General features: G+C 32.5%; 11 protein-coding genes and 1 non-coding gene across 26 annotated transcripts in view; 5 read left to right on the top strand and 7 right to left on the bottom strand.

Moving 5' to 3' along the window:
- LOC100775331 (lysophospholipid acyltransferase LPEAT1) overlaps positions 1–135 on the top strand; it is a 5,590-nt gene extending 5,455 nt beyond the window's left edge. For both annotated transcript variants that reach the window (XM_003527652.5, XM_006581156.4), the window contains one exon: positions 1–135. This exon is cut by the window's left edge. The gene's annotated coding sequence lies outside the window, so the exon portion shown is untranslated.
- A 1,693-nt stretch (positions 136–1,828) lies between these two features.
- LOC100820241 (J domain-containing protein required for chloroplast accumulation response 1) lies at positions 1,829–9,207 on the bottom strand. 10 transcript variants are annotated; one of them, XM_006581153.4, is made up of 10 exons: positions 8,419–9,207; positions 5,608–6,332; positions 5,147–5,472; positions 4,889–4,991; positions 4,228–4,292; positions 4,067–4,129; positions 3,902–3,979; positions 3,415–3,543; positions 3,150–3,326; positions 1,829–2,129 (listed from the first exon to the last, which is right to left on the bottom strand). In XM_006581153.4, the coding sequence occupies exons 1-10, from the start codon at positions 8,874–8,876 to the stop codon at positions 2,091–2,093; spliced, it is 2,163 nt and encodes a 720-aa protein (XP_006581216.1). In that variant the 5' UTR covers positions 8,877–9,207; the 3' UTR covers positions 1,829–2,090. The 10 variants fall into 10 exon arrangements, with proteins under 10 accessions (XP_006581216.1, XP_003527699.1, XP_014632712.1 ...); XM_014777226.3 differs by lacking the exon at positions 1,829–2,129 and adding an exon at positions 2,499–2,778; XM_014777225.3 differs by lacking the exon at positions 1,829–2,129 and adding an exon at positions 2,499–2,637.
- Positions 9,208–12,521: 3,314 nt separating this feature from the next.
- Positions 12,522–20,432, bottom strand: LOC100819169 (pentatricopeptide repeat-containing protein At4g11690). Of its 4 annotated transcripts, none has more exons than XM_041016246.1 (6): positions 19,657–20,432; positions 19,352–19,453; positions 16,300–17,972; positions 15,245–15,452; positions 15,022–15,143; positions 12,522–13,950 (listed from the first exon to the last, which is right to left on the bottom strand). In XM_041016246.1, exons 3-4 carry the CDS (start codon positions 17,957–17,959, stop codon positions 15,406–15,408), a joined length of 1,707 nt encoding a protein of 568 aa, XP_040872180.1. In that variant the 5' UTR covers positions 17,960–17,972; positions 19,352–19,453; positions 19,657–20,432; the 3' UTR covers positions 12,522–13,950; positions 15,022–15,143; positions 15,245–15,405. The 4 variants fall into 4 exon arrangements, with proteins under 4 accessions (XP_040872180.1, XP_040872179.1, XP_014632710.1 ...); XM_041016245.1 differs by having other exon boundaries at positions 19,664–20,432; XM_014777224.3 differs by lacking the exon at positions 12,522–13,950 and having other exon boundaries at positions 14,823–15,143.
- LOC100819708 (probable aspartic proteinase GIP2) lies at positions 12,726–15,243 on the top strand. The gene has a single exon (XM_003527650.5). It carries the CDS (start codon positions 12,726–12,728, stop codon positions 14,067–14,069), a length of 1,344 nt encoding a protein of 447 aa, XP_003527698.1. The 3' UTR covers positions 14,070–15,243.
- Positions 20,433–20,632: 200 nt separating the features above from the next.
- Positions 20,633–22,812, bottom strand: LOC121174962 (actin-depolymerizing factor). The gene is made up of 3 exons (XM_041016058.1): positions 22,801–22,812; positions 22,259–22,524; positions 20,633–20,783 (listed from the first exon to the last, which is right to left on the bottom strand). The coding sequence occupies exons 1-3, from the start codon at positions 22,810–22,812 to the stop codon at positions 20,633–20,635; spliced, it is 429 nt and encodes a 142-aa protein (XP_040871992.1).
- A 1,802-nt stretch (positions 22,813–24,614) lies between these two features.
- On the bottom strand, positions 24,615–27,887 carry LOC100818095 (zinc finger protein GAI-ASSOCIATED FACTOR 1). Its single transcript, XM_003527647.5, has 4 exons — positions 27,508–27,887; positions 26,939–27,335; positions 26,660–26,847; positions 24,615–25,690 (listed from the first exon to the last, which is right to left on the bottom strand). Exons 1-4 carry the CDS (start codon positions 27,620–27,622, stop codon positions 24,981–24,983), a joined length of 1,410 nt encoding a protein of 469 aa, XP_003527695.1. The 5' UTR covers positions 27,623–27,887; the 3' UTR covers positions 24,615–24,980.
- A 10,558-nt stretch (positions 27,888–38,445) lies between these two features.
- On the bottom strand, positions 38,446–46,717 carry LOC100782659 (uncharacterized). Of its 2 annotated transcripts, XM_003528102.4 has the most exons (16): positions 46,566–46,717; positions 45,376–45,584; positions 44,667–44,803; positions 44,483–44,593; positions 44,257–44,358; positions 44,047–44,155; positions 43,753–43,953; positions 43,269–43,437; positions 43,096–43,177; positions 42,913–43,006; positions 42,525–42,621; positions 41,659–41,752; positions 40,668–40,740; positions 39,356–39,529; positions 39,119–39,241; positions 38,446–38,899 (listed from the first exon to the last, which is right to left on the bottom strand). In XM_003528102.4, exons 1-16 carry the CDS (start codon positions 46,576–46,578, stop codon positions 38,738–38,740), a joined length of 1,950 nt encoding a protein of 649 aa, XP_003528150.1. In that variant the 5' UTR covers positions 46,579–46,717; the 3' UTR covers positions 38,446–38,737. The 2 variants fall into 2 exon arrangements, with proteins under 2 accessions (XP_003528150.1, XP_040872172.1); XM_041016238.1 differs by lacking the exon at positions 46,566–46,717 and having other exon boundaries at positions 44,483–44,577; positions 45,376–45,516.
- Positions 46,718–47,501: 784 nt separating this feature from the next.
- LOC100817570 (eukaryotic translation initiation factor 5B) lies at positions 47,502–52,137 on the bottom strand. Its single transcript, XM_003527646.5, has 11 exons — positions 51,500–52,137; positions 51,356–51,410; positions 51,162–51,261; positions 50,918–51,068; positions 50,454–50,507; positions 50,229–50,371; positions 49,264–49,834; positions 48,967–49,078; positions 48,806–48,855; positions 48,428–48,571; positions 47,502–47,860 (listed from the first exon to the last, which is right to left on the bottom strand). The coding sequence occupies exons 1-11, from the start codon at positions 52,028–52,030 to the stop codon at positions 47,618–47,620; spliced, it is 2,154 nt and encodes a 717-aa protein (XP_003527694.1). The 5' UTR covers positions 52,031–52,137; the 3' UTR covers positions 47,502–47,617.
- Positions 52,138–55,123: 2,986 nt separating this feature from the next.
- LOC102666713 (transcription repressor OFP7) lies at positions 55,124–55,882 on the bottom strand. The gene has a single exon (XM_006582407.1). The coding sequence runs from the start codon at positions 55,880–55,882 to the stop codon at positions 55,124–55,126; it is 759 nt and encodes a 252-aa protein (XP_006582470.1).
- Positions 55,883–58,551: 2,669 nt separating this feature from the next.
- LOC100817035 (uncharacterized) lies at positions 58,552–61,513 on the top strand. Its single transcript, XM_003527645.4, has 3 exons — positions 58,552–59,078; positions 59,788–60,138; positions 60,503–61,513. Exons 1-3 carry the CDS (start codon positions 58,794–58,796, stop codon positions 61,013–61,015), a joined length of 1,149 nt encoding a protein of 382 aa, XP_003527693.1. The 5' UTR covers positions 58,552–58,793; the 3' UTR covers positions 61,016–61,513.
- Positions 61,514–66,180: 4,667 nt separating this feature from the next.
- Positions 66,181–69,254, top strand: LOC106799197 (zinc finger BED domain-containing protein DAYSLEEPER). Its single transcript, XM_014777223.2, has 2 exons — positions 66,181–68,093; positions 68,181–69,254. The coding sequence occupies exons 1-2, from the start codon at positions 67,475–67,477 to the stop codon at positions 68,219–68,221; spliced, it is 660 nt and encodes a 219-aa protein (XP_014632709.1). The 5' UTR covers positions 66,181–67,474; the 3' UTR covers positions 68,222–69,254.
- On the top strand, positions 68,478–68,561 carry LOC113002009 (small nucleolar RNA R16). The gene has a single exon (XR_003267538.1). It is a non-coding gene; the product is annotated as a small nucleolar RNA R16 (small nucleolar RNA).
- Positions 69,255–69,379: the final 125 nt, after the last annotated feature.

Below are 69,379 nucleotides of genomic sequence, written 5' to 3'. Positions count from 1 at the left end.
TGATAACTGCCTCTAGAGCATCAACGAATTTCTGAGCAGAGGCTAAATGTATCTATATTTTTGGTCAATTTGTAGGATCAATAGGATCCACTTCAAATATAGGGTGTTACAATGTATGATTTCCGATTCATGTTATTCTTCAATGTTTGTTGCATTAGGTAGAACAAGTCGAACAATAACACTCCTTAAAAGGGAAAATATCAAACCGTCTAACAATGGACACTGACATCCAGAGTGCAATTCTGTAACAGCTATGAACTTAATCCGGACAAAGCTGCAATTTTAATGCAGTTGTTTTCGTTAATTCTTGAAGTTAAGTAACTTGAAAATATTATTGGAGCAAATAAAAATGGTACTTTCAAAATCAAGTGAATGGGAGACAAGTAAGAAATTTCTTATTAATTGTTTTTATAATTATAAGATGATTCGTTAATAGAGAACTTTGATGAAATAAATGTGAAAATAAATATATTCTTAATATCTACAAATAAACACAATATGCATCTATATGAAAGCATATGATTGTATCTTTTAATTATTAACAAAGTTTTCCCCTCATGGAAAGACTTTAAATGGAGTCTAAAACAGTGTTGAGGATAATATATCTATTGAATAATTGGGGCAATCACCAAGAAGACAATTGTAAATAAGACGATACTAAAGATTATACGTTCGAGAAAAGGTGCATGTAATGGAGGAAGGTAGATTAGGTTTGGATCGTTGTTGATTTGTTGCCTTTGGTGAGAGATGTTCAATTTGTATTGTTTGCGAAGTTTTTGATACTTTTATTTTCTAGATTATTTATTTATAAGTTTGTTATTTTAGTTGTTTGGCTAACTAATTAACATGCTTTATGCACCTGCTTTATAAAGTTACTTGAGATTCTTTTATACTCCTATTTCGATCTTAATGTTAAGTTCAAGTACATTGGACTTAAACATTAACTATATGAAGGATCTAATTATGAATAGAGTAATATCTGTAGTCTTCCTAAAATAAAAAAATCTTGCAAATTCTCTGGTAAAATGGTTGACAAGGGATGTAATGTGTAAAACATCATTAGAGATGAGAGTCGAACCCATATTAAATTAATCGTCAATGATGAAAACCTAACTCACACTAGTAACATCAAGTTTTGGGTTCAATGGCGAAAATACTTTCCTAGAGTGAATGCAAGTACTTAACAATAGATAAATTTCAAACGTTTAAAAGTAGTTATAGCATATAAGAGTGAACATCTATTTTTAATGAACTTATACAATTATGTAAGAGTGAAGTCTGACTACTATTTGTAATTGAAGCTTGATTCTTTAAGCTCTCATAAAAAGATACTTGATACGACACCTTATCAAATAGTATATCACTTTAACAATTCGTTCAATGGTACCAAAATTATATGTAAATCAAGCACGATTTTCTAATAATTATTTGTTTCAATATTTATTTACCGAGATAGAAAAAGCCACGCCTATGGCCATCGTCATAAACAATATTCCTAACGCGCACGATAAATATTTATCTGAAATAATAAATTGCCTATTCCTATTGATTAAATAATGACATGTTTCATCGTCATAAACAATCCTTCTAACAAAATAATGCATATTCTTAACCATGGACTGAGGATACAGCAGAGGTAATGGCCATCACATAATAGACGTGTCCATTTAAGATTGGCTAAATTTGAAGAGAAGCCAAAAGTATCAAAGCAGCTTCTTGCAGCAGAATTAGGGAAATTAATGTTGAGAAGAATTCTCTATGAAACATAAAAGTGATTTTTTATAAATGTTCTGTAGCTTTTGTTTATACATCTATATATAGAGAGAGGTAAGAAAAAATATTCTATCGTGTTGAGGGAAAAAAATACTGGCGCATACCAGACAAGAAAATTAAATAGTTGCGGACCCAACCACTTATATTACATTACAATTACAATGAAATTAGCGACAACTATATGAAGTACTACTTGCACTTCTGATAAGAACAAGATCTATCACCTTATTGAAAGTCTATGAAGGGCAGCTTCCCACAAGGTTTGTTTTTTTAAAAAAATATCTGCCAGCTACTCAATAATGGTATTATTGACAAAATTAGAGTGCACCGAGCAAATTGAATTGAGTCCATGCCTCCTGCATTGTAAAATATGGACATAGTAATTCGATTTTTGTAAAACAAAGATGATAAGGCATGTTAATCATTTCCTACATTTAAATAGCTTCCTAAGAATTGACTGCAGTGCGCGTATGATCAGTTAAAAAATCATTAGCATGAGTAAGGCTTCCGCAGTGCACAACCATCTTAATAATTCAGTATAATTTTGTGTTTTGTAAAAGTGTGCTTGCCTCATTTTGAGAACATAATACGATTTGATGGTTAGAAATGGAATAGAAAGCATTTTAGTTAGTAGCTTTTATCTCTGCACTTCAAAATAAGTGCTTTAAAAGAAGACCGGAAACAGAACATAAATCTAGATTTTCAGTGGCTAAGTTGGTACGAAGTAACTTAGAATGATCCAAATCAATTGCATCCTGAATTTGTTAGAACACTTAGTTGGTTGGTTAGCTTTCCAGCTCTATCCGAAGTGGGACTTCACCTCCGGCTCTGATACTAATTGTTGGGGAGGTTCGAGGAGTACACCTGTGGATCAGGAGCTACCACATAAGAGACTTGACACAACACTCTAACCCAAAACTTTAAAGCTCGTGTTTATGGGTCTTCTCCTCACTTATATGGTGCTCAACCTTTCCACTTCTACCGGATGTGAGACTTCACCTCACACTTGTAACCCAACAAAGCAATGGCTTAGTTATAAAATCAAAATTCAAATACAAATGCATTGTTTATTGATTATTTTATGGCCCTTGTCAAGGATTTTAAAATTGGACCAAAAACTAGTAAAAAATCTGGCTAAACCAGGAAAAAAACAGCTAAAATTGTTTGGGCTGGTCCTCGGTTAGAATGGCTTCACAAAATTCACCACAAATGTCATTGTTCCTGCTTCAAAAAATTCCAAAAATGTCTGCCTGTCTCAAGTTCAAAATAGAAGAACGTGATGCAATGGAATGTGTGACCAATTTTAAGGAATGTAAACATAGATCCTGAAAGAGATAGAATTTTGTAATGCTAATCAATTACCACAAAGATGTTACCTGTAAAATATCAAAAACTTTTTCTGCAATATATTTTTGGTCTGAAGAAGCACCCTTTTGCTGCAACTTATCTGGATGCAGACAGAGTAAAGCTCTTTGATAAGATCTTTTCACTGCGTTCCCTTCGATTATATCAACAAGAGGCACATACTTCCATCCACACTCCGGCCAAAGTACCTTTATGAAGAGTTAGTAATTAGCATGGAACCATGGATGATGAATTACCAACTAAAATTGATGTTTAATATGATTAAACACAGTTTACGGAAACTAGAGCAGGAATGTTATCCCAGAGTTGAGAAACTCTCAAAGAGAATGCACTTTGTCCAAGCTGCCTAATACACCCATAATCCCTACTTTGATCATATACTTGGAATGCATAACTGCTACAGAACTATCCTGCATAATTAGACTCATTAAGTGCTAAATAAGTAAATAACTATCCTACAAAATTAAATACATAATTATTACATGACCATTCTTCACAATAAAATACATAGGCATCCTACATAATTGTCCCATGATCAGATTTTTCCATCCAATGTCCCCTCTTAGAGTATACCATCCAAATGGGGGGATTATTAGACTCTCTAGTCCCATCAATGGACTTTAAAAGCATTAACCTCTAGCTATGATTTAAAGTCAAAATAAAATGCTTTATCTTATTTCACAAACAAGAAGAAGAAAACAAATTTTCAATAAAAGTGGGATAAGAATAGCAAGGAGTAAAGAACAATTTTATTTTTTCTTACATATTGTAATGTCGATAGCAGGGAGCGTATGTTTCCTTCCTTCCCTTTAGACCATTGTTTTATCTTGTTGTCAATCGTCTACATTGTATACAGAGATATATATACTCAATATTTTTGTTCTTCTATAACCTTGAAACAAACAAATCTAGGTAAGTAGCAAATTACCTGGATTTCTTGATTTTCTTGGTTTTGTAAGACCTCATCTTCATCTTGGGCTAATACTTGTATCTGCAAAACCCAATATAGGAGCTTATCAACACAAGGCACAAAAAGGCAAAAAAGTTAATACTTACGAAAGGAACTTATTTAACTTATTAATGTTATACCATGAAACTCCCATGGAAGGACTCGTCTTTATCTCCAATAACAGTAAATGATATATCAGGAATTTCTGCCAACAAAATCAAGTAGTTCCATCACATAATTTAATCATCAATGCTCAGCCAAATCATATCTACAGAGTTTAAAAGTTGATCAAAGATTGGTAACTGTAAATTTCATTTTAACACTATCAATAAATAAGCAAGTGCCACACTTGTATAATAAATAAGTTTTTTCACTTGCATTGAAAAGATTCTAATAGCTTTTTTAAATAATTGGCACCGTAATTATTCATTGATTGTATAAAGTATGAACAGTTTTCCTTGCAGCGTATCAAAATGAAATCCATCCACATCTTGGATGTAGAGCATACAGTAAAGAAAACTTTCTCGAGGATTGATTTAAGAGATAATTAAGAGAGAAAAAACATTAAGGAAATAATAAATGACTACATAAGAATTTCAAATAAAATCTGCTGCATACTGCTTGCCATGTAATTATATTTTCCTATAGTTAGATGAAGAGCACATACATAATCTCTGTAAGTGTGCCATATTCTTGTCACCATGCTACGAATAAAGAAGAGCATATTCATAATTTGACCACTTCCCAAGAAAGTCAATTCTCAACTGAAGGAATATTGGGATTTGGATAACTAAGCTGTACCTGGTTCTGATATATCTTCTTCATGAGACAAAATGTTAGCAGAGATGTTTGTGGTCTCTGTGGCAGAGTTATACTTCTTGGATTGTTCTGGACCACCTTCCACCTGGGAGAATTGAAAAAAATCTTAAACACCTTTACTGTTGTGAAACTAGAATTGTACATGCGATTTATCACTAAAGCATATTCAAACTATCCATGTCCTTTTAACAAAGTGAATTTTCTCTTGTAGTCATCTTCTAAAGCTGTGACAACACTTACTTCATTCTTTGCCCTTAAAGCCTCTCTCTTCTTGTATGTAGAACCCTGAGATCGAGAGTTGGAGTCAAATTTGGGTTTTGTTACAGCTTCTTGGTTGAAAATTCGAGCGAATTCCTTGACCTTTCCTTTCACTAGGCCTTTCCCCATATTCTCACCTAAGCTTACCGAACCCTGGGAAATGGCTTTGCTACGTCCCACATCCCTCAAGGGAACTGTCTTTTCTTCTTGTTTAATTGGATTCACGGTAACATCGAAAACAGCAGACAACTTTTTTGAGCTTTTCATCCTGTTTTCTTCTCTCTCCCTTGTAATCGTCTCATCATTATCTGACATATGAAATGAAGGACAGTATCACAGGCTGGTAACCGGTAAGGTAGTAATGTGTGTAAACATACATATATATAATTTAGAGAGATGGAGGGAGGGAGAGAGAGAGAATGAAATGCTTAACATGGCTTCACCTTGTTTCTTATCACTTTCTTTGAACAGAAATTGTAATGGTTTGGGCTCACGCTTCTGAGTTTCCTTTGCTGCCTCAGTTTTTCCAGAGAAGCCTATCTCACCTGTAGAACGAGTACTTGATTCTACTTCTCTAGCGTCATGCGAGATAGAACTTGTAGGAACATCTTTAGTAATAGTTTGAGGACTGCTTGATTTATCTGATTGAGTTTTGGCAGAAACTATTTGTTCTACAATCTGATTTGAATCTGATCCATTTTCAGTGGGTGTGGAAGTAGTTGGCACATCTTGTTTTCTATTATTCATCAAAGGGGAACCATTATATTCTATAGGATTTTGAGTGGTAATTTCACTGACTATCCATTCCTTAGCACTTGAGCATCTCTCAAGTTTAGCCTTATCTTTGTTCCTTGAGTTTCTCTCTGTCCTAAGAGGCATCACCATTGGCACCCCTTTACTTGCCCATTTGTAAATTGAGAAATGAAACTGGCCATTACTAGCACCAGGCGAACCTTCACTAATAGATATGTTTTGTTTCATAATGCTTCCTTTGTCGGCTTTATCAGATGTGCTGGAGTTTGAAAACTCCTGTGATAGAAGACTTTGTCGATAAGGCTTTAATCCATTTGAAGCAACAATACCATCGTTGATGTTGCTGAGGTTCCTATTCCTAGTGGAGGAACCAAATGTTGGAAGGTCCACTCCATTTGTCAATTTGGCAGGAAGGCTGGTCAGTTGAAAGTGGTAGGAGTAAGAATCAATGACAAATTGAAGATGAACAAGTCATTAATGAATTGCTTTGAAATTCCGGGCAACTAAATCATGAATTTCCCATCTTACTGGGAAGTTAGAAAAGGAAAGTATAAGATAAGAAGTGATTATTAGTAAGGAAAAAGGAACCATAATATGTTGTGTAACTAAAAAGTCAATCGTATAGTAAATAATTTAATGTTCCAATCATGTTTGAGTTTGAAATAATTTGATTAGTTCATCAAACAAGGAACATATTTATCAACTTTCCCATCGGTACCCTAAAGTTTATATTTAAATTTTTCAGTTGTAATAATTCGATTAGTTCGTCAAACAAGTAACGTATTTATTTATTTGGACAGAACAAGTAACATATTTATCAACTTTCTCATTGGTGTTAATGTTTATATTTAGACTTTTCAACTGTGCGCATTTTATTTCTAATGTAGGTTCTTATTTTCAATGATGTTTATATCAGACCCAATTCGTGGGTGTCCATATGTAGATGCGTATATGAAATGTCTATATCTATCTAATAGATATGATACAATATAATATATCTATACACGTGTGAGTTAATTTATAGAAAGTTCCTTGGGGTGTCAGATTCTCATGAAAAGCTTCTCTTGCACACTTTTTTCTCATTTTTATTTATACTGTATTATGTTATCTAATTTAATTTTTTTTATTCTTCTGAAAGTTAAATTTAAATCCCTTCACATTCCAATAAGACTACTAATTTTCTCATTTTTATTTATTTTTAGTCTCTCATTTTATATATATATATATATATGAACAATAGAAATATATAAAAGACTAAAATTAGGAAAAAAAAATTAAGAGACTAAAAATATTTATCGAAAATTAATAAAAGACTAGAGTTGTCAAATAAGATTTGAGGAACTAAAAATTAGAATATGAAAAAGTTAAGAGACTAAAAACTTAATTAATCTAACATAATATATTTTTTGCTAATCATAATATTCATAGGAAATGAATCCCGCTGAAAGCAATAACTAATACTAGTTGCGTACCGTGAACACATATAAGATGAATATTTTTTTTTTAATATAATTTATTTCATATCGAATGACCTGTTAGAATTCGAATCTTAAACAACTTAATTTTAACCGAAAATAATATAATAAAATGAAATATGTTTCATTAATTTTTGTTACACTTCATTATCATTTTGTCAATCTAAACTTTCTTTCATCTTTCTTTGTAACTCCAAACATACTCTTAGAATAATTTTGGGTATATCATAGTTTAAGAATGATATTTTCTTATTACAAAGACATTCACATAATGACTTTTTTTAGCTAAGTGTGGACTCCACTACTTCTTAAGTAAACCAAATAACAAAACCTTAAATGCATATGTAATAAATATATTTTAAAAAATATAACATTTCTTAAATAATTGATATAACTTTTAATTTAACAAAAATGTCAAATGTTTATTTAATAGTATATTTTATTTATATGTCAAAAAATGAATAAGTTCATACAACATAATATGTTGAATTTTGTTTACTAGATGAAAATTACTTTTTAAGAAACTAAATAAAAATATTAAAAGCTAATTAATATATTCTTTAAAAAAATAATTAATATATATGTTCATAAATGTTAGATTTTCTTAACTATCAATATCGGAAAACGACTATTCATAAGATATTACTAAAGGTTACAAACATGTCAAATGTTACATTATTTTGATATGTAAATATTATACTAAACTTTACTATTAAGTTTCTTGTAAAATAAAACATGTAAATATAAATAACTTTAAAATGAATTTTAAGTAAAACCAATTTTATAAAATCTCAAGTCTTTAATGATTTCAAGAACATTTAAAAAGTTATATAAAATTGCCGGAACAGATACTAATTTTAATAAAATAATAAAAAGTATTTTGATATCTGAAAAGGTATAGCTTAATGTGTATATATATTAAAAATGAAAAGAATTTCATGTTTTATTGTACAACATTTATTTTTTGTTTTTAAAAATTGAAGCAGTCACCCTAATGCTAAGTAGTTAGGTGGGTAGGAAGAAAACCTGAAGGTTGCAGGGAGAGAGCCAACAACGGGATCAGCCGCAGGAGGCAGAGGCAGAGGGCTGGACACTCGAGACAACGCGAAAGCGTCCCCAACGCGCTTCTTTGGCGTGGAACACACGCTCCCTGATGCCTCTCCTCCGAATATATCATCGAAGAAGTCACTGTTCTTGTTTGTGGGATGCCGCCTCCGGTTTCCACTATCCTCCCCAAACACCGGTTTTTCCCGCTCCGGCGGCCACCTGCACCAACCTCTTTCCCCTTCCTCTTCACTCAATTCACCCACAGTCTGCCGCGCTTCGTTCACCGAAGACCGCCGCGGCGGCCCCCCAAACACGTCGGTGAAATCAACCTCCGAGTTCGAATCGCTGGACGACGACCTCGGAATCAGAGAATTAATATAGTCATTATTGTACCCTAAAAGAAGGCTCTCTCGTTGAGAAGAATAAAATCGCTCCATTCACAATTCAAATCTGGCGGGAAAGGTAGGTAACTATATATTGAAGTGAAGAAGAGAGGAGAATATTGTGCTGTGTTGTGCGAAGCCACAAATTATGAGTGAATGTGGATTGGCTGCGAGAATTTCAAACGGATAAATCTAAAGTGGTGATGGCGATAACCCATGTGCTCTACTCCATGTTTTGGATTTCTCATTATTTTTTGTGATACTAATTAAATACGTTATCATGACTAGTGCCCAGACATGCTAACCTTCTAGTATTGCTCTCTATTGTCTTTTCTCCTATCTTTGATGAAGAAATATATGGTTAAGTATCAAGTCTTGACATTCTGACAACATACATGTTTAAAGAACTTAATTTTCTATGAATTGTGTTGAATATTGTTGGTAATAGGTATGATTTATAGAGAAATTTTAATTTTTAGAATGATAATTATTTTTTTAAAAAAATAACAATAAACCCAATAATCCAGCCTCAATTGATCATGTTGTATCAGGTAAAATTGATACCTAAAATTGGAAAATCTCGAATGGGCCTAAAACCATTTTAATCGGCTTTGTTTCATAATTTTTTCAAACCCGATCTGATATGATCCAATCCATGGTTTTTTGGGTTTTTGTTTTTGCCATGTTGGTCTAGTATCTTTTTATATGCGCTGCAGCTAGTTGCACATATTCGGACGCTGGAATCCTCGTTGGCAAGCTTTTAGTTCATATCAAAGCAAAAAAAAAAAAAATGAGTATAAAAATCAAAGCAAAGAAAAAAGCTTTTAGTTCATATGATGTGTGTAGGTGGGAAAGGTACTAAGATCTTGTATATGTTTTTCTGAGTACTTTTTTGCCGATAAAAAGAAAAAACCTAATGCGTTAACTCATCTTGCTAGCGACACAACATTATGTGGTTCATATATGACAGGTTGATTTGCTTTTGAAAACGGGTTGAAAAATTAAACTTATATCCTAAAATATCAGTAGTCTAACAACTTAACTCATCTTGCTACCGACCCAGCATAATGTGGTTCATGACAGGTTGATTGGGTTTCAAAAATGGGTCAAAAAATTCAGCTCATCGTATATTCGTATATTCGTATATTTATGACAAGTTGGTAAAAAAATTTGCATTGTTCATTCGTTCGAACTTGTCTCATCTTCAAAATTGTCGGAGACAAGTTTGAAAGTTGCATTGCATTATTTTGGTCCGTACAAATGCAGAAGCAGGACCCGCCACGGCCTGGTCCAACAGACCCGCTGCAAAATTGACTCCCGCCACCGCCACCTTATCCATTTCCAAGCATTTAATGATGCCAACCATGCAAATGCAAATTCGAATAAGAAATGAAATCTATTCGATCAGTTCAGACTTGTTTTCAAGGTTTCTTTTTTTTTCCAATATTAATTAAAATGCTATAAAAAGTTTATCAAAAACATTATTGTGAAATTATATTAAAAGCTACGATGAAGTGTGTTAATAACGGTTTTTCATTTAAAAAAACGTTATTTTCAATATTTAATCAGTATATTATTTCTATTCTTTTCTTCTAAGCCATGCTTTGATCAAGTAAAAATTAAGGAAAGGAGAATGAAATAATATAATTAGCTTTTATCGTTTGGACTATTTAAATAAAATAACTTAATATGAAATTTGACAAAAATATATTTCATCACTTGAAAAAATATAAAACGTTAAATTATTTATTATAGTTTTAAATGCCTTTTATTCTTTTAATTTGTTATGTTAATCACACATTCTATTATGATTTATACAACTAGATATATTTCATATTAAATAACTGTTCTTTGAAATGTTAGATTTTTATTATAATTTAACATTAAACTTCCATCCCATATTTACTTTAACCGGTAGACACTATTTCATTTAAATACAAGTAAAACACGAACTTTGTCCCGACCCACATTGTATTTTGATAAACTTCAAGGAAGAAATGGAGCAATCAGGATGCTGAACTATATGCTATATTCCTAGTTTGGTGAGCACCAACATTACAACATTTTACACTTTAGGCAACACTAAACTTGCCAACGATTGAAAAATATCATGATAAAAAATGAAAAACAAAATATCCACTTCCCCATAACACATTACACATAACAAAATAAATAAAATACGGGAACGTGTGATATAGTTTTTTAATTCGGAATAATATAGTCTTGTGATTTTGTGTCTCTGTAACATATACATTTTTACCTTCTTGTGGCATGCAAAAATGTGAAAGTTGTGCAGAAAGTGTCACTTAATCAAACAACATAATTGAATTTTTGTCCCTAAATTAAACAAATGAAGGTGAATGTTTGTTTAAAAATTAGAAGTGTGAATGTCATTTGAATTTATTTCAAAGGAAATGAGTGTAATTTTTCGTTGTTGTTGTTTAATTTAATTCATAATCTCTTGCAATTCCCTTTTTTTGTTTATTTTATTTAGATCAATTGACTTGTTACCTTTAGTTTTTGAATTTAGTTATATAAATATTAAAGACAGGTAATTTAGGTTAAGTGTCATTCTTCAACTAAACTCGTTAGATTATCGAAGCTGTTAAGAGGGATCTTGTAATGACGTGATTTTCAAATTGTGTTTAGGTGATGTAGTTAGGATATATGAGGCCTCAGGGAATGATGTTGACTGATGATACCCTTTAGTTGTTCTACTATGATCTCTGTCCACTCTCTTTTATATCATGTTAGTCTTAAGCCAATGTGATTATGCGAGGGACCATACACATTTGATGAAACACAGCTTGGTAGGTTGAAAGGAATGGCTGAACTCGTTGAGCAATAAATATATTTTAATTTCTTATCGGGACCTTTACCACGCGTAGCAGAGGGGGGGACATGATCCAACTAGTACGACCTCTAGCATATATTTTTTTGGCCTATGATTTTTATCCTCTAATTATTTAAATTTTGATGCTGCAAAACAAGAAACCAAATGTTTTGTTGTGGGGCCTGTATCAGTAAATTAAATTAAGTGATTGTATCCGTATTAGTACCAACTTATAGTTGTATATGCAGATCTTGGTGGATGATAAATTTATTTTATAGACAAATATTAATTTATTAATTTTATTAGAAATGTTAACTGGAAAGATTTAAACCCATAACCTTTTTTTCCTCCTTTCTCCTCTCAACTTTCTTCAACCAGGGCCAACCTTATATCTCCTTGATGGATGATATTAGGCTCGAGTGTGATGGAAGTGTTGCCATTTGATTTTGATTTCTATTCAAAATAATGTGTACGTACAAGCTGATCTTGGTGGATATTTTTCAGAGTCGCATAGTTGGCAGGCAAACAAACGAATGATGTACATGGACTGGGCGATGGATATTGCTTCTGTTTGACTCAATTTTTCATCCAATACAAATGGAGTTGGCTCTTCGTTATCCTTATGTTAGAGCAGTCTCTTCCATGAAAGAAAATACTAAATTGAGGCCAAACAAGACACTGACTTCTTTATCCTTATGTTTAAGTAGATGTATAAATTGATTATCCCATAAAAAAAGTGGTTTAACGTATCTCATATAATTGTTGAATGTACAAATCTTAGAATGTTATAAGGCTAAAAGCATCATTACCTTAATTTAACCGGGAGAATAAACACTCATAAAAACAGTCTTCAATTAGAAAATATCTGAAAAAACATAGAACTAGTCAATTTTATTTGAAAAAATGCTATTCATCCAGCCACACAGATCGAGGAGCCCCCTTTTTTGACGAAAAAGTGTGGTCCAAGAGTCATAAATATGGTCATTAAGATTAATATCTACACATTGCAAGTGATATGCTATAAAATTGAAACTTCACACGCTGAACTGCGTAGAGCAATCCTCTAGCTTATGCTCACAATGGCTTCGTCATCTTGTTCTGCTGCCACCATCCACTTCATCCTGCTTTCAATATCCCTCTTCTCAGTTTCCTCTTTACCATTACCAGATGAATCAACTTCCAAACCAAAAAAAATCTTCTTCCTGCCCATTAAGATAGACGCAGCAACCAACATGTTCTACACCACAATTGGCATTGGAACTCCCCAACACAGCACAAATCTAGTGATTGATCTTGGCGGAGAAAACCTCTGGCATGACTGCAGCAACAGACGCTACAATTCATCATCCAAACGTAAGATCGTTTGTAAGTCAAAGAAATGCCCCGAGGGTGCTGCATGCGTTTCCACTGGCTGCATTGGCCCTTATAAACCAGGCTGCGCAATCAGCGACTGTACTATCACAGTAAGCAACCCATTGGCTCAATTCAGTTCCAGCTATACAATGGTCGAGGATACCATATTCTTGTCTCATACATACATCCCTGGCTTTCTTGCTGGCTGCGTTGACTTGGATGATGGCCTCTCTGGCAATGCTTTACAAGGTTTACCCAGAACCTCTAAAGGGATCATAGGCTTTTCACACTCAGAACTTGCATTGCCATCACAACTAGTTTTGTCAAATAAGCTTATTCCCAAGTTTTCTCTCTGCTTCCCTTCTTCAAATAACTTGAAAGGATTTGGTAACATCTTCATTGGAGCTGGTGGTGGCCACCCTCAGGTTGAGTCCAAGTTTCTCCAAACCACCCCACTTGTTGTCAACCCCGTTGCCACCGGTGCAGTGTCTATATACGGTGCTCCTTCTATCGAATACTTCATCGATGTGAAAGCAATTAAGATCGATGGTCATGTTCTTAACTTAAACTCTTCTCTGTTGTCCATTGACAAGAAGGGAAATGGGGGTACCAAAATTAGTACCATGACTCCGTGGACTGAATTACATAGTTCACTCTACAAACCCTTTGTTCAAGAGTTCATCAACAAGGCTGAAGGAAGAAGAATGAAGAGAGTGGCACCAGTGCCACCGTTTGATGCATGCTTCGATACAAGCACCATTAGGAATTCTATCACCGGCCTAGCTGTGCCAAGTATTGATCTAGTGCTACCCGGGGGAGCACAGTGGACTATATATGGAGCCAATTCGATGACGGTTATGACAAGTAAAAATGTGGCGTGTCTTGCATTTGTTGATGGAGGGATGAAACCAAAAGAAATGCATTCGATTCAACTTGAAGCCTCTGTTGTTATTGGGGGGCATCAGTTGGAGGACAATCTTTTGGTCATAGATATGGCTTCCTCAAAATTAAGCTTTAGCTCCTCGCTTTTGCTCCGCAACGCAACATGTTCCCATGTTTGAGTCTTTTATTAGACCCTGAGATTACCACTGTTCAATAGTGCTCCTTCTATCTATCTTTCGCCCCTGTACATCTCGTGTACAATAAATCAAGCCTCCTGTAGTACTGTGACTTCAAATTTCAATACTTATAATTTGTACTGTACACCAATTCATGTTTATTCTGCCATTGTATTTTCCAGGACTAGTAAAATAAACATATTGAACGGAACCGAATCACTTGTAATTTTGCATCCAGACTCAACTAAATAATGCTCGAATATGAAAACTAGTTGCAAACCCAACAAGAAAGTAGATTAAATTACCTTGTCTATGATACACATGGGACAGTACGTATTTAATAAAACTGTTTATGTGATAGTCTTTTTAGGCTCATCAATCTTTTTTATTTTTTAGTTAAAGCGTCAACCTCTACTTCTAAACAACTTTATAGGAAGAAAAAAAAATATAATTTCCATGCATTATTGGGGGCATCAGTTGCCCCCCTGTGTATCACAGACAAGGTAATTTAATCTACCTTCTTGTCGGGTTTGCAACTAATTTTCATATCCAAGAGCATTATTTAGCTGAGTCTGGATACAAAATTACAAGTGATTCGGTTTCATTCAATATATTTATTCTACTAGTCCTGGAAAATACAATGGCAGAATAAACATGAATTGGTGTACAGTACAAATTATAAGTATCATTGAAATTTGAAGTCACAGTACTACACGAGGCTTGATTTATTGTACACGAGATGTACGGGACGAAAGATAGATAGAAGGAGCATTATTGAACAATGGTAATCTCAGGGTCTAATAAAAGACTCAAACATGGGAACATGTTGAGTTGCGGAGCAAAAGCGAGGAGCTGTGTTACGAACAAGCTTAGAATGCCAAAAATACAGGAACCACCAGCATCAATGGTGCAGAGAGGAGAAGGGACCAAGAGAAGAGTAGTGAAGACGGCATACCTGGCTGATTACGTATAAGGGGCAGAATGGGAAGATCGAATTAGCAAAATCAGTCCAGAATCCTGCTTGTAGTGGTTGCTCCCTCATAGGCAGTCATGCATATCAAATCCGTTATTAGATTCCTTTTGAATAGAAATCATACAAATCTGTTAAGAGGAAGTCCTCTATATATAGCTATGTAAATAATCAAGCAGGATATGAGAAAATAATATTCCCTTCTTACCTTTGTGTTTTCCCTTCTTTGTCTTCATTCTGGAGGCCGCTGCCCTCGAAGCCAGCACTGGGTTTCTTACCCCTAACAAGCTGAAGCTTAATTTTGAGGAAGCCATATCTATGACCAAAAGATTGTCCTCCAACTGATGCCGCCCAATAACAACAGAGGCTTCAAGAACGCATTTCTTTTGGTTTCATACCATGAAAACCCAATATCTCTGGATGCAATGCAATGAAAGCATGTCAAAAAAATTTCCATGCGCTCAACTTTATCACCTCTTTGAAGTTGAACGGTAACTTTTGACCAAAAAAATAGAAAACAATAACAAATTATTTTTTACGCCATAGAATATCTTTTTATTTGGTTTCGGGTTAAAAAAAAATAATTAGGTTGAGAGTTTATAATTTGAAAAAAAAAATTATAAATAAGTTATAGTGTAATAAAAAAATGTTAAATTAATTTTATTAAAAATATAATTTTCTTTTCTTCTCATTTTCCACTCAATCAAACAAGAGCTGAGAAAGTTTATATTTTTCTTCGGTTATACCCAAAAAAATGCAATAAAAAATCTTTTCGTTTTAAATTTTTTTTCTTTCACTTTCTTTTTTCTACTATTCTTTGTCAACAAAATAAATAACATGTGTCATAAAAATTAATAAACTATAATCTCATTCTACTTAATAATTTCCCCAACCAACTAAGTAATCATAAGTACTTTATTTTTCAGCTGACAAAGTATATATTTCTTCAGGCTATTTGTCCTAATCCATTGGGCATCATGCACTTTGATAGGATGTGTTGTAGAGAAAGAAATATCAATATGCACACAGAGCAAACTGTTCATTCTAATCAATCATTCATTTGTGTCTAGAATGTTGACCAAAAAAAAAATTTATCTAGAATGCATCAATTATTATGCATTTAGGATATAGATTAACCTCAGACAAAAAATCAGGATAATTTTTTGAACAAGCTTGACTAAAGATTATAATGTTCTATTGATAAGAAATTGAATCAAGAGAAACAAAATATTTTAATTCCGAGTTCAATATTCTAAACATCACCCTTGACTTTGTGAACCATTTTGTACAAAGAAACTGATGGCTTTAGTCCTGAATTTATCATCTGTCCCAAGAGAAGTTCAGCTTCCTTCCACTTTTCATCTCGGCAAAGAAGCCCTATGGTTGAACAAAAACTGGCCACATTTGGAACCATTCCACTGTGAACCATTTCATTGAGCAGCCTAAGAGCCCTATAAGAGCTTCCTTCTTTGCAGTAACCATGAATCATGGTATTATATATGACACTGTTTGGTTGGAGGTGCATCTCACCCAATGATTTGAAGAGTTTTGACGCTTCTTTCATGTTACCATGCACACATAACCCATGAATTAGGACACTGTATGTGTAAACATCTGGAACCAAACCAGACTTCTCCATTAAAGAATGCATCTCGCAAGCTTTCTCCGTATAATTTAGTCTCGCAAAGGCATCAATTAGAATCGTATATGTCACTTTGGAAGGAGCAATGCATCTCTCTTCCATTTCCTTGACCAAGTCAAGAGCTCCTGCTAAATTCTCAACCTTAGAATACCCTGCAATCAAAGTATTATAAGTCACTAACGTTGGCGATAGTCCACTTGACTTCAACTGATTGAATAATCTAACAGCAGTGTCCATTTTTCCAACATCGCAAAACCCATTGATCAGTATGTTGTACGTAACTATGTTAGGACTAAGGCCAACTTTGTTGACTTTATGAACCAACTTCACTGCTTCCCCAAACTTCTTCCCTCGACACAGCCCGCCTATTAAAATGTTATAAGTCATAACCCCACATGCAATACCTTTCTCACGCATTTCAGCGAACACCTTAAAAGCTTTATCCACCATCCCACCGTTACAATATTCACTAATTAGACAATTGTAAGCATAAGCATTAGGAACAATTCCACTTCGCTTCATATTTTCATACATCTGAAACCCTTCCCTTTGAAGTCCTTGCTTGAAAAACCCATTCATTAACACACTATAAGTATGCGGGTTGGGAACCAAACCCAACCTATCCATCTTGCAAAACAAATTCTTTGCCAGCATAACATTTCCATACTTGCAACACCCATCAATCAAAGTAGTGTATATAACAACATTCGGAGACAAACCAAACTCTTCCAACATGGCCAAAAGCCGAAAGCCTTTCACAAAGTAACCAGCTTCACAACAACCCTTGATCATAATCCCAAAACTGTAGGCATCCAGAACAACTTTACTCTTCAATTCATTGAATATCCACCAAGCTTTATCGAAATAATTAGACCTAATGAGTAAGCACATAAGATTATTGAAGGTGTTTGATAAAGGAACATGGCCCTCGTGAATCATGTGGTGTAGAAAAGTGAGGGCTTGGTCGGTTGAATGAGAATGAACATAGGCATTGACAATTGTGTCATAGAGAGGAGTGTAGGTTAAACAAGGGGTGAAATGGGCTTGTGTTAGTTGAAGCATTAAGGAGGAGGGGATTCGACCAGAGATTAGACGCAGGATCAGAGATTGGGCTTGGGGTAGCATGCCAGAGGAAAGGAGATGATTTAGGATGAAGGAGATAGAGTGGGAAGTGTGCTGAAGGCCTTGATAGGTTGCGGTGTTGAACAACAAGAGTGCTTTTGTTGGAGGCACTTTCACCATTTTTTGGATGAGAATCAGAGCTTCGTGCGACTGGGACATGTTTCACTAACCCCTGCCACATTTGAAAATCATAGATTACAATCAAGCCAACATGGACATTTTTATTTTTATTTGTTCTCTTTTGTTGATTGTGATCTCGTTCCCATCTCAATTCTCACCGTTTTTTTTCTGTTTTCTTTCTTTATCTAGTGTCTTCAATTTCAATACCCTCAAGCAGTGACCTCGTTTGTTATTTCACATGCTCATACACTAGTAGATAAAGAAATGATTCAGTTATCATTCTTTAACACGTTTCCATGCATAAACTACTTAAATCAAATGAATTGATTCCCAGGCTTCCTAAAATCTTTAGAAAAGACAGTCCAGACTCATAACTGGAAGAATCTTGAAGCCGCTAATTTGGATTTTCACTGTATCCCCATCAGAGGAACTAAGGAAAAATGTGTTACTAGCTACCTCTTTCATATAATTATTTATATGATCCCTAAAATGTGACAAGTATAGGTTTATTAAATGGTGTTGTCCTTTTAATGGGTGAGCCTCCTTGGCATTCATGGCTTGACCTATTTAACTTTTTGTCTGGTCATATTAGTCTAACTGTGTTTTATTGCTATAACAAGTGGTTCAGCTTCTGTTGGGGAAGATCACTTTTTTTCCATCTGGAGGGATTGCAGTAATCTCTGAAAGATTGCTTAGGATCAGTTGTTATTCCCATAGGCAGTGTATCTGTTGGCCTCTGTCGGCATCGTGCTATATTATTCAAAGTAAGGCTCTACTTTTCTTTGGCTTTTTAAGGCTATGATTATGCATGTTGATTTGTTTTGTTTGCTGGTTTAGAACATGCAGTTGTATTTAAGTTGTTTTTTAAATGACATGCTTTAGGTTCAATATTTTGATAATACAAGAAACCTGAGATCAATGAGTAGTAATAATATTCTGAGAAAATGAAAGGTGAAACCTAAAATTAGAAATCCTGAGAAAACAAGAAGCTCTTCAGCAGATAAAAAATTATTTGTTGAGAGCACCATAAAATACCCTTGTAACGTCCCAACATACGAACCCCTCTAAAATACCCTTATTGAGCACCATAACAAGTCTAAGAATATGGCCTATAGTCAATATAGGATTGAGGACTTTTACATCTTAATTTTATTTCCTAAAAAGAAAACTTTAAACAGCTTCTACAATTTACCTATGGCAAATTGTTAATCATGTATGTTTCATCAGCATACAGGGTTAAGAATCGTCAACGATCAGAACTGAACTTTGTTTACTGTGACAATGTTTTTAAATGTTCTTTCAGAAGTGTTTGCTTAGGCACACTTGAAGAGTACCAAAGCAATAATCAAAACACTAACAACATACAAACACTGTATCAGCAAGACCAAGATTGATCAATGAAATATTCAGGGGAGTGAAATACCAACTTACTATTTCATTGTAAAGGTTTATCTTCAGCAGAAAAACAGTTCCCATGGAATTAGCACTAGCCAACAGTATTTACCTCTGCATCACTTCATTTCTCCTACTTGCCTAAAAAAACACAAAATAGTTTGTGTTATTTTCACTCCAAAACAGTTCGAATATAAAATAATCAGCATCACGAACATCCAATTTACATAATTTCAACAAACATCACACCAAGTACTTTGTTTGCTTGTTTTTCTAATTTGAAAAAAATAATGAAAAGCGAAAATAGGTAAAACCGTAAAAGAGGGACCAAAAAGAAATCTTACAACAAACCTAATTTGGTCGCGCGAGAGAGTGGTGAGTCACGACAGGCTACGGGTGCACCGCCGCGTACGGTGGGAGCTGAGTGATGATGCGAACTCAGGAAGGGAGACCTCAGTAACTGAGGAAGGTCTTCAGAGGTGTTGTTCGAGGCTAGCTACGGCGGCGCGCGAGAGGCTTGTTCGAGGCTAGCTATGGCGGCGCGCGAGAAGCTTGTTCGAGGCTAGCTACGGCGGCGCGCGAGAGTGTTGTTGGAGGGTATAGTGACGAAGGCTTTAATTTCCTGAAACCTTCCCACTCAAAAGCTGCTGCATATTGTGCTTGCTCCCAGTCCTCCTGATGCTGATGATTATTTTTCCAAATTAAGTCTTCCCATATATTTTGGATAAGAATTTATTAACGTACATTCGTTGAATATTTTAGAAAGTTTTAGTTTCGATTTTTTTTAAAAAATATATTCAAAGTCTAACCTACTGAAATATCTCTTTTAAACGCTAAGTGGGTATACTTACAAATCCCTTGTGAACAATATTCCTATGAAGTAAAGTGTAAGAATAAGAAAAGTGATAATAAGGCCATAAGTTAATGAATTCACCATGCCAATTGGATGAAAAACTTGGGCTTGGTTTTGGTCACCGCTAGCTTGTGTTCCAAACTAAGTCTATTTGAATAAAATTTTCCTTGGCTCTTAAAAAAATATATAAAAACTTCGTATCCCATTGTCCAGAGGCTCTTCGCTATGCGAAGATACGGGGGAGGGATATTGTACGCAGCCTTACCCTTGTATATGCAAAGAGGCTGTTTCCGGATTCGAACCCATGACCAACAAGTCATCAAGACACAACTTTACCGCTGCATCAGGGCTCGCTTTTTTAAAAAAATATATATTGTTTTAAATTAAAATCAATATTTTATTTCGATAATCACTGCTTTTGTTGTAACTACATCACCTAGACACAACCCTCTTGTGTAGGTGACTGCTCAGTTTGCACGTTCTCTGAGGACTTCAAGATCCATCTCTGTTGGGTCTGTTGCCTGAATCTCATAATGGATGCCCTGCAGCTCCCTTCTGAACCTGTCCTTGGATGTTGCATATAGCATCTTTGGGCGAATGCGGGCCACTGAAGGAGACCTGTAAAATAATCAATTCATAAACTGAAAAGCAGAATAAAGGCAATAACATATTTGCCAAATTATTTAAGAGAAGCTTCCTCTGGTTTAGTAGAAAGTAACTGAATCATACTTTGATACTGTCCCAACAATTCTTTCAAGGTTGTCTATCTTACGACATGCTCAATGTATAAAATAATCAAAACACCGAAAAGATAATAAGCACAAAAATTAAGAAATGGCTGAGAAGATGGTTACCATATGCAGACATTTGACACAAGAGTTCATGTGAAGTGAAAGGTAATCAAAAACTATCCCATGCGTTTAGTGAGGACAACAAAACATAATCAACTACTGGAAATAGGGGGGAAAACAACTAATTAGCTAAAAAAGGGGTCTGAAAGCTCAAGAAGGAGCATACCAGTGGATAAGTCTAGTAGAGGGAAAACATATTTATAGTCTTACATACGTCCCCAGTTCAACAAGGTATTAGAGTAATTGAAGTTCAATTTTGCTTGAAAATATCTAAACAAGTCCATTACAACGTACCACTACTCCATTTGAAAATATAACAATATGTACCTACCTCAGTAATAAGTTTTGTTCGATTCCATCTGATAAAAAACTTGCACATACCAAATATCACTCAGATCCCAAATCAAAAGATTAGAAGTCCTTCTTTCTACCTTCAAAAAACAAACCATCAAAACAACAAACCTCTCATGCCAACCAGTGACTTGACACATTCCATTTATACTAAGTTTATTCTTTTTTCCAAATCATAATAAACAAAGAGAAACTTAAATACTTGACAGCTTTACGAAGATCCAGATTCCATCCCTTGACTTCAAGAAAGTAAAAAAGGCTTGCCATATTTTCTAGCATGCTGTAGTTTGGTCAATATGGTTGTTGCAAAATAAGACTGTTTTCCAAAACTCAGCCTTTGATATGGTGAGGTTAAGGGATCTCACAAATGGCTCGATCATGGTTTTCCAGATGAATAGATTCTGATTGGTGCATTGATCCTTTTACTCGTATAAGACAATGCTGTTAGTTTTGGACCTGCACTTGATTTATTTGGTCTGGTCCTTGTAGAGGGTTTGAGTACCCTTGTACTCATTTTAATAAAACTATGTTTGTCCATCAGAAAAAAAAAATTAAAATTGTAAACGATTGGAATCATATGTAGATATACTAGAGAATAACATCACTGTACAGAATTTACATTGTTCATCTGCTTTCCACTGTACCCATATATGCTTCTTTAGATGAGCAAAGTCATAATATTCATGATACACTGTAAGATTTTTGTCTTAACTCATGATGAGCAAAGTCATAATATTCATGATAATAATTTGTATTTCAAGACTTGAGAGCAAGATATGTAAGTGCAATAGTAAAATGCTATATTCACACATGTAAAGCAGTGTATACAGAAATCAATGAGTTAATACAATATGCAATTTCTATGGCTGTACAAGAAACTAAGTGACTAACCATGCAATAAAAAAGATTTTGCTCTTTTGGCAGTTCTCAGATGTCACAAAATCAAAGTCAAAGACAGCGTATCGGCAATCATTTTCAGGCAAGGATGCAGTGAAATCATCATAGCTCTCAGCAGGGCCTCCAGTTTTTTCAACGATAACCTCTTTCTTTTTCTCATCAATTTTAAAAATCACATAGCGATGAACTTTCTTCCTCTGCAATTCCAGGAACGTGTTTACGCTATGCTCAGCAACACCAATGCCAGAAGAGGCATTTCCCTACATTGAAGCCTCACATCAAATTCTAAACACTAGTCATTTTCAAAATCAATACTTTAACCATATTTCCAATAATAATGATAATGTTCTTCCAGCAAAATGAATCTAATCAATCAGGAAAAACAAAATGTTATTTTCTTTCACTGCACAAAAACAAACTACAACAATCCAATAAGAGATACAATCACACACTCCTAACTCATGTAAGTTCCCTTACTTCACTTCAGGTCACAAGATACACATGGAGTATGTGTGTAAAAAAATCTCAAAACTGACAAATGCCTCCATTGCCCTGGATTAGAAGAAAATTCTGATAGAGGCAACCCTAAAGTTAATTGCAACTCAAAGCAACTTCATGCATGAGGAAGGAATAAAGTATTCAATAAGCTTTCACTTGATAGCATATGATCTAGCTAGCTTGATTCATTGAAATTTAATGCAAGGGAAAAAGATCGGAAGACCTTCTCATTTTCAATTTCTAAGGCGTACCCATAGCAAAACAAACATACACTGAAAACATAACATATACCAGGCCAAACTCAAATGCATCTACATATGATTTGAATGAACAGTTTGCTCTGTGTGCATATTGATATTTCTTTCTCTACAACACATCCTATCAAAGTGCATGATGCCCAATGGATCAGGACAAATAGCCTGAAGAAATATATAGGTTGTGCTCTATTGTAGAGATTCAGGAAAAAAAACATTATACCTCACCTAGAATTGATGCCGGCTTGGATTTAGATCGTCATGGCCACTCCCCAACAACAATTTATAACGTGATGTTGTGCACTCTCATGTTAGCCTTAAGCCAATGTGATTATGCGAGGGACCATACACATCTGATGAAACACAGCTTGGTAGGTTCAAAGGAATGGCTCAACTCCTTGAGCAATAAATATAGAGAATAGTTTTGGCCTATGATTTTTATCCTCTAATTATTTAAATTTTGATGCTGCAAAACAAGAAACCAAATGTTTTGTTGTGGGGCCTGTATCAGTGAATTAAATTAAGTGATTGTATCCGTATTAGTATCAACTTATAGTTATATATGCAGATCTTGGTGGACGATAAATTTATTTTATAGATAAATATTAATTTATTAATTTTATTAGAAATGTTAGTTGGAAAAATTTAAACCCATAACCTTTTTTTTCTCCTCTCTACTTTCTTCAACCACGTCAACCTTATATCTCCTTGATGGATGATATTAATATATCATAAATGGTAATTCTTATATTTTTTAATTTATATAATTTAAAAGTGATTTTTTAATTATTATAATTTATATTTTCATTTTCTCTTAATTTTTTAATTTAAAAAGGAGTTTTTTAGTCTGTATAGTTTATATTTTAATTATTTTTTAGTTCTTATAGGTTGAAAGTATTTTTTAGTCCATATAATTTATATTTTAATTGTTTTTTTGTTCTTACTAAAAAAAATATAAAAATAATTAATTACAAATTATCAATTATTTTTTTATTATAAATTATTTTTACAAATTATCTTATGATAAATTAATTATGAATTATTTTTTAATATTTTTGTAATTAATTCTAATTAATAATACTATTCATATTTTAATGATAAAGACTAAAAAAAATTAAAATACAAAACATAAATACTAAAAAAATTACTTTCAAAATATATAGATAAAAAAAATTAAAATACAAATAAAAAAACAAATTATAAAGACTAAAAAAAATTAAAACCTAAACTATAAGAATTAAGAAAGAACGTATGAATCGTCAAACTAATGAAATGAATAATTAAACCAAATTCAATAAAACGTCACATATAACACCTGTTAAGTTGAATGCAGCAGTGATAACGAAAATTCGGATAAAAACTTTAGACTAACGTAAATAAAATAAATAAATAAAATTATAATTAAACTTAAAAGATGAAAGCAGCATTCTTGACCTTATAATTAATTAAGTTTTTAGTAAAACTATTTTTTAATTTCTTATTTTATTATATTTTAAAAATCCAAAATAAATATAAAATAGGACCATATTTTAATTTTGTATTCCAATTTAAATAAACGCTCCCCAAAGAAAAGATACTATATACTAGTATGTACTAGGTTTAGTTGCGGTGAAATTCAACATAAAAAATAAAACGGCAGTGGCCAACTGGCCATATCTACAGCATGAGCACACTTATTACAGAAAAAGAAAAAGTGAAAAGGCATTCTAATTTTATACACAATAAATATTCAAAAGAGAGATTATTCTAACGCATTCTACATGTAACTTTATCCTATCATTTTCTGCATAGCAATCAGTTGGCTGATTTACCCGTCACAAAAATTCCGGGTGTGGCCAAAAAGACTGAACTGAACCACTTTGTTGAGCAGATGCAACTAATTAAGGGCGCGTTTGTTTTTTACGTTTGAGCAGAGCACTGGAGGCAACTGAAAAACAAACACATAATAAGCATTACCAAGTTTTCTACCGGTGAACTCCTCCCTCACTCGGCGAATCAAAGTTTCCTCCAAAAGAGGTGAGTAAAGCAGAGAGACCACCCCTGCTTGTTGCCCCGCCACCGACGCTCAGACCAAGAAGATCACGGGTCATGGGCTGGCCCACAAATGGAGTAGTAGGGCCCATCATCACATCTGGCACACTCCCACTCCCACATGGAAGCCCAAGCCCAAGGTTATCCACCACTGGATGATTCTCTTGCTTCACTTGGCCATTCCATTGTAATGTTGTGGTTGCATTAATGTTAACACCCTCGTCTTTCCCGAAGGAGGAGGATGTTCTTGCTAAGCCTAATCCACGAAGAAGGGATGCATTTGAAGCACCCATCTGAGCTGCCTTCTGGAGTAGTGCAGTGGCAGATAGTGCAGGTTGGGGTAATGCAGTGTAATGAAGAGGGTCATTGTTGGAGTGATAGGGTGGTGTGGAGAGGGAGAGGGATGTGGGTTCTCTCATTAAGGCATTGGAGTTTTCCGAACGAGCCAAGTTTGACATGAGGTTGGAGAATGAACAAGTTGAATTTGATGGTGATTGTGAAGGAGTTGTTGGTGTTGTCGACGGTGCTAAAACACTTGCAAAAACACTGGTGGTACTGGAGGGGGTGCTGCTGCTGCTTGTCACGAAACACGATGCGTTTGGAGACGTCGGTGACACCTTCGTTGATGGGTTTTCCGGAATTTCTAGTGCCAAATGACCAAAAAGGTAAACAAAGGTAAAAAGTCTAGGACATAAAACGAGGAAAAGATGTTGCGAAACAGATCATACACCAATCAAAAACAGAGTTAGAAAAAAAAAAAAAAAGGGAAGCTTTTCATATGATTATTCAATTATATTATAACCTGAAATAGAGAGTTAAAAAGCTTGAAATTGAATATGCATGGAGCAAAAAGGAAAGCAATAATAGAGGTCTTTCTTGTTATTCGCATCTTCAACTTCAAATCTAGTTTCTCGTTCAGAACATCTCTGCCCTAACGAACAAAAAGGTATACGCCGTATACATATAAATATACACGAATAAATACAGCTTTAGTGCCTGACTACTAAGAATTTGAGCGTTAAACAGTGATTTAACTTTTTCTTGTTGACATATTTTGTGTATCATCAACGTGAGTAGCATTAATTTTTTCAAATGAAATTAAAGTTAATAATATTAATTATGAAAGAAATCATGTTTTAACGAACATACTTGTATTTATTATACTTCAAAAGAATTTTATTTTGTCATCCAAATAAATAAAAAATTATAAGAATTTTTCAAATATAAATTGATGTTTAAATCTCAATTCTTTTAAAAAAAATAATTAATAATCTTAGTAGATAGATCTCTTCCCTATCTCCTCTGCAGAGTGCAGGCCAGAGCGGATCAATCCATCCTACCGACCCTTTACTGGTATTTGGCACTAGCAACTAGTGCTGGACCTGTCGAGTTTTCCGACAAGCAGAAGAAAACAAAAAAATATAAGCTGCATCGGTACGTGACAAAAAACACATCCTCCAAATTCAAATCATGCCTGCGTCATGCTTATAACTTATCATAACACCGATGATTTATATAGCACTTATCTTGCTAATTAATGAAAAGTTGACGAAAGACGAAAACGTATCTGAAAAAATCACGCAGCTTGAAACGGAATAATTAATGGAACTACCTGAGCTCTGAATGGACAAAGTTGGAGACACCACAGACGCAGAGGGAGTGAGTGGAGGCGTAGGCGGCGAAGAAGACACAACAACCACGTAGCTATTGCTGCTACCACCTTGGGCTTGGTCCTGGGCCCTTGCGCTCTCTTGCGCTAAGACATCGCAAAATGCTCTGTGCGTGATGAAACTATCCCTCCTTTAAGAAAGATACACGTATTACTGTTAGCGACATTACATTGAAAAATAAAAAAGACAAGTAATGAATATTTTCATTTTGATTTGGATACCTAGAGAACAAGGTGCCGCAGTCGCATCGGTACTCTCTGGTGCCGCAAGTTTTCATATGAGCCTTCCAATCGGAGTGTACGGCGTATTTCTTAGAGCAGCGTTCGCATTGCCACTTTTTCTCACCGTGTTTTCTGCAGAAGTGCTTCTTGATGCCGGTGAGGTCGCCGAGCGCCCTTGCGGGGTTGTGGTGGACGCAGGAAGGTTCGGGACACACGTAAGCTTTCTTCTGCGGTTCTTTGCTCCCTCGCTGCCGCAGCTTCCACGGCAAGTTGTGGCCGCGTCGGTGAAGCTGTAGATTCTGGTCGCGCTGGAAGCCTTTGTTGCAGATCTCGCACACGAAACGGTTCGTCGCCAACAGCGTCTTCGGTGACAAAGCAATCACTTCAGCATCTGGATCTGAAAAAAACAAACAAACGCAAAATCCAAAATAATTACTACTAACATTCATTCAATGAAGAATATTCATGAAGTTACACACAAACTTAAAAGCAACTGGAATATATTTATTATATAATTATGGACAATAAATAAATTGAAAGTATGTTTAAATGAAATTAAATAAATATACCTGGCATTCCAGGGAGGTTTCGTTTCTTTTTGGGAGGTGGCAGTGGTTGAGTTTGAGGTGCGATTTCTAACGCTGGAGAATGTGTCAATGGTGAAGGATTCTGAGGTTCCGTCATGGTTTATTCAATGAAACTTGCTATCGTGAACTGAACTCTCCTCTATGAGTTTCTTTTTAATTGTTTTTAGGGATTTCGGTTTTGGGGGAATGGATTGGTTTGTACTTTGTAGACTGAGAGAAGAGAGATGTTCCTCTTTCCAATGAAACGGCGATTCAACGTTCTCGCCCGGTGTGTGTACGACGGTCTGAGTAGGCGGCGCGGTGGAGCGAGTTAGAGAGCAGAGAGAGAGAGAAATTATTTCAAACGAGGATGATATATGTCAGTCATATGTAGTATTGTATTGGAAAATATACTAACCAGGCTAAAGCGGCGCAAGCTAACCATGGTTAGTTTACGAAGGAGACAGAACTGCTCAGAAGTTTTTTTTTTCTTTTTTTTAAATATTGTAAAAAATAAAACTTTAACATATGTCCTTATTTTATTAGTTAAAAGGAATTAATAATATTTTTATTATTAATTACATTAAAAATATATAAAAGAATTAGGATTTAACGTATTAATGATATTTTTTAATAATATGTTTTACTGTTATTAATATTTATCAAGAAATAGAGTGAGGATATAACGTGGGCGCCAAGTTTTCCGTTGGAAATAAACAATGCGAATCCCACCGTCCACGTGTTAGAAGAACCGGGTTCATGACCTTTGTCGGGAGCAAAACCATCGAGCGGTGCTTGTCGTGTAGTCCATTTAGTAACCTATGGACTATTTATTTATTATATATTGTCCCTTCTCAACATGACTTATAATCTCTCACTGCGCCTAGTGTTTAAAAAAAGCTCTTTGTACATGGAAAAAGAGGGCTCTTTATGCTAAAACTGAGTGATAGTTAAATCGCCACAAAACTTATTTATGCGTAATTTTTTGTAATATATGATTTACATATATAAGTCTTTACATTTCATTTCTATTTCTCTTTTTATTTAACAATATCAATGATGTATGTTTTTAGATATATAAGTAATACATTTTGCATGTTATATACCACTATTATTACTTTTTTAAGTAGTTATTTGGTTTATGTCAAAAAAGAAGCAGTTATTTGGATTATATGTATTCTCTCACACTTCGCAATAGATTATATGCATGCTGATAAAAAAAAATGCAACATCCTTCTTCTTCTCTGAGTTAGTTATTTAGCACATAAAATAAAATAAAAACGTATAGTTGAAAACAATTATTTTTCTTTAACTTTATATATATACATATATATTTATTTTTCTCGTTTTCGTGTTTGCTTGGGAAATTTAATCCTCCATCGCCCACGTATATCATTCTACTACCTGTACAATGAAAGCAGAACCACCTGACCTGAACGTGCCATATACAGTTGCACATCGTAACAGCAATTTTCAAAAAGTCATGCATAGTTTAGCTCATTTTCAGATTGGCTTTTGTGGCTTTCACACCTCTCTCATTTGGTTTTCATTACACTAAGATGCTTGTCAATTCCTATCCAATTTTAGTCATTAAAAGTATGCAGTTCGGGTCATAATTGATAAATGACAAATATTTGGAACATTTGCTTTGATTATATGGTACAAATCTTGCTTGATTTCAAAAGTTTTGTATATATTTATATTTATTAATTAACTAATCTACGAATCTTAGACAGGGGCTATATATGTCTAAGATGATTAAAAAATAAACAAATATCAAGTAGAATGGAGAAAACAGTTTTCTTTTCTTACTTAAAATGACTAATGTGAATTTCAGTACATTTTGTGCAACCTGAATATTTTATTATCGTTAATTAAATACGCGCACAATTAGGAATAACAAACAAAAAAAATTCAATATCATCGAATATTTGCTAGTAAAATTTCCTACAAGTTGAATTTGGATAACTCAACAAAATATTTGTAATTAAAGGGAACTTTTTTTATCACCCTATTGACAAGGCAGGAGCATGTAATAAGAGAGTCGTCATGTTTATGTTTGAGATTGAGTATCTACATTTTAAACTATTTAAATGCTTCTAATTATATATAAAGTAATTTGTCATATAAATATATGTCAATTTTTTTCTTTTTTTCCACTTTTTTCAAATATATTTTAATAAATATTTATAGATGTCATGGATATTCATAAAATTTATAAATACAGTTTAATGAATATTATGTCAGTATAAGATGAATCTTCATCCAACAGAATAGATCGATGACGGAGGTACTATTTGTGTTTGTCTCACCCCATTATCGTCTTGTGCACAGTAATCATACTTACTATATCGAATCATTGGTGATAATTTAATTAAAAACTTTTTAAAATGGTGTTAATTTTAAGCTTTTAATTTACAAATAAAACTTATTTTAAATATATTATGCGTGAACTCAATATGTTAGGGTAGTAATAAAATTGGCTTGCGGCATCGCGCGCTATGTAGCATTAAAATTCACCAAGACCACAATAGTAGTCTCGTGCAAAAATTCTGAAACAATTTATAGTATAGTGTAACATGTACAAATAAAAGTATAGAAAGTGTTGAGTGTTTGTAAGTGCAGAGAGAAGTGAGTTAGGTATAACTATTTTGCGAAATTCAAGCTTCTATCATCGGTAAAGTTTTGTGTCCCTAATTAGTGTTAGGTAACTATTCTCATATCGTGCGTAAGTGGTCAAAGAGAAGTGTTAGAATTTGCCTAATTGTAATTGATGTTCTTATAAAAAGAAAATAAACTTCAACAGAATTAATGTATCATGATCAATACATGTCAATATCTAGTTTGATTTTTTTTTACCCAAAAAGACGGTAAATAAAGTGACATTGAGAAAGTTTTATGTTTCTCATGAGTAATACATAAAGATTTCTAAGTTGTGAATAAGTGGTTTAAAGCACAAGTGATTGTGTTGGTGTCACTTGCCATGATTTGCTCGACTCGCTCAATTGGGATCAACGTTCTTGTAAGACAAAAGACTTCAAAAAAATTAGTATGCCATGATCAATATATGCCAAGATAGAGCTTTATATTATATTGTTTTTTTCCCACATTGTTCATAAAGCACAAGTGATCATGATGATGTCAATATTTACTCAATTATGATCAACAAAATTAATGTGTTGTGATCAATATATGCTAAGATAGAGCCGTATGTAACATTTATTTTATTCAAAAAAGATGGTAGGTGAAGAATTTCTCCAAATATTATCATGTATGCATTTCTTTTAATCCAAAAAAGTTGGTAGATGGGGTGACATTGTGAGAGTTTCAACTTTCATGTCCATCAGTGATATATTGATATATGAGGATTCCAACAAATAGACTTCAACAAAACTAATATGCCATCATCATTACATGTCAAAATTGATCATTATGTTAGATTGCTTCTTCTATTTTAATACAATAAAATGGTAGATGAAGAGACTCTCAAAGTATTATTAGATAGATGTTAATGATATGTTAAGACTGTCAACATAAATTCATCTAAAAATTATTGTGCAAGCATAATCACCAAATTATTTTACCCAAATACAACTAATAAACTATCCCTAAGGTCATTGAATCTCTTTAAGGAGAATTGTCAACTAAAAAAAAATTCAATGGCATTAAAAGATCAAATTCATATCCATAAAAAAAGTTAACTTTTAATACTTGACTACTTTTATCAAGCCAAAGTTACATCAAGCTGTATATGCATTTATACCAAACTATTAATGATTATATTTCCTCTCTACCTATTTATAAGATTTAAATTTAAAATATTTTTTTATAAGATTTAACCTATAATATTTCTTACATTAATTATTTTTATACTATAAATGTCCTTGGTAAACTATTAAAAAAGAAAAATATTAATAAGAATGATAGTTTTAAAAAAAATTATGAATTTAAAATAAATTTATTGTTGTCAACTATTAATTATTTTTTTAATTTTGATAAATTAGATAATTAGGTGTTATATATAAAAACAAAAGAAATATTTTATTTATGCCCATTATTTGGGGATGTTAATATATGTTAACCGTAGCTTACCTTGCTCCTAGCTTCTTTTAATACCTCAACGAGGTACAACTTGAACCTTTTCATTTATCCTTAATAAAACTTTTATTGACTGATCCAAAAAATTAGGAGAATCATGTTAAGTTGGGAATAAATCCAAAGTCGATTCAGAACATTTAATCCGAGTCTGGCTCACTTGATAATTGCAGAAGGTGATCTTAGAGTTATATCATACAAAGTTTGAGAAGCCCCAAATGTACAGTCTACGCATTACACCGCCTGTATACGCAAGGCTTCTTGTTATATTTTTTTTAATCACGTTAATGACATAAAGTATTCATCTCATTTATTATGACTAGTTTTTATTAAATAATTTAATCGGTTATTTTTAATGAGATTTTTTTAATTACCTTTTTCATTCATAAAATTAAAATTTAAAACTTATTTAAGAAGATGGAATTTAATATTATTCAAACCAACAATTTGTTGGTAGAATTTTTATTATTTCAATATTATAATATTTTATCATTATATTAAGGTTAAAATGCAAATTTTATCTTCTTATTTTTTTAAATCCTTGATTTTAGCCCCATATTTTGTAAATAAGATATTTTATTTTTACTTTTTAAAAATCTATAATTTTAGTTTTGCTATTTTTTAATTTTGACAATTTTTCCCACACTTTTTAAAAACTTACAATTTTAATCCAATTTTTTAATTTTAGATTTGACTATATACTTTTTAATTTTTTTAATAAATTAAATTTGTTAATAATAAAATAATTTTTAAAAATAATTTATTATGTAAATAATAAATAAACATGTGTTCATTAACATTTATATAATATATATATCAACATTTGAATTTGACAATAAGAACTAAAATTATGAATTTTTTATATGTGGGGATAAATTATTTAAATTAAAAAATAATAGATTAAAATTATAAAATTTTCAAAAATAACAGATAAAATGTTTTAGTTAAAAATATAAGGATTAAAATCATAAATTTAAGAAAATAAGAATATGAAAATTATATTTTAATCTTATATTAACTAAACTTTTAAAAAAGTGAATTAAAATATATTATTATCATTACATAATCCGAATGTAAATAAGTTTATGGGATACATAACTCCGCTATTTGAAAGGGAAAGGGCTTTTTGGTCTTTTTGTGAATGGGACCCACCAAGTGACGCGGAATTAGGCAAAGCATATCCAAGACGCTTCAAATGAATTCCAGTCTATTTATTTTTTTCACCTCTTTTTGTCCCAACTTTATTTAGCTATTTACATGGTTATAATAATTACAATCATAATGTATAAGATTTATGTGTGTTTAAGTATCAACAGGATTCGCTTATTCAAACCACGAACCTGGCCCGATTCCCAGTTTGGAAACAAATAAACTTTCAAGTGCTATATTTCCCTTTCTGTTTGTTACTATTAAACAAATTATTGTTAACAACAGTTAAAAATAAGAGAAATACTACTTCACAATTCTCTTTAGGGTAGTTGTTAAAAAAATTCTAATGGACTTTTTATATTGAAAATTAATTACATATAAATGTACTAGAAATTATAATGAACATTTTAATGATATTTATTTAATATAATTTTTTACTTTTAATTCATCATTTAATGTCTTTACGATACTAATTAATATTTGTCATGACATTAAGATTTTCTTCAAAACATTTTAAATATTTTTGAAGTATTAAATAAGTATAAAACCATTACTCAATAATAGAAATATTGAGAAAATTCAAAAGAGTATTAAAATAATAAATGATTAATATCTGTATGTTGGATGGATTGTGGTTTTGGATATGAGAACCAACCCAATCCAAAATAAATCAAATTAAATCTCATAATGGGGGGAGTGTTAGTTCACTAAAAACTAAGGTCCAATGCATTATTAGTTTATAACTTGAAGGGGTTGATTAAGTAGAGCAGCAAGACATATACTATCGCATGTGACATAAGTCACAGGTTTGAGTCCTTACTCTTTTTAAGTCAAATAAATATAAGTAATCACTTAACTTAGAGGACTTTTCTGCCTACTATCGAAATGTTATCTTCGATGTTCTCTTTTTCTTTTATGCTAACAAAATTTTCAATGTATTATAATTTATAAGTACTTATATTTTAAATTGTATTGTCAATTCTCATAAAAGAAAACACCTACAATCCTTTTTTTATTAAAAAATAACAGAGTGCTTTAATGAACAGTCTCTTTAAACAATAAAGATAGTTGATAAAGATACAAATATAGCAATTAAGGTTCATCGAATGACAGTATTTTTTGTTTTTGTTAAAATGTATTCTTTATTCTCCCATTTTTTAATATGCGATTTTTGAGACATTTTATCTCTCACTTTTAAAAAATTTATAATTTTAATCTTTTATTTTCTAATTGATGCATTTTTTTCTTTATTTTTTTAAAAAATTATAATTTATTTATTATGATGAATTTTAAATGTTGATTTATATATTTTATAACTATTGATGGACATGAGTTTATTTATTATTTACATTATAAATATTTTTAAAAAATATACAAACTTAATTTATTAAAAAAAGTATAAGTCTGAAATTGAAAAAATTAAAATTGTAAAATTTTTAAAAGTGAAGGATTTTTTTTTTTCAAGAGATTCGGCTTCACTGAACATAAGCATAAAAGAACGGATATTTTAAAATACTGAACAAGTTTAAAAAAAGACAAGAAATCATAAATAATGAGAGAAAAAAATAAACGAGTAAAATTATGATTAAACATGTTCATATAAAAAAATGTCTACAAAATTCAATTTGATATGGTGAAATGATCTTCAGCTCGAAGCTTAGTCCCAAAGTCAGCGCATAAAGTATGCTAATAGCTGATTGCTGACTTTAATGTCATGAATATTCGTAAAGATGAAGTTCGTTCACAACATAAACAGTCTTCTTACAATCACATTCGCAAAGTACTCCCAAACAAATTAATTTTATTCCTAAGATTGATAACATCTTTAAATCAAATAATTAAATGTCGATAAATCTTTGTCAAAGATGGTAGGAGTATGTACTGTAACTGATATACCTACTTAATGAACTATATTAGGTTTGTAAGTACCACAAAAATTGTATCAATTAAATTTAGTACATCATCATGAGGAGAGTGGGCCTTGGCAGTTGGCATCAATGAAAAAAGGGTTGAAGAGCATTGCCAAAAAGATAATCAAAATTGAAATGATTAGTCACGGACATTTTTCCTTTTTTTTTTCAATTTCACATTATGCAGTCTGCAAGTAAACGTAGGGTCCCAAAACCAAAACCCACCACACATTACAGCTTGGTCTCATGGTCCCATCAACTCTCTCTCAGTCTCTCCCTCTCTCTAAATATATATAGATGGAAAAAATTAAATTATATCAGTATAATTTATATTAATTATTATATTTTAATATCCTTTTTTTATTTATTAGCATATTTATAATAAATTTCAATTATTCTTTATATGGATAGAATTAAGCCATTTATCCACAACTATAAAAGAAAATAGCAATCATTTAAACAACCAAAATTAAAAAATGTCTACAAAACTAGTAAACTATTTATCTTGATGAATTTAGATGTAATGTAAAAATGATTATTTTTCTAATTATAATATTTATATTAGTTTAAATGGATAATATTTCAAGTTTAATTTTATTAAATGACTCAAAATTCATCTTTTAATTAATTAAGATTTTGAATTATCTTAACTCAACTTAGTCTTTATCTCTTTAAGTAATGTCTCAAATTAAATTTTGTAGTTAAAAAAATATAAATAAGAAAAAAATCTTATTAAAAGTGTTTAATGAAATTTTTCAAAAAAACTAATTATTAATAAAATCAATGAATATTCTTATATGCATGTTAATAGTGATAAAAAAAATGTTAAGTCAAGTCATGCGGTTCTCATTCTAATCATATACTAGAGATAAAAACAATGTTTTAACTTTATGTCAACGCTTAGCTTTAAGATGCATATAAATAATTTACAGAGAATGACTTCAATAGTTAATGGGTTTATAACAGGTATAAAAATAGAACTGTTCCACCCGATCTTTGATTGAGATCTAATGTGTTGAATGGTTCAATTAACGTAAAAGACTATAAATATATTTGATTCAGTTTGGTCTAAATTGACCCGATCGAGTTTAATCAAATATGGTAATTCGAATTCAGTTGGCTTAGTTTGACTAGATTGAGTTTTTTTTTACAATTTTATTTTATGTTAAATTGTTAATCATTAATTATTGAATAACATATAATATATTTATATAATATTTTTTTATCTTCATAACAATATATAATAATTAATTATCATCCTATTGACATGATATAATTTAATATTTATTTTTTTTATACATCTTCAACATATTTATTTATGATCATTTGTTAACTTTTGTATTTAGTCATAAAAAATGAGTTTTCTTAATAATTTAATGATAATATTCCACAAAATAATAATAATTTATAATAATAAATAACTATTTAATATTTTATAGTTTAATCGTGACAATAAATTTAATTTTGGAGAATAAAAATATGAATTGATATATATTTTTGAAAATTTTAATATATATACCAAATGAACAAAGTCAATGAATGATCTATTAGTTAGACCTCTGACCCATTAACCCATTAACCCATTAACTCGACCGAGCCAATGATAGGCTGATTTTCATGACACTTATTTATAATAATGGTGGATTAATTTTTACAAAATAAGTAATAACTGAAAATTAAATTTTAAAAATTATTATAAATGCATACACGTGCTATAAACATTATTTGAATCATAATGTTTGTCACATTATTATCGTATTTATCTTTAATTTTAATTTTGATTAATTATATTGAATAGATAGTTGTATCGTGTACTCTTTAGGTATGTAAGAGTATCTTTGATATAAGAATTCATTTTAAGTTCTTGAATTACTTTTTATGGATTTTATGGTGTTAATAGAAAGCAAGAATTTGTTATTTTTTCCTCTATTAGTAAAATTCAATTTGAATTTTAGATTTTACTTGCACATAACAAAACATAATTTTTTTTCTTCTCTCAAATGATATTAAAATAATAATATTTAAAAAAAAAGATTTTTTGAGAGTTTTTCAAAATGGAAACTCCAACATGAAAAGCTCTTAAATAATAATAATGATAAATCTAATAAATAGAAATACTTAAGCTTAGTAACCCATGTTAAAGACAACTTTCCATCTGAAAAACAATTGCAGTTCTGAAATTATAGTATGGTATAGATGCCCTTCTTTGGGCCTTTCGTCCCTCTGTTTCACACATAAAAATAATAATTCATAAATGCAAATAATAATTAGCACGGTTAAAGTTTAAAATTGTAATAAATTTATATTATTTATTGAAAACTAGAAAATTTCGAGTAAAACTTATTAAATGAGAGTTAAACCCACATAATTTTATACTTTCTTTTACATATTTTAATGAATAAAAAATATGTAGTAATGATAGATCGGTAACATTTCTCTATCTGCTTATACACACACCATTCGTATTCTTAATTTCTTATCCATTTAACCACAAACAAAATCACATTCTTATCCATTCATAACATGGCTCGATGTCAAAAACTTGTGTTGACTGTACTCACCTTTACTGTGACAGGAGCGAGCGCAAAATTATTCCTTTATAGTCTTGTTCTTCATCAATATTCTGATAAACCATTGAAAGACCGGTCTAAAATTAATCCAGAGGATTTCCTTATTCCAATAGCTTAAAAGACCTAGGTGGTTCATTACGAATTGATTCTAAGTTTATAATTGATTTTCGATATATTTTTATAGGCTGATTTTATATTAGAAATAATTCAAAACTAATAATAAATTTATAATTAATTATGGGTTAAAATAATTTATGTGTTTGATTCAAAATTTTAAATTAAATTTTAGTTCTAACTTAATTTTATAATAAAAAATTTAAAGATAAATCACATCAATTCTGTTAGCACTCATACTCATCTAAACTCACGTTTAATGTTTTTCATCAAAATTTTCAACAAAAATATGTAAGTTTAAAAAAAAATTACGATAGATATTCAATCATTTATTATTAAAAAAAATGCCTACTTACAAAGTTACAAACATTTAAATAAAATAAAAACTGATATAAGAATATAAAATAAAAAAATCTATCAAATTTTATTCTAATCATTAAGACATTAACCCAATTGTCACCCTCCCTTAAAGATCTAGCTCGAAGGCAATCAATTTATACTGTCTCTTTCCTCATTGCTTTATAATTAATGCAACACATGCCGTTCTTATTAAGAATAAGACTTAAGAACATTATTACATTTTTGCCATCATTTTTTTCAATAAAATGATGTTAATATATATTATTTTTTACAATACATATTTAATAAGTTATTTACTATTAAAAGAACTCCTACATATCATTTAACTAAAATGAAAATTTTGATAGTAAAAATATGAAACTTCTCATTCAAATTTATCCTAGTCTTTAACCCTATTGCCTCCCTGCATAAAAGATCTAGCTCGAAGGCAATCAATATATACCGTCTTCCGCGCAAATTAAAAAGAAATTAACATCGGATGTATAAGTATAGACGAACTATATCCAGGTAAAGATTGCTAAAAACATGGCCTTCAACATTCTCTTCAATATTACTAGTACTCTATCATTGATGAGTTCTATGAAGATCCATTAAATAACTTAAGCTTTCCCTGATTTAATGCGACCCACACTATGCTCATCTAGGAATACTGTAAGTTAATTATTAGAATTTCTCGTAGTTTAACTAGTTTACAGTATTAATTAAATGTCTTGTTTAACTCCTCTCGCGTATCAAGCATGTTCTCACACTGCAACATTAACTCTACTTGATTATGATCCTATGTTCGGTTGAAGGGCACATTTCAGCAATGAACAACAGATTTCTCATCTAACTACGGTTCAGATTCCATATCACTGTCACATTCCACATTTACAAGGTTCAAATTGTGCAGCATTTGGGTGATATTCCACGGATCTCACTCGATCACTGTCAATTGTCGCATCTTTGAAACTTAGATGCTGAAACCTGAATTTTTAAGCTGTTGACAAATGAACCACTCGACCAAGCAGCATCCATATTCTGTAACATACCAATTCATGAACGGCAGGCATTAAATATTTGTCCTCTCATGGCATCAATTGGCATGTGCTCAAATGTGTAACGCTCAGGACCGAAGTACACTCCTGTTCTCTCCAAAAGCGCAATACTCTCGTCCCTACCGTATCTTGAAGCATAGAGTCTCAGGTACTCAATGTCCTAAATAAAGGCACGGAAAACCAAATCTAAGATCAGAATGCAAAGGAGAACCACTTGCAATTTATGCCAGCAAATGACATGAATATATAGGTCTTCAAGCAAGAAACAGAGAAGGGAAAACCATGTAAATAAGACTACTAGGCTGAATCTCTGGCATTTATTCAAAATACAAATATGTTGAGAATAACTTGCAAAATTATGAGAAGATAAATGTTCTACCTGCAAGCCATTAAGTATGCGCTCTAGTCTAAGAGAAGCCACTGGCTGATGAGAAGTTGAGAACACCTCACCAGGATAGTATAGAACTCCATCTCCAGGGGGAAGACCATGCCTGAATTTTATCTGTGTCAACAAAATTATTTTGATTGTCAGAAAATAATCAAAATATCAATGCAGTATAACAACTTCTACCAGCTCCATTCTTTTCAGAAATTAGATGATAGCATAAACAATCACCTCTGCACTGGCTACAGTTGCCTTCTCATAGCAGTTGGCTCCCCAGTACAAAAATCCTGTGCCACCCTCTTTCCAGACACGCCACATGACTGCGCGGTGTTGGGTACCTCGCATTCCAAGATGCCAATTTGGATGAGGATCTGATGGTCCCATACAGACATATGTCCACCACTCCTGTAACAAAAACCACCTGCCCCTAATGAGCAAATAAGAGTATATGCACCAGCACAACATTAATATGCATGGTAACATACATAACTCGTTATTCTTCTGGTCTAGGATATTCCATTATGCACACAAACATCAAACATTTCTTCTATTCAGCTCTCAGAATCTTTTCTAAAGAGAAATACTGAATAAATATTCCGTGGAACAACAGACTGACTATTTCAGCAATAAGTACACCCAATTATAATGATTTAAGATTTAAATCCATTGCTGATGAATATCACCCTCTTTAGCAAAACAAAGTCTATAAAGAGGGAAAATGTTGAAATTGTATCAATGTAATCATAGTGACTGTTAAGAACCAACAAAAATGGGAGTTCATACTCAACTAAATAACTCAAATCTCTCCAGGCTTTGCTAGGCAGTGTGAATACCTAATTTGTCTGAGCTATTTAGTTAATAAAAACATGTTGAAATATTTAATAAATCAATATTATATCTTAAGAGAATCATATAATTTATCCCTTAGGATTATTTTTTAGTTAATATTTTGTGATTTGTTTACTTGGTTACTTAGGACCTTTTTTTTGTAGCAAAAAGAAGGTCAAGAGACATAGGAAGGGAACAATAGAAGAAACACAAATTGAAGTTGAAAATTACAACATTCAAAATTACAAATTAGGTTCTTAGATCTAATTTTTTTATTATCATAAGCAACTTTTAAAGTTAAAAGTAGGTTGTAAGAATGTTAGTAATAACTATTTTGGATCTATTACTACTTTGTCTTTGGTTAACATGAGTAACTTACAATATTGGAATCAGGTCAAGGTCATAATAATAAGTATATAAGAATCTATCCAAAAACGTTGATGCTAGTTCTGTTTCCAAAATCCAGAGCATGGCAGACACAACAGGGATAAACAACCAAGAAAGACACATAGAGCTGAGCCGAGCCTCATAGTAAAACAGGTAGACTTGGCCATTATTATAAAAAATCATATACCCAATAAAAATGCTTACTTACGTTTATGAGATTTTGTTCAACCAGCATTGATGAGGAACAATAAATATCAACCACCTCAGCAGAAATTTAGTGCACAAACCAAATAACAACTAGGGAAAAACAATAAAATTATAATATTACCTCACCATTCTCTGGTTGTAATTCAGTAATAATATCCTTAACCAGGTCCTCTCGATTTCCCAGAACCCATTCACTGCAAAGACACATTCAATTTCTTAGCATGCTTAATGATAGAAGACTTCTGTTTTTCTTCCTTCCCTATTTTATTTTCACCATTGTAAAAATGATTTTTCCGGGGCACTTAAAATAAAACCTGAGACATAAGCCCATCAAGGTGTCCAAAAAATAACCCTATAGTTCAGTAACCTAACTGAAATTCAACTCACTTTTAAGTAATGCATATGGATATGAAGTGATCCACATGACAAAAGCTTCAAAAATACAAATGTGGTCAATGGAAATGGAGAAGGGTCGGTCCTCTAGAAAGCACAAAACCTCTCACCCAAACAACAAAATATAACCAATTTCCACAACTAAGTCCTTTGACGAAAATTAGCAATCTGTTTTCAGTGAAAGAACATTTTGCTGTCATTGACTATAAATAGAGATCCTGAGAATTTTGCATTCCTGGTATAATTTTGCATTCCTGGGAATCACATTCCTAGGAATACTATGCCAAGGAATATTATTCTCATAGACATGTTTGGTTGGTATTTAGTAATTTTAGAAAAATTTAAGATTTGTTTAATTGAAATATTGAAAAAGTAAAAATGAAAAAGGGAACGTAGTAGAATATAGTGGGAATAGGTAGTTATTGTAGAAAATACTTCCATTCCCATGGGAATGAAAGGCTTTATGTTCTAAAGTAGGCAAAAAACCAAATAATAAAATCAAAACAGGAAATTCCGAAAAATCATAATGAAATACTTAGAAATGATATGCCAATGCCATGAGTAACTTGAAGAGATGAAAAGGAAAAGGAAAACTCAATATTTCTTTTGCCATACCCTTGGTCAAAAATAGGAAAAGCTAAGCAAATTGTAAAAAGCCTGAAGTTACACGATAAGTGTACTAAACTCTTGATAGGTATATAGTCAATAAAGAGAAATACCTTGTACAATAAATTTGATTATGAGGACGCAGAAAACTTGGAACTTTTACGAAAGCCTCGAATGGAGTAGGTGCAAGAGGTGCATCATTTGGTCCTACATAAAACAGGAATCATACAATAAGATAATTACATTAGGAATGAAGAAGAATCAACCACAGAAGTTAAACGGAATGGACTAGGTGGAGAAAGCTGAGAAGTTTGAATTAATAGAGTTATCAAATAATATATGAACTAATTGTGGAAGAATGTCCTACAATCATCAGAAACATAGATCAAAAGCAATAATCAACAATAAACAGAGTCACAGATATATATTGTGTTATTCATTTTCGCTGGTCAAAGTCACAACACTTTATGGAATACTAGTAAGTACAATCTAACTTAAGTCAGACTTTGCCAGCCGAGAAGATTTAGCGACAGCTAAAAATTAAAATACCCCAAGGATGTGTCAGTAAACAATTTATACCATATTACCTAAAATCTTATTATAAGGTTAAATTTCCCAAACGTGAGAAAATATGTTTTTTCATATAGTAATATATAGTAACAAAGATGGAAAATGTTCAGCAAAAAGAAACCAAAGTCATCGCCCCAGCAAAACTATTCTTAGATCAAATAACTGTAAAGAGCACCTGGATGATACCAGTTCCAACTATCCAATTAACTAATTTAGGATATAATTGCAGTCAGCAAATACAACCATGTGAAATATTTGAAGTCATTCTGAACAGTGCATTTGCTAAATAAACCACAGCCATTGCCAAGATGATAAATAACCAAAAGACATCATAAGGGAGAAATTATCATGTAGTCTACACATAAAACTGTAGAGATGGTTAGGGTAGTTAAAGGTAGATAACACATACCACAATAGTAAGTAGTTAAAATACGAGCATCTGGAGCATAAGCATGAATCTCACTGGCCATATTTCGAACAGAATCATATTGTTCCAAATTCAGTGGCTGGAAAAAATATGGAAGTAAATCAGCTTATCAGGGTCATAGTAAACTGGACCCAGTTCATAGTTATCCTAACCACACATGACAGTAAGAATAAAATGAAGCTATTAAAAAAAAATTATTCAACAGGAAAGCATGAAAACAATTAACCAATGACTACTGCAAGAGTCACTTGCCTGATTTTTTTTTTTAAGTAGAACTATCCAATCCAGAGATAGAATAAAGGTAGATCTAAACTAAGATGTCCTAGGGAAGAATTTTCATATTACTGCAAATGATAGCACATGTTTATACCTCATCCCACAAGTAAAAGTAAGCTTTCCTCCAGTGAGTCTTGGTTCTCAATATCTCAACTTGTTTCTGCAAGTAATCCTTCGCCGCATCATTACTGTGGCAAATCAACAGGTGGGTTGAATCTCATCAGTTTTCATCGCAAATATACCTGATAGAAGCGAACGGGGACAACTGACTGTATACCCGGAAACTACTTGTTTGTATGGTACAGCATATGCTGCCAACCGTGGATCTGAAAAATATTCATCTGACTTTGGATGGTCCGCTACAATGTCAAGAAGAGGGGAAGTTTCAGCAATGCTATTAATTCTTCTTTTGAAATTGATTCTGTCAAACTTATTGCCTCAGAAAAATACCTGGCCATGGAGATGTGTATGTCAAAACACGCATACCATCAGCCCATTTACAAAAATAAGGGCTGATTCTATATTGAAGAAGCCATTTGAAATGTTGATCCAATGCCTCATACCACTCAGCTGTCCCTTGTTGAACACCAAAGCGATCCTCGATTACAGTATCAGATATCTAGTGTATAGTAAAGGAAACAAAAAAGTGTGCAACAAATAAACTTTCCTAATTTCACAAAGATATAGATCCAAAGTGCATCAGTGAATGGAAAATGTAAAATAAGCAGCACTAATTGAACAAAAAGAAGCAATATCATTCTTCAGTCAGAGTTTGTTTGAAGTAAACAAGTAAGCCATAAGTTTTTAGCATTTAATGATCCAACTGAGACAATATAAATAACAGACAAACAGTTACATTTTCTATAAGTGTCACAAAAAATAAATCAAATCAAATGGATTTACTTTCTGACATTTAATATATGGAAGAGGATACACCAAATACAGCAGGGAGTGAAGGAGTTTCAGGAAGTACAAATTCCCAAACAGTCAGGTTTAACTTCATCCGTATAGAGAGACTTGAAATGGCATCCTCATCCATTACATCTACTGGTCCATTATCTGAAAAGAATTCAGAAAATGATGGAGACAGAAGAATTCTTCTTAAAGATGTAGTTGCAGATTTCACCCTTTCAACCTAAAAAAGAGATGTTTACATAAAAAACCCATAATAACATCAAGGTCAACAAAAGTATTAAAACAAGGAACAGTGATCGGAAAAAAAACCCACCACTTCATCTAATGGTTTTCCATCAATGGGCTCAACAATGTCAAGACATCCCTTTAGGTCCCTATACAACTGATGTTTCTCAACCTTGCTTAAAATTTGAACAGGAGATCTGTGCAGTGGTTAAAGTTGACAAAGTCGATAAACAGAAGTTGTAAATTATGTGTTACACAAAATCTGAAGTAACAGAATTATTAAAAGTAAAAGGCTCACTCTGCATCTGCTTTTATAGCAGTAATGGCAATCTCTCCTTCATATTGTCCTGGAGGTTGAGAACTTGGAACATCAATGGATATCCAAAGAGCAGTCGTCTCCCTGAAGAAGCAAAAGAATGTCAAAAGCAGAGTGAAAACTGAAAAGTAGTTAACCATCCAGCAACATGTGCACACAGCACTAGAACTCTAGAAGAAATCATAAACGAAAGTTATCAGACAAGTACCCAGGAAATAGATTTATTTGACTGACTGGAAGATCAACAGGAACAAGAGCATCAGGTACACCTAAAATTGGCACCACTCGCCGCAACAGCAGCGACTGCCCAACAATCAGTCTGTGAAAATTGATGTCAGCATAATATGGAAGTAAATCATGTATTTGTTCCATACAATATGAAAAACTCCAACCTGTCTCCTGATGTGGAGCATAGGTCACTGCACTGAATCTGCACAGTCCCTGCAACACTAGAACCACTCCATGAAACCTTTGGTCGGATAGCTATTTGCACACTCTCCCTCTCATTTCTAGCTGCCAGCAGGTTTATCTAAAAGATAAAGATAAAAACTTTAATGTCAGAAGCAAAATAGCAAACGTTTCAGAATTTATAATTTCTTCAGTCCAATATGATTCTACAACTTCTTTATACATAAACTCCAACCACAAATCTAAGGTAAAGAGCTTTATGGTTCCAAAAGTGAGTTGTAACTCGTAAGTGTATCAAACTCATGCAATATTCTATCCATATCCCCATCTCCTTAGAATTAAAATTTGGCATGCCAAACTCTTGCATTAATTAACCATATAATACCAAACCATTTTTAGGCATAAATTAGGTGTAGTTAGGCATGTAATTGTGAAACTATGAAGGCAAAAGTCAATTTACAAGTAGATATCACATGTGACAAATTGTGAAATAAAAAACATTTCAAATATTACTCGTGCAGCAGTTACTATTCTTAAACAACAAAGTACAAACACTGGCAAGGTCATGCTGACAGAAAACATGTAATTATGTACACATTGCGTGTTACAAATTATAAAAATAAACACCATAAGATTACTAGAAGATGAATAGGAATATAAACCACCGCAATGAGACACAACAAAAGTACTAACAGGCTCCAAATGTCTGGGCATATCTTGAGGTCCAACATTTGCTGTGCTTGGCATGCACCATACATGCACTAAATCCCTAGTAGGAATTCCTGTGGGGTCAATTGGTCCCTTGACATTCAAGCCATGTGTGCCTCCATCATTCCACCCATAAGCTGTACCGCCTCCAGCAACACCTTCAACAGGTGGCACAACCACGTCTTGAGGATTTCCTGCCAGATGCATCGACCAGTTAAATTGTAACACCCCAGCACAGACTCATTTAAAGATAAATGTATACTCCACAATTTTTTGTTTTCAAAAACAGAACAGCCCCATAATCCACTGGACCCATTCATCAAAAGATCAAAATAATACAAAATTTCAACTATGCGTCTCTTTTAGACTATTTCTATAATTATCTCATTGAACCAGGTGAAACACAGCAGCTAGCCAATTGACACAAGATACATTATGTGAAACTCATTGAATGCACGTTTGGAAATACGTCCAAAGGGTATAGACATACGTCAATTGCAGCCTTTGATTCAAAAGCTAAAATTACTAGCATTAACAGGGACGCGCATTAGGGCACTGCGGTTGCAGTTCCAAACAGGATATAAGATTTGTACAGTTCAACTCACACCTGATCCATATCAAAATAAATAGAGAAGTAATCGAAAGGGGGGGGGAGCAAGGTTGCACATAGACAAAACTTTCAAATCTCTCACAGAAGTCATACACACAGCTCCTCACTCACATCACACGAATTCAGTTCAAGTTATTTTCAGAACAAAGCAATTTCAAACATGACTACACAGTCAAATTTCGAACAAGCTCGCGGATCATGTATATTCTCCATACCCAAGCCCTCTCAAAACTCATTTTACACAGCTACCGAGTTAATAACCGCCAAAGATTGGTTAGTTCTCTAAGGCCATAACATAATCCAGAAGGAGAAAAAAATAAAAATAAAAAACGAAAGCAAAAACAAGCCGCGGCACTAGTAAGCTCAGCGTACAAAAACGACGAATCCATGCGATTACGCACAAATGGAAGCGTAAGGAACGAGAACTCACAACAGGTGAAACCAGCGAGGTTTTGGGGTTAGATTCGAATTTTAAACATTAAAAAAAAGAGAGTTGCGAAACGGAGTAACTGTGATTCTGTGAATTGAGGAAGTGAAAGAGAAGAAAAGGAGTGTGAGGACAAACCGGAGTTGTCCATAACGGAGTCGTGGAGTTTGTTCTTCTGCTACGGCGGAGAAATGATCGCGTTTTGTTTTGTTTGAGAGTAACGAAGATTTTTTCTCTTTGTTTTGTTGGCAATTCAGATATTAGAAGGAAGGGAAACAATATTAATAGGGAGTAGTAACTACTTCAGGTTAATGCTTTACGCACTCTTTCGCTTTTCTTACTTTTAACATTTTATCAGTGAAATTTCTTTCATCTTATTTTCACCTGATTGTCTTTTTTTTTCCACTCAATTCGTCCCAAAATAACTGCTCTTTATCAATACGACTTCTATCGGTCAAATAATATAAAACCAATTCCACTACTACATTACGATATCACTTTGGTTATTTTTTTTTTGGACAAAATTTACTTGCAATAAGTTAGTCATCTTTTAGTTGTTTTTAATTAATTAAAAATTTACTGTGTAATAAGAAAACAATATTAATGAAGTTAATTATTATACCCTTAAAATAATGTTGAGCCAAATATTACTTAATAAACAATATTGTTTTTTGAACATGGATTTTTAGGGAAAGTAATGGACCACATTTGATTTAATAATATCTATTGAAAGCAATTAGCTCCTTAAATAAATTCCATACTTTCAAAAACGATAAAGAAATGCAAAAAAAAAATAAAAATTACTTTAAAGTATTTCATCTACAATTAAAAAATATAGAAGTATATCCTTTCATATTATTATTGACTTCTTTGATTGTAAAATTATAATTAATCTGCAACTGTGTGCGCCTATATTCGCATAAGGCAGTTGCTTCCTGTACCTTTTTTACCTTCTAGATTTATCAATCCATTTACATTCTGGATTAGTGACTTCTAAATAAATGAAAATAAAATCGTTCAAGAATTGACAAAGAAAATTATAGACAAAAAACAATGTTACTTGACTCTTACTTCACATACAGAAGAAAAAGATATCTCTTTTTTTCAGATTATTTCAAGGATCAAAATAAATTAGATGATAATTGATGAAGGTTTAAGGTTTAAGCATACAAATATGACCAAAACTTCAATCAAACTCTTGCCTCCGCCTTGGTTGGCTTCTTCACTAACTTGAATGCATCAAATATTGATGTCTTTGGTTGAACGTTGACATTCTGAAAACTGTGATCTGCATGATGTAAAGACTTCCTTAATATATCCAAAAGTGACACACTAGACTCTTTAGATGCAGAATTCAAGGTGGTGTTTTTGTTCTGCATATTTCTTTGAAACTTGGCAGAAGCCGCTTTTGGTGGTTGACTCTCCGTTTGAATCTGTTAAGTTTATCAGGAAAGGAACGCATTACCGACATTGCAAATTGACAAAGAAGCAAACACGGCAGTGTCAAGTGTCAACATCAGGGATATAATGTTTCTTTTCAGTCAACGAGGTGAGGACAATTAAAACGTGCATGCTTATTATCATCATTATTATAAAGTCCAATCAACATTACTAATGTTCTGCAAATTGCTAAACAGATGCAAAAAAGAGAAAGGTATTGTAAAATATTCTTTTCATATGATGAGTTATTGGTGTTGGAATATTGAGCCTCATAGTAAAAATATTTGGAATAGTAGTAGTTGATATGCATTATTGAAAAAAATTATACTATAATCCAATCATGCATGGTTATATGCTTGCATTATTAAAAAAATTAGCTTAAATATAATTATTATTATTACTATAGTCAAACTTTTAATTATACTATATGGCAAAATTGATTTTACACATTAGTTTCAAATCAATCTCTCTGTAGTCTGAAGCAATGGCAACTATTTTCAAAGAGCACAAAAAGATTTATGGTATACTATGGTAACTTTATGATTTCAGATAGTCGTTACCGTATCTGAAGAATCCTCTGACATCAATATTGAACTCCTGCTGTTGCTGTCATCTCGCCCAAATATATATGATCGGACCTTACATGATCCCTGCTTTCGAGAAGTGGGCATAAAATGATCTGAAGCCCGGCCAACAAAAGATGACTGCAACATTTACAACACAATAAAAGAACTAAGCAACGACACCTTATATATAGCTGAAGATACTGATGAAAGCACATTCCTTTGATTCAAGTATATCGTTGAAAATGCACAGATAAGTATCTAAACAGAGCATGACTCTCAGCAAAAAGAAATTATAGATTTGCTGGGTAAAGGGGTGTTTAATAAGTAAAATAGCTTCAATTGTTCCACATCTAGCATTTTAAGCTAACCAACCTTTGATGATATATTTATGTTCTGTCCAATGCTCGGCATAGCAAAGATGGCTGCAGCATAGATTAATGACAGAAACCATTAGTATTCTCACAACCTAGAAGCATGCTTAGCATAGGTTTTGATCACTGCAATGAGGTGCAAGTGAAATTAATAGATCTTACAAGTAGTTTTTCCTTTTCTCTTGATATCGGGCACATTAAATTTCTTTATTAGACTGAAAACTTCCCTGCTATTTTCGTCCTCACCTGGTGAAAAGAATTTAGCTTTTTCCTCCTGTTGTACATTACAATATTTAGATTAGTTCCTATTTGATTACACGAGTATCTCAGTACACACAGATGGAAATGCAACGAACTTCAGTAAAAAAAAAGGTGATAGTAAGCTTCAGCAGACATTTATAGAAGAGATAATACACTTCAGTACACATTTATTAAGGCTGCTTAGAAGTGAGAACTCACAGTTTTATAATAGAGGGATTGTCTGGCTAGCTTGTCCTCAGTTTCTTCATCATCAGATGATACATATTTATCATCTTTATCTGAAAACATCTGCGGGATCATCTGCTTCACCTTTTTCAGAGTGACCCTCAGACTTTTTGATGGTGCAGTGTATTCTTCAGCTTCATCATCATTTACAGTTTCTCTGCTTTCCTCATCTTCCTCTTCAGTTGATGGTGTTTCATTCAATTTTGAACCACAATTGAATTTCTGATGTAGATTATCCATTCCAGCTGCATCCTGTTGCTCAAGCCACTGCTGGTGGAGTTGGTCATGCTTTTCTCTATCATCTGGCTTTTCTTCATATTGAGTGGCAATCATATCATCTTCCTCAATATCATCATCATCTTCTTCACCTTCATCATCTTGGAAAAGTTGTAGTTCATTATCACTGTCATCTTCCTCTTCTGCTTCTTCATCAACAAAAGCCCTAACAGGGTCACCATTTGGTGGTAAAGTCGAGTCAACTGATACATGTACACATGGCTCTATATTCTCCTTGTCATTGTCTTCCTCCTCCTCATCGGAAGAGCTGGAAAAAAGCAGTTGTTGTTTTATTTTTAGAACAAGGAGAGGCAAAAGTGACCAATTAGCCGGTCCTTTACCATAACAAAATTAAAAAGTCATGATTTGTCAAAGAAAAGGACACAGGTCATCATTGCATATCAATTAGAAGCTTTCGTGTCTTAACAAGGGTTTGCAAACATAAGAATACCACATTGTTATTTGAATTACTTCTGTATACTTGTTTTGAACACAACAACTAGATAGTTAAGTTAAGTCTAACGTAGAATGCTAGTTTCAATGGTATTAGCAACACAGTCACGGGCAGTTATAATGCACAATTGAATGTTGAAATTGAACACGATGAATTGTTAACAAAAGCAAATATGTAGAAAAAACACAAGAAAATACTAAACACTTACACATAATCATCAGGAGGAGCAGAATCAAGCTTCAAGTTCATTGCAAGCATCAATGGGGCAAACACTTCTTCGGAAGGGTTGTTAGACTTCTCATTTACAGCCTCATCTTTAGTATCGTTTCTTTCAGAGTCAGTGTAGAGTTCCTAGAAAGTACAGACAGACAAGTAATTATTATATAATATCTACAGTTAAGGCAAGCATCTTGGCAAATGGCTGGTGGAAAACCTGAGTATCACCAATAGGAGCTCGAAATGCATGCTCAGATTCTGAATCCTTGGTCTGAAACTCAACAATACAGTGAATTAAATGGCAATGGCATCTCAACATGAGGGAAACAAGTATCAGATAAACTAGCTAAATATTTGGACCGTTTAGAATTTCAAATGTTCCAATTTATACAATTTTATTGGATTTGTTTAATCAATGATAAAAAAAATAGTTACAGCAGATACAAATACCATCCTCAAAGCACATCACCAAAACTCTTTTGTTGTACAATGACAACAAAGTTTGAACCTACAACTTTGTGCAAACTAACCAAACCCCACTACTAGACTGATTCTAGTGGATTACATGACCAAAACTAATGCATTAGATGTTCTGCTGTTTTGAACTGAAGAAAATACCTAATGACATTGTAGAATCAAAATGGAATATTACCTCCCAATAAAATACACAGTTTGACTTACCATGGGAGAAGGAATGCTCCGAGAGTTAGAACTAGCTGCAGCATCATTAGATTCTTCACCAATATGTGACGTGTCCAAATTAGTCCTAGTGGCTGCAGGGCAAGTAGCTGGTGTTTCTTCTGGCCCAGCCTTTTCTACATTATCAGCAGATCTGCAAACCAAGTACACATGAGTAGGTGTCCTAAGGTTTTTTTTAAAAAAAAAAAATGCCTGCTAAACAAAATCTTAACGCAAATCAACCTACTTCTGTAAAATCTCCAATTTCCTCTGCCGAATTTTCTCCAAGATCGAAGAAATTGGCTTCTGAACCAGAGGAGCAGGTTTAAAAGCTGCATCTCTAGTTTCTGTTCAAAGCACGGTGAACTATTAGGGTTAGTAAAAATTCGAGAGAAAAAAACTAGATCGACCATCGAATAGAGCTTCAAAAAATATTCATACCTCGAAGAAGCCTATGAGACTCCGCTCGAAGCTGTTTCAGAGTATCTCGTCGTTCCTGTCAGATTACAGAATCTACAAATTAGTAAATCCAAATACATCAAAATTCAGAACAATTTAACAGAATGTGCATATGCAGTTATGCACCTTCTCGGTCTTTCTCTTATTGGTGGCAGATTCGTTAGGCTTCTTCTCACTACCATCACCGTCGTGGTCGATTCTCTTCTTCTTCTTTCCGTTCTTCTCTGGTAAGTCATCTAAACTACGTCGTTTCCTCTCTACTTCGCCGGTATTCAAATCACCGATTTCTTCGTTGGTCTTCAGATCCCTAACTTCTTCACTCTCCTCGGCAATCTTCCCGTGTTCCTCACTCAAAGAATCAAAATCCAGAGCCCTTTTCGCGACCAAACCATCGTCGTCGACAGTTACACCTTTCGGAGTGTCAGATTGAGAGCTCGGGCTCGGGCTCGGGCTTGTGGCTAAAGTTTCAATTTCAGGCCCAGATCTGCCGTTTGACTGCGTCAAGTGTTCTTCGCCGTTTCCTGATTCGGAAAAATTGGGAGGAGAGATAGGAAGGTGAGAAGGTTCGGGAACCCTATCTGCTTGCTTCAATCGCTTCAGCTTTCGTTCTTGGATGGGGGAGGGAGGCAAAAGGTCGAAGTCGTCGTCGCTCTCCATGGCTGATTCTGATTTGAGGTTGAGTTTGGGTTTGGGTTTGATTGAAGCACGATTTTTTCGCTTTGGAAACCAACGCCACTAGCCTCGGCAAATAAGAACAGATTGTTACATCATTGTAACCTAACTAAAGAAATGGCGGGAAATGCTTTCGAAATTTTGGGTAAACGCGCCAAGAAACATCGCTTTTGTAACTCTTTTTTTTATACAGTTAATAGTTAATTAAATTAAATTATTATGTACGGCCCGAACTATTTATAAATATTTAAATAGGTCCTTAAATAAGAAAAAAAATACTTAGTTCCCTGAATTAAAAAAAAAAGGTTTTTATTATTAATTTATGATGGAATGAAATTGTTAAAAAATGATAATTTATTACGAGTTTAAAAATTCTAAGGACTTGGTTAAAGAAATTTTACATGATCAATAATTCAATTACAAAATAATAGTTTGAGAATCTATTTGGAATTTCTTAAATAGTTTATGAAGAAACTTAATAATTTAATCTTATTTTATTTATTTTTCCTTTTGCTTTTACTGAGTTTGATTTTCTATTTTTATGTGTGTTTATTTTTTTTATCTTTATAATTATTGAAATTTGACTTAACTTTCCAATTTCGTAATAATTAGGACCGGATTATACAAAATTCAGCAAGAAAGAACAGATAATCCGATTATTTTATATGTATGTCTTGATTATGCTTAAATGTTCAAAATTAGGAAAAATTATTAATTTGGTCTGTCTATTTGTTTATTTTATTTTATGTAATTTGGTCTCTCTTATAATAAAGATGTAGTTGAATTTCTTATTTTTAAAATGCTTCAATTTAGTCCTGTATTTTTAAAATTAATTCAATTTAATTTAACTAAAATATAATTTTTATTTTCCTATTTTTTAAAATTTATAATTTTAGTTTTTATATTTTTTAATTAAGACATTTTATCTTTATTTTTTTTTAAATTGTGATTTTATTTTTAGTTTTTTAGTTAAGATATTTCATCCTCTATTTTTAAGAAAATTACAATTTTAGTCCTTTTATTAATTTCAAATGTTGATATATGCTACAAATATTTACTAGCACATATTTATTTATTATATATATGACAAATATTTTTTAAAAATTATTTAATTATTTACAAGCCTAACTTATTTACAAAAGATAATTAAAAATATATATAATCAGGTCTAAAATTAACAAATTAACAAATGAAACTAAAATTACATATTTTTTAAAAGTGAAAGACCAAATTTCTTAATTAAAAAATAGGAGAACTAAAATCATAAATTTTAAAACTAAAAGATAAAATATCTCAATTATAAAATAAGAAAATTAAAATTATGAAATTAGAATAATAAGGAGAAAAAAAATTATACTTTAGTCATTTAGTTTCTTATATTTAGAGAATGATTTAATGCATGTCTCAGTTGGACAAAAAAAAATATATACATTGAAGAAATTTTTTAAAATAAGGTACTAAATTGAAACCTTTTATTAAAAGAGGGACAAAAATTAATAAATAAAAGATTAACATTTAACCTTAAAATTAATATTATGGAGGCTGGGTTTGATAGCGCTCAAGTATTGGAGAATAGAAAAGAAGAGTGGGAAACTTACAAACTTTAAGAAATTTCTCTGATTTGGAAGCTGTGAAATGCAACGAAATATTTGAATAATTTTGCCGTTCCCACTGCACAATATTTCTTCTCTAAACTGACGAGAAATTAGAAGAATTTTGTACTGTTTAAACAAAGTTACCATACTACCCTTTTACTATAATGGTCTCTTACACACAAAAGGATATTCATGTACTTTTATTATATTTTCTTTTTTCACATAACAAAACCACTTTATTTTAAATATTTTTATTCTATTTCTACTTTATTTTTTCTATACCAAACAACTGTATTTCTCTTCATTTTTTACTTATTTCTTTTATTTTATTTTCTCATCTACCTACTTTTCCTCCCTCTATTTCTACCGAACAAAGTACAAGTTTGAAAACGCATGGAAGTTAAGGATGTGTTTGATTTGCATTTTTTGTTTTCATTTTTTGAAAATTATTTTCATTTTTAAAATATTAGAATTTTGAAAACATGTTTTGTTTGATTTCTTGTTTTCTATTTTCATGAAATAAAAATACTGAAAATTTATGATATATTGACTTCTTATTTTTTTGTATTTTTAGATTTGCTTAAAATTACATTCATTACCACCGTAATTTCATTTTACCTAAAATGAGGTTTCTGTTTTCAACTGAAAAATTGAAAATGATAATTTATTGTTTTTATTTTATGGTTGTTTCATGTTTTCATTTTCACTAGAAATGTTTTCAGAAATCCAACCAAATACATTTTCATCACCATTTGTTGTTTCCAGTTAAAATGAAAATAGAAAGCAATCAAACCAAACATCCCTAAGTAATCTAATCTAAAAATCAAATTCAACCATTAGTGTTGTGTTCTCATAATGAATGACTCTTGCACAAATTATATATTAGACTTTGTAGTAATTTTGAAATAAAAAAAATGATATTGAGACACTTTATAATTTTAAACATCTCATAATTTATTAATATTATTTATGTTTTTTCTATCATATCATGCATAAATCATCTATTATATTTATGTTTTTATTTTTTCTTTATTAGTGTTGAATAACATTTAAAATTTCAATATATATTTTTCCTTTTAAAGAATTAAAGAGAACATCATCCCTGCATCATAATATGTTTTTATTTTCTGAGAAAAATCTCCAAATTATATATACATCATGCACATAATTTTTTTTTTTAAATCTCATGTGTTTATCTAATATTTCTTTTATGTCTCCCTTCCATTCTTTTGTCTTTCTCTCCAACCAAATATACCATAATAAATGCACATCAAAAGCAAAGAATAATTATGTATAGAAGAATAATTTTCTCCAATAAATATCTTATTAACATACATGATTTCTCACAATAATCTCTCTCTTTCTATGTATCATATAATAGAGGTGTAACAAATTAAATAATTTTTAAAATCAAAATCAAACCAAAACATCCCAAGATAATTCCCACATTCACACATATGTAGCAGCCAAAACAAAACACGATTTACTTTTCCTGAGTTTTAACGTTCGTTTGGAGATTTTTCATTACGAACATTTGTTGCCAAATCTCCATGAAAGCCCGCACAATAACTGCATGATAACTCCGCGAGTTCAAAGCCAAGAAACACTGCAAAAGCTGCTCCAAATCTTCGGCCTCAGACATCTCCATCTCCGTTATCATCTCCATCATCGATTTCCTGAAGTCTTCATAAGGATCCTTCGACTTCTTCACCACCGCGAAGCTCTCCTTCACCTTCCCCTCCACACTTCTCCTCGTCACCGTCGTCTTCTTCACCTCCGTTCCTCTCCGTTTCTCCGAACTCTGAAACCTCACCCTCCGAACCTTCTTTACGCTGCCCATCTTCTTCCTTCTCAGGCTGCTACTACTACTCAAATCCTTCTCCTCGCCGAGACAAAACTCGTCGGAGAAACTTGTCATGCAAGAAATCAGAGTCTCGCTTTCGTCTTCCTCGACGTTGTCGATCAGAAAATCGCTTCGCCTCGACGGAACGCTGGATTTCAGTTTCTTCAAACTGTCCTTGTCGCAGCACATTTTGCATCTCTGCGCGATGGACGTTATCTTTGACGGTGACGGAGAAGGAGAAGGAAGAAGGCTTGGATGCTTTGTGTCACGTGCGTTGTGGTTAACGGGTGAAAGACGGTATATGGCAGGAACGGGGTTTCCAGGGAAAGAGGAAAGGTCTTTTGAGCGACACATTTGAAACGAAGGGATATTGAACTTCAATTTGAAACGTTTGGCCATGACGAAGCTCACCTGATTAAACACTTTAGGGTGAAGAATATATTTATAAATACAAGTATGGCCGGCATGTATGGAGTAATATTAACTATTAAGGACAAAAGAAAAGTGGGACCCAAATTCTACTCAGAGATCGAGAATATATGATTATGGTCTCTGACTGAACCCAACTAATTAACCGTGTGTTAATTACGTATACCCGAAAGGTCACAGCCTTAGAATTCCTTCAGGCTCAATCTTGATGGAAAACAAGGTGGTCCAGCAATACATTGACCAGTTCAACAACAACGTATATTTTTTATGAATCACTGGGATGGCATTATATTTTGGCACCATAGTTCCCACCAAGTGCACAATGGGACAAAAATTCGCAGAGACTTGGTAACCAGATGGGGTCGGACGTATCATACTTCATACGTACGTGGACAAGGATTTCCAAACAACATTGAAATTTTATGCCTTGCCACATTCTTGGGTAATTTTGACTCAGTCCACACCTGTTTGCGTCATGGAAAGATATTAGATTATTTTTTAGATAATAAATTAATTCAAACACGTATTAAGAAGTGTATGTTTATGCTATTTTTTATTTTTTATTTTCAGAAGCGTTTTCATAGAAATGCTTAATAAATTATGTACTTACATTAACTTATTTTTTTAAAACAATCATTTGAAAAAAAATTATTATTATTTCTCATAATATCTTCTCTCACACAACTACTTCTCACTTCCAAACAAGTGCAAAATCCACCTGACTTGGGAAGCCTTCGGCCTTTGCACTCCATGTTCTTATCCGCATTTGGTATTTAATGTTTCTTATATTTTCTCTTTAATTAATTTATACAAATCAGTAATATGCTATACCTTTGTTACGTTTATGTTAATCATTGAATGATTTTTTTTTTTTTTAAAAAGATTGAATGGATTTTTTAGGTAAAGAACAAATGATAACTATACGGACTAAATACGAGCAATATTAGGAAAACCAAATTTGCATTTCTAGCTTACAATTTAGGTTCCATTTGCGGTTGTTTTAGGAACAAATGATCAATGGCAAACTTTCCCATTTAAACTTCACCCCAACTTTAGCACTTTGTTCAACTGACATTAATCAGAAATGAATTGCGCTGCTTCTACATGTGAGCTTTCCAGCTCGACTAAGAACACCCACCATGCAAGCGTGGTCTCAAATCAAAACCCTGCATTTCCCGTACCAAATCAAGTACTCATTCATACTCTTTATTTTGATCCATACCATAAATGACAACATTCCAGGTATTTAATCCAATGTTTTCCACCAATCTAACTAATAAAAGTAACCACTAGTTAAAGAAATGGAGAAGATCTTTTTGTCAAGATTTCCATTACTTTTGTTATTATGATTTTGGGAAATTACACACTGAAGTGTGATCATATATCGGGAAAGTTACCAAAAGAGAGTAATTCCTTTTGCAATTTATAAAATAGGAATAAATTTTGATTTAATATTCAAATTGGGATAAGTTGTAAGTAATAAAGTCTAAAAAGCTGGATAACTTCGATTTTTTTAAGTGAAATTGTAAAATAATTAATGACTTTTGTTTTGTTTTCTTTAAATTTTTTTACAGGAAGTGGTAAAATAATTAAGGACTTCAAAGTTTTTCAATGTTTTTAATTATTTATTTGTTATGACTTTAAAGTTATACAAAAAAAATTATTTTTAAATTAATTTTTAACAACTCTAAATTAGTTTTAAGTTATAGTTTTATTTAATATTTTCTATAGTTTGTATAATGTTTTATTTAATATTTTCTATATTTTTATTATTGATGTTAGAAATTATTATTTGTTTTAGTAAAACTCTTTATTAATATTTTTCTCAAACAAATGTGTGTAGCACTTTTTATTTTATTTTATTTATTTAAATTTAATTATTTTGTTTATATTATTTTTTTAATTTATAAAACGAATAATAGTCCCTATCATCAGTAAAAAAAAATATAGAAAATATTAAATAAAATAACATAAAAATATAAAAAAATATATTAAATAAAAAAATTATACAAAAATATATAAAATATTAAATAAAATTATAACTTAAAACTAATTTAGAATTGTTAAAAATTATTTTAAAAATATTTTTTTTGGATGACTTTGAAGTCGTAACAAATAAATAATTTTAAAAAATTGAGACTTGGAAGTTGTTAATTATTTTAGGACTTCATTTAAATTCTTTTTAAAAAAAAAATTAAAAATCGTTCACTTTTTACGATTTTGATAAAAAAAATCAAAATCATCTAACTTTTTATGACTTTATTACCAAAAATGATGAAAAATCCTATGACTTGTCCTATTTAAATATTAATTCAATATTTATCTCCATTTAATAAATTTCAAAACAAATTAATTCTTCTTGCTAACTTTCCCATCATATATCTCTTTAAAAAGTAAACTAGTAGTATCTATATTTTTTTATATTGAAATATATAAAGAATTGTGGAACTTTTTCATATTATTTTAAAATATAAAATCATAAATGTGGAAAATAGTAAAGAAAAAAATATAAAGAAAGAAGACACATGACCCTTTTTGTGCATGCTAAATTTCCTTAAAGAAAGAAAAGAAAAGAAAACTATATATGTGCCGCTAAAGGCACCTAGGCCTACGGGCAAGGAACGGCTAGGAAAGAAAACGCAAGAGCTCGTACGTCATGTGTCTTGCTTCCCCTTTCACTAGGGACACAAAATCATTTGGCCTTAGCAAATTAACCCTAAGCCTTTCCAGGCACAGGGGGTGCTCACTACCCAGAAAGAGGAAGGGTTCCGTTTTTATTCAAAAGGATTCCTTTCCTTCTTTCTTGATAATCTATTTATATATATTATTCATCTAATTGGGTCAAATTAATATTAATTAACATTCCTTCAAAAAATTAACCATGAGGAAGTTGTGTCCTAATTTTGACAATGAAGATGGGTTGGATACCGTCCTTGAGGTTCCAATTCCCGAGGAGATGTTGTCCGGCATGGGCAGCAATGGATCCAGTCGTTGGCAGAACATGCGAACTCTCATGAATGCTCGATTCGTTGATAAGTCTTCCGGTCTCTCAACACCATCAAACAATGAATTCATGGTGTTGCTTAAGCTTGTGGGTGCTCCCCTTATTCCTCTTCAGGTTCCATCAGACCATAATTTGACTCGCCCCCTCAAAGATTGTTCCATTGTAAGCCTTACCAATCATCTATATATATTAATTCAATGCCACGCTATATATTAGAGCATATATATAAATCTATAACGGTAATGATAACTCATAAACTATATCACGTACGCAATTCTAATTTTTTTGTCTTGGCTAATTAATTTCGCTTTGAACTCCATGCATATGAACCTTGCGTATCTACGTATGTTTAGAATGTAAAAATATTTAGGTAACTTTTATCAGAGTGATGTTACATTATGAAAAAATATGCCGCTATCTAAAAAAATGAAAAATATATCACGAAGTTATGTACGGAACATGTTACTTTTTATTTGTTAAAAGTAAAATAAATAAAGAAAACTAGAGAGAGATTTAACAGAAATTATGGGTTACTCTTCATTTGCCGTTTCATAAATTTCCTCACATCTGAAATCTATCAATAGAGAGGGTGTTATAGAATTAAGAAAAGAGAGAGACAGCGAGAGTTAGAGGTGTGTTAAGTTAGAATTGTGTTGCTAGCAATCTTTTGAATTATGATAAATTGAACTTTTTTTTTCTCACCCCATAAGCCAATAATAAACTGTGCTAGATAGAGTGTAGAATATTAAAGTAGTGTGTGGTTAACATATCTTATATTTTTATATACAAACATGTATTTTTCTTGGCTATTAGTTTCCACTACAACACTCAATAGTTTCATTAGTTAAATTAAATGGGGGCCTGCATGCAGAGAGATTCGACTGCCAAGTACATAGTTCAGCAGTACGTGGCAGCGACGGGAGGAGTAGCTGCATTGAATTCACTGGAAAGCATGTATGCTATGGGACAAGTGAGAATATGTGGATCGGAGGTGCGTCGTCAAGGTGATGGATACGAAGAAAGCGTTCAATCAAGAGGCAAAACTGAAGTGGGAGGCTTTGTATTATGGCAGAAGAACCCTGATTTATGGTGTTTGGAATTGGTCGTTTCCGGTTTCAAGGTCAGTGCTGGCAGTAATGGTAAGCTAGCTTGGAACCATTCTTCTTCTCAACCTTTCCATGCTAACAAAGGTCCTCCCAGACCCCTCCGCCGCTTCTTTCAGGTAAATAATATTCTTTTCATTTCTATTTATAATTGATTCAATTATACATATCAAATTAATTAATTAATTTAGATATTAATATTAAACTTGTGTGTGTGTGTGTATTTTTTTAAATTTGTCTTTAATATTTAAGAAGACCCTTTTCATTTTCTCCCAAGTGAAAAAGTGACTATTTAAAGTAAAGACTAAAATATTTTTTTTTGTCAAAAACTAATTAATATACCAGAAAAATGATATGAAATCTTATAATAAGTAACATTTAAACAAAAATGAAATTATATACATAATATAACCATAGTTAGAATGAAATATTCACTTATAATTATTAAAAAAATTAATCATGAGTGGTTGTTACTATTATCAGGGACTGGACCCAAGGTGCACGGCTAACTTGTTCCTAGACGCAGAATGTGTAGGAGAGAACAACATTAACAACGAGGTTTGCTTCATGCTCAGGTTACAAACGGATCAACACATTCTGCAAGCACAAAGCATGTCCAATACTGAAATCGTAATGCACACAATGCTGGGTTACTTCAGCCAACGCACGGGGCTACTGGTGAAGTTTGAGGACACAAAGTTGGTGAAAATGAAGGCCGTTAAAGGAAAAGAGACAGTGTTTTGGGAAACAAGCATCGAGTCCATGATTGATGATTATAGATACATAGATGGCATTAACATAGCGCATGGTGGGAGGACAATTGCCACGCTTTATAGGTACGGTGCGGCGCATAATCACAAACATATGATTGAGGAAACATGGACGATTGAAGAGGTTGATTTTAACATTGTTGGGTTGTCTATGGATTGCTTTCTGCCTCCCTCTGATGGTGAGAGAGAGCACGAAGGTGCAGAGCAAGCAGTGGGAATGGGATAGGATTTTGCTTCGGTTCTGCTTCTTTGCCTCTCCTCAGCCATTGGAATGGATATCCTATACTTGGAAGTAATTCAATTTTATTTTAATTGGAAACTTTGGGTGAGAGATAAAGTGAGTTTCGTTGGCTGAGATTTGGTTCTGAGACAGAGATCTGATTCAGATTTTGATATCCAGCGGCAGAGTTTAGCGTCTGTTGTGGTGCGCAAACACTTTGATGCCTAAGTCAGTAAGAGGAGAATGAACAAGAATGAGAGTAGAAAAGGATTCATACCCGAGGTGCCTATTTACATAGACAACTGAGATCACGCATGCTCCAATGTCGGTGCACCATAGTTCTCGATTTACCAGTCTAGCTGATCCCAAATAATATGGGAGATCCCTGTCTATATTTAATCAAGATACTGATCCAAAACAGTTTGGATTCACACTTTTCGTTTAGAAATAACCAAATAACCTAGCAATTGGAATTGATTACTGAGTTGAGGATTTCAATTGAATCGAAAAACGAATGCTTAAAAATATTAGTTCAATTGCTGATCCTGCATCTTATAAATAAGAACAAAAATAGTATTTTTCATGTTAAGGAAATAAAAAATAATAGCACTTGAATTCATTAAATCAAATTTATAATGATGAATGATGTGACACAACATAAGCTTTTTCTTTGACACTGACACAACATAAGCTATATGTGGTAACAAGCAGGAAAAACTAAAGCATAAAAAAAGATCGAGCATTAAACTAGTGGTATGAAATCTCAAATACTGTATATAATATGTAGAATACCAGCTTTGGACATCAAGCTATATGTGGTGTTCTAAGTTTACCCCTTACATCTTCATTCATCCATCTCATATTTACCATAGCCAATTACTGTATCGGACTCAAAAACAATTAAGAAAAGAAATCCAACCTCTGATACAGTATTAAACGCAGCAAAAATCAACGAGAAATATAGCACCATAATTTTTTCATTATCAGTCAATAACACCCCTTTCTCTCAACTTCGATGCTCACATTGCTGAAAAACCTTGATTGAGCTGAGTCCAAATCTGACACTTTCTTGATGCTGCAAAATGTTCAGGTTTTATAAACAATGGAATTGTGAGGAATCAGTCTATACAAAGTAAAAAACAAGCAACCAGAGATATTCACATATATTCAAGAAGTCTAGAAAAAAAGGGTTAAATGTAAGTTAACCAATTTGTGCACTTTGACACTCATACAGCTAGTCATTTCAAGTAACTCTATTATCACTTTATCATCATTGATTTCTTGAGTAATTCCGTAAAATAAAATGTTTTGTTCTTAAAAGTAATTAAATGGCTTGAGATAATGAAACTAAAAGCAGAATCTACATATCGGTAATTGAATTCCAACTGGAGGCAAATCTTATATATAAATATTTTTTTTTGTTATTTTTTTTTATATTTTAAACGAAAATTGCACCATGGATGACGGCAAAAACAGCCAAGTTTAAAGTGTGAAGACATTTTAGCATAACATAATATTTGATTATTTGAATAACTTGATTCAAAGTTTACCTTTAATTTGACATCAAGACATAAAAGTTAAGATATAATTCTCTAATGAAAGAATTTTTAGAATGACTAATTTATTTGAGATTTTCTGTCAATCAATCAATTGCTTTATATCGATTAGTACCATGAAGATTGAGTATATTCTTTAACTCATTCAGAACTTGATGCACCACTTCTTGATCCTCTTGTATCTCCATCTCCTCTTTAGTTACTTGTACTTATACTAATTCTTTTAATGATTCAGCTGCTACTTTAATTAAGGGCATTATCCTCTTTTTCTCTCTACTCTTACATCACAAAACCACTATACACAAAAGTATAGAACAATGGTAACAACTGGATTCAAAGGCTCCATCAATTGTTCACATTCCATTTTTAGTATCATCCAATTCACTCCAACAAACCATCAATTTGTTCACTAATTATAAAAAAAAGTAAAAGCACAAACGTATTGTTTTACTTCTTTGCGTTCAACTACGCAGCGGCGCACCATCGCAATTCGACTCCCAGCCTCGGCTCCCCTCTTTTGCCCTTTTTTTTATTTTATTTTAACGAAGGGTTAAAATGGACAATTACCACTAAAATGTTTTTTTTAATATAAAGTAATTTACAAAGGTGATTTCATCTGTTACTTTGTTTTAATTTATATCTAACGTTTAAGGAGGATAAACCTATCTTTTAACTAATAAAATAAAGTGGTTCATGGGTGCACCACCTATTCAAGGATGTACCGTAGCATTTTTACCATATTTTCAAACATACCGTGAGGGAGTTAGGATATTGATAAACTTTTTTTTTTCTTTCTAATATTATGATGATTTTTGTTGAATTTTAACAATGAGGGTCGTCAAAGATTAGACACGATATTTTTAATATTGGAATGACCATCGAATCAATGCAGATATTGATTTAATATTCAATGATCCAATGATCCAGTTATGATTAAATCGTAATTTTTCTGAATTTGATTAAATCGTAATTGAACCTGTGCTTATTAAATAATATCTTTTTATAATTTTTAATACAATATAAAATATAGTAAGTTACTAGTACAAAATAATAAAGTCATTTAAAAAAAAAAAGAAAATGGTGCACTAATTTCTAGAGCTTTTGATTATCAAATTCATATGGGTATTACTAAACATCATATGTAACTATGAAATAAATCATCTAAAAAATATATATTTATAGTTTTTATATTTTGATAAATTGAGAAGTCCATGTGTGCTTCGTTGTTAGAGTTGTTTTGCACCTTGTTTACCAGGTTTTGATTATTTGTCTGAGTGGGTTATGTTGTATTACATGCACTGAATTGTCAGGCTGCACATCATATTTCGAGAAATCCGTTTTTTAACGGAATATTTGAGGAGGGTCACACTTGGATTATGTTCTGCATTATGATATTGGTTTTTCTTTCAACTAGCAGTTTTAAACTCTTAAGAACATAAAATACTTGTTATCAGTCAACTAATAAAATCCTAGTTGTGTTTTCCCTCATAGTAATGCTCTCCAGCAAAATACTACACACATTGTTTTTTGTTATTCATGGACAAATCTGACTAGTTATCAACGTCAGATATGTGAAAGTTAAACATACTCTTTAGTCACTGCTCACTAATATAGAAAAGTTTCTGAAACGAATGCAACATACTTGTAAGAATATTACTTCTGTAGATTATAATCAAAAAACTTTGTACCTCATTGCCCAGAGGCTCTTCGCTATGCGAAGGTATGGGGGAGGGATGTTGTACGCAGCCTTACCCTTGCATATGCAAAGAGGCTGTTTCCGGATTCAAACCCATGACCAACAAGTCACCAAGGCACAACTTTACCCTTGCATATGGTCTTTATCTGTAGATTATAATCAAAGTGAGAATAAATACTTAGTATACCCAAGCAATGAAAGCAAATCAAAGCAGGAACTGTGTTTATTAGTCATTTACTTCAGCTTAGAATAGACTGTCTAGACTAGATTGGAATTACATCCAATTAGGAGATGTTCCCACTACCCACAATAAAGACCATATGTTAATTGAAAAATGCTAGTAACATATTTCCTAATTCACTCTTTTGAATACACTCTTTATTATTGTCTGAAATTTATTGGAAATTACAAAAATTTTGTGGGTTTCACTTCTTATTTAATGAGCCCCACTAATAATTTTGTAATTTCTTAATAAATTTAAGCCAATAGTAAAAAGTGTGCTTGAAGAAAAGTGATAGAGTGTGCTCCTAGTACCCCTCTATGTTTATTTGGTTTATATTTCTATCATGATAAACAAGAAACACTTGTTTTTCGATGAACTTTTGCACTAAGTTTATTCTTCCTTTCATTAAGTAGGAATTTGCTATCTTTCAAAATCTGAATGAAACAAGTCATATATTTTGATTAATTTGTTATTTGCATCTACTTAAATTTGTTTAGCATTCTAATGACTTCAAATTTCAAAATTATTTTTGTTACGTAGTAGAACAAAATATCTAATGGAGTAGGATTTTAAACTTAAGCATTCATTTTCTAAAGTTAACTTATTTGAAACAACTAGAGTAAACATACATTGTGACAATGGAGAATATTTGATTATTTTGAAGTTGAGAAACAAGGTACATGTGATATTTGTGCATGGTGGGTGATATATCATATCTCTTGGTTATGCTAGAAAGTTCCATTTCATGAAAATGAATTATGAATTATTGAAGGATTTTGCATAAATAGTTAAGGCCTTAAGGGTATCTTTTAGTTTCAAATAATTAATCAGGCTTCACAGATCATTTCTGTTTTCTCCATATCTTGCCTCTTAGGTACTTGTTTCTCTCAACCATTTTCATTTCAAGGGCACTGAATTTTGATTATCTTTATCTTGTTTTGTGTTATGCTTGCTTGTTTTTCAATCATATTCATAGGTATCATTTGTTTCATTTCACTCACCTATCTTCATATTTAATTCAACTTGTTAGTTTTTATATTGCGGTTTGGCTGATTAAGTGCAAATGTTGTGACTAAGTGTGTTCATTTACCTTCCTAGTTTCTTATTTTTCTAATGGGACTTTTGTGATTCCCATTAAATAAGATTAAGGGTCACCTATATTGGTGACATATGCCTTATGAGTTTAAATTTTAAGTATGAAGGATTGAAGTTTTAATTTCTCATTCCAATTAAAATTTGATTGAAGCCTTATTTTTCCTGAGATCCAAAATTAATGAGCACATACTTAAATTGCCCAAGTTAGACAGTTTGAAAACATTTTTTTCTTCTTCACTTCAATAGTTATTACTTAAACATCATATCTGATACTTGATGAACTTTTGGTTTACCACATTTCATTTTGTTCTTTGGGTGCATGATCTTAGTAGATGTCACCATGTTCAAGTTATGTACTTCAAGACCAATGTGAAATGCTATTGAAATTTTATCAAGTATGTGACAAGATTTAAGAAATAACTATTATCCAAGTGAAGAAAAAGTTTTTTGTCTAATGGGATAGGGCCATGCCACGTATTTTAGGAAAAACTGACTAACTGATTTTATGTTTCAATTTACAATGCCAACCAACAGCACTTGTATGAGACCAATGGGTGACCAAGATGAGGCTTCAGCCACATCAGAACACGTGGTTCCTATTCCACTAGCTGTCTCTAACATTGCTAATGTGCGTAAAAATCGGTCAGAGGCTTGAAATCATTTTACTGCAGATCCTGACTTAGATAAGAGAGCTAGATACAACTATTGTGGTTGCTTAATCAAGTACGAAAATGGAACAAGTGCCATGCATGCTCATTTAAAGAGATGCAAGGATAACCTAGATAAAGATGGAAACAAAAGGCAGAAATCAGCTTTGTCCTCAACAGCGATTGTGGAAGCAAATGTTAGTTCTTCCCCTTCATATGCTAAATTTGACCAAGAAGCTTGTCACAATGAACTTGTGAAGATGTTTGTGGTCATTGGGCTTCCTTTTTATTTTGTGGAGAATGAAATCTTTCGGAAGTTTTTGAGCCTTCTTCAACCAAGATTTAGTGTTCCCTCAAGAATTGCACTTGTGCGTCATATTTTGACACTTTGGGATACAGAAAGAACAAATTTAAAGAAGTTTCTTTCCGAGCATTATCAAAGAGTATGTCTCACCATTGACATGTGGAGTTCAAGTCAAGGTATGAGTTTTATGTGTTTAACTGTCCACTTTGTTGATAATAATTGGAAGCTACATAAGAAGATTCTAATTTTTTTCAAGTCACAAGCCATTCAGTTGAGGTTATGGCTAAAACTGTTGAATTATGCATGAATGGTTGGGGATTGAGTGGTGTTTTTAGTGCGACAGTTGATAATGCTTTGCCAAATGATGTTGGGATTCAATACTTGAAGAACAAATTAATGTCTTGGAACAACTTGGTTTTGAAGGGAGACTACATTCATATGCGTTGTTGTACACGTTTTGAACTTAGTTGTGAAGGAAGGATTAGAAGATATTGATGGTTCTATTTCAAGAATTCGTGCAGCAGTCAAATACATAAGGTCTTCTCCATCTAGATTGTCTAAATTCAAGGCATGCATTGAAAAGAAAAAAATTGAGTATAAACCAATTTGTTTGGACTTTGAAAATAGGTGGGATTCAACTTATCTGATGTTAGAGGCTGCATTGATGAACCAAGAAGCATTTGTAGAGTTGCAAAACAAAAAGTATGATGATGAGTTAAGAAAGGGTGAAGGTGTGCCGACATATGAAGATTGGGACAATGCTAGACTGATTTTGCCATTTTTGAATATCTTCTATAAAGCTACTTTGCGCATTTCCAGTCCCTCTGATGTTACTGGTAACATATACATGTTAGAGGTATTTGGAATTGGAAAAAGAATTTGTCAAATGTGTGAGTCCAAAGATAAAAGTATAAATATGATGGCAAAAAGGTTGAGAAAAATATATGATTAAGTACTTGGGAAATCTCAGTGGTCTAAACATATTATTGTTAATTGCTGTTGTGTTTGATCAACGATACAAAATGGAATATGTAAATTGGTCGATCAACCAGATTTTTTATCCTAGCAAGGCAACTAATTTGAAAGAGAAGGTTGAATTTTGTTTGAAGTCACTTTTTGAAGAATATAATGGTCCAAATGGAGGGTCTTTGAGTGGATCACAAAAAACATCATTTAACGAAGATGGCAATGATGATCCATATAGTTGGAATCAATTTTTACAATCAACTGGGTGCAAATCAAATGCCAAATCTGAGCTTGATAAATATTTGGAGGAATCCGTAGAGACCTCTTCAGATTTGGATGTCTTAAATTGGTGGAAGCTCAATTCAAACCGATTTCCTATCCTTGCAAACATTGCTAGAGAGATGTTGGCCATACCAGTCTCCGCTGTAGCCACAGAATATGTATTTAATGTCGGAGGAAGGGTGCTTGATCCTTATCGTAGTTCCTTGACACCTAAAATGTTGGAAGCACATGTCTGCTTACAAAATTGGCTAAAAGGAACTCCTTTCTCATTATTTTCAAATGAAGATTTTGAGGAGCTTTTAAAAATTGAGCAAGGTAAGATAACAAGATGTTTATTTTTGGATATTACTTATAATCTTATGATTTGATGAGTAATTAGATGTTCTTTTTCTTTTTTTGTAGACATGGTTTCCCAACAAGATGCTGCTCATTCAGCCTCTTAGCCTTGATGATTGATTGAAGGGGAACTTGTTAAGTGGTTTTAGGATCGCTGTGTTTTGGGTATGCAAGGCTCATTGCTTTTTTGAAATTCATTTTGCTTTTCTAGTTATAAATTTCACAGATTGATGTCAATTTCCTTCATTTAACTTTGCAACTGTTATACTGGGAAGCACACTTTGTATTTTCACGACTCAAGCTGTGATAAGTTTGAATCTAACCCAAATTCTTTTTTTCAAGACTATGCTAACAGTGACAAGGGATAGCAAATGATGTTAAAATTTCTTATCTTTACACACCGAGTTCTGTGAAGACTAAAAACTCCACTTATTGTCTGATGCCCTTCCCTGTCAACGGTATCAATTTTCAAGTTTAGCATAACAACTGTGTCAATTGTCTGCAAGTATCTATTTGTGAGATGCAACAATAGAGTATAAGGCTTTCTTTTTGATGGGGCTGGGTGGGGCCGTGGGGGCATGTGTGATGTCTTAATTGCATATTCCTAGAATGTGCCACTTTGTCTTACTAATAATAGCATCATTGGGGCTTTAGTCGGTGCTGGGTTCTAGCCTTTGTTATCCACACCCAAGGTGAAAAGTGAGAACCTTGCTTCGTGTCTACTTGGTGAATGGGATGATATTGGGTTTCTTCTTATGGATCTTTTTTTTTTTTTTTGCACAGCAAAATGAATATTATTGATAAAAGTGATTGTTCAAAGTCATAAGATATGAGCAAAGAACCAATCAGAACAATAAAAAATTTGGTTCTTCATGTATGTGTGCGCGGGGGGTGGTTGCTTTTCTTGAATAGATTTAGAATTTGTGATCATCGACCCGAATTCTCACCTCACAATCACAAGCAACTGAGCTAAAGCCCTTGTGACGTGATTATCTCATATTTTCATTTCCAGTATGAATGGCACAAGTTACAAAATAATGTAGGACTTAATATTTAATTGTTTATCCAGTTTTTGAGGTCGTTTCTCTATTAATGTGCAAGATTCTTAGTGCATGTTGAGGATTGATTGTTTATCTCTAATGCCTTGTTTTTTTTGGAGTTTTGTTTGTTTTTCTATTTTTTCTAATGCACCACCAGTCTACTATTTTCTGGAACCAAACCTTGGTGCAGAAAATCTGGCAGATAGGACAACTAAAAAAGTATGT

The sequence above is a fragment of the Glycine max genome, chromosome 6 (assembly GCF_000004515.6).
Source record: "Glycine max cultivar Williams 82 chromosome 6, Glycine_max_v4.0, whole genome shotgun sequence".
In the NCBI taxonomy this organism is placed as follows: domain Eukaryota; kingdom Viridiplantae; phylum Streptophyta; class Magnoliopsida; order Fabales; family Fabaceae; genus Glycine; species Glycine max.
The sequence above is the reverse complement of the archived record's forward strand: the minus strand, read 5'-3'. Positions and strand labels throughout refer to the sequence as shown.

What these genes read in the sequence shown, in the direction of transcription:
- LOC102666713 (XM_006582407.1), bottom strand. Translation starts at nt 55,882, where the DNA reads ATGGCCAAACGTTTCAAATTGAAGTTCAATATCCCTTCGTTTCAAATG.
- LOC121174962 (XM_041016058.1), bottom strand. An exon ending in AAAATCTTTTTTATTGCATG is followed by an intron (nt 20,784 to 22,258) that starts GTTAGTCACTTA and finishes ATTATTTTACAG; the next exon opens with GTCTCCTTCAGTGGCCCGCA.
- LOC100820241 (XM_006581153.4), bottom strand. Translation starts at nt 8,876, where the DNA reads ATGGAGCGATTTTATTCTTCTCAACGAGAGAGCCTTCTTTTAGGGTAC. An exon ending in TCTCTCCCTGCAACCTTCAG is followed by an intron (nt 6,333 to 8,418) that starts GTTTTCTTCCTA and finishes TCAACTGACCAG; the next exon opens with CCTTCCTGCCAAATTGACAA. An exon ending in CTTTAAGGGCAAAGAATGAA is followed by an intron (nt 4,992 to 5,146) that starts GTAAGTGTTGTC and finishes CAATTCTCCCAG; the next exon opens with GTGGAAGGTGGTCCAGAACA.
- LOC100819169 (XM_041016246.1), bottom strand. Translation starts at nt 17,959, where the DNA reads ATGTCCCAGTCGCACGAAGCTCTGATTCTCATCCAAAAAATGGTGAAA. An exon ending in AATGGTTCACAAAGTCAAGG is followed by an intron (nt 15,453 to 16,299) that starts GTGATGTTTAGA and finishes CATTGCATCCAG; the next exon opens with AGATATTGGGTTTTCATGGT.
- LOC100817035 (XM_003527645.4), top strand. Translation starts at nt 58,794, where the DNA reads ATGAGGAAGTTGTGTCCTAATTTTGACAATGAAGATGGGTTGGATACC. An exon ending in CCCTCAAAGATTGTTCCATT is followed by an intron (nt 59,079 to 59,787) that starts GTAAGCCTTACC and finishes GCCTGCATGCAG; the next exon opens with AGAGATTCGACTGCCAAGTA. An exon ending in CCCTCCGCCGCTTCTTTCAG is followed by an intron (nt 60,139 to 60,502) that starts GTAAATAATATT and finishes TACTATTATCAG; the next exon opens with GGACTGGACCCAAGGTGCAC.
- LOC100819708 (XM_003527650.5), top strand. Translation starts at nt 12,726, where the DNA reads ATGCTCACAATGGCTTCGTCATCTTGTTCTGCTGCCACCATCCACTTC.
- LOC100818095 (XM_003527647.5), bottom strand. Translation starts at nt 27,622, where the DNA reads ATGACGGAACCTCAGAATCCTTCACCATTGACACATTCTCCAGCGTTA. An exon ending in TGCGGCACCTTGTTCTCTAG is followed by an intron (nt 26,848 to 26,938) that starts GTATCCAAATCA and finishes TCTTTCTTAAAG; the next exon opens with GAGGGATAGTTTCATCACGC. An exon ending in TTTGTCCATTCAGAGCTCAG is followed by an intron (nt 25,691 to 26,659) that starts GTAGTTCCATTA and finishes ATTTGGCACTAG; the next exon opens with AAATTCCGGAAAACCCATCA.
- LOC106799197 (XM_014777223.2), top strand. Translation starts at nt 67,475, where the DNA reads ATGATTAAGTACTTGGGAAATCTCAGTGGTCTAAACATATTATTGTTA. An exon ending in GCTTTTAAAAATTGAGCAAG is followed by an intron (nt 68,094 to 68,180) that starts GTAAGATAACAA and finishes CTTTTTTTGTAG; the next exon opens with ACATGGTTTCCCAACAAGAT.
- LOC100782659 (XM_003528102.4), bottom strand. An exon ending in GCTATAAAAGCAGATGCAGA is followed by an intron (nt 44,156 to 44,256) that starts GTGAGCCTTTTA and finishes ACCACTGCACAG; the next exon opens with ATCTCCTGTTCAAATTTTAA. An exon ending in TACAACCAGAGAATGGTGAG is followed by an intron (nt 39,530 to 40,667) that starts GTAATATTATAA and finishes TTTTTGTTACAG; the next exon opens with GAGTGGTGGACATATGTCTG.
- LOC100817570 (XM_003527646.5), bottom strand. Translation starts at nt 52,030, where the DNA reads ATGGAGAGCGACGACGACTTCGACCTTTTGCCTCCCTCCCCCATCCAA. An exon ending in AATCCCTCTATTATAAAACT is followed by an intron (nt 49,079 to 49,263) that starts GTGAGTTCTCAC and finishes AATGTACAACAG; the next exon opens with GAGGAAAAAGCTAAATTCTT. An exon ending in ACATAAATATATCATCAAAG is followed by an intron (nt 48,572 to 48,805) that starts GTTGGTTAGCTT and finishes TAAATGTTGCAG; the next exon opens with TCATCTTTTGTTGGCCGGGC.